Here is a 72,089-nt window from a genome sequence, read left to right as displayed (position 1 = left end):
AATGAAGTCCGGGTCTTCTTGTGCCTCTTCCGTGGAAATATGATTAATCCGCCCCTTCATGTGATACTGCTGATTGCGGGGAGCTTGATTCCTGCATAGTGCTCCTTGGCCTGGATTTGGCGCATTGGGGCGCTGAGCATCGGCTTTCTTGTTGGGGCACTGCCTGGAATAGTGCCATGTTTGTCCACATCTGAAACAGGTAACTTGCACTCGAAGATTGGTCTTGTTTCCACCATTGTTTGGCGGATTGCTTGCTGGCTTGGTGTTGACTTGCTGCTGAGGCTAGTAGTTCTGGCGAAATGTTGGATACTTGTACTGCTGCTGCGGATAGTTGGGTCTTGCTAGAGCTGGCTGCGATGGTCGTGGCTTCGTGTTACTTGGTCCTCCACTACCCATTAGCTTGCGCTTACGGGTGTCGTCCATGGCACGATGCTTGTCTTCCAACATAAGGGCCTTAATAACCAGATCGCTGAAGGTCCGACATTCACAAACAACTAGCAGATACTGGAGTGACTGTTGTAGTCGTTCCATAAAGCGTTCCACTTTGGCGGCCTCGGTGTTGATGTCCTCAGGCGTGTATCTTGACAGGAGGTTGAACTTCTGCAAATATTCCTTGATGGATCCACTGCCTTGCCTTAAGGCTCGGAATTCCCGCTTCTTAATGGTCATCATTCCGGGAGGAAGGTGAGCAACATGGAATCCATTTTTGAACACAGCCCAAGTGATGACTTGCCCTGCTCGCATGATCTGAAATCCATCCCACCAAGCTCTGGTAGTGCCTCCGAGACAGTGAGAAGCATAGAGAACTTTCTCACGATCATCAGTGCACTTGACCAGCGTGAGGAGGTCTTCGATAGTACAGATCGAGTCATCGGCATCCAATGGTTCAGTCGTCTCCGTGAATATGGGTGGCGTAGTTGGCATGAACTCAAAGAGAGTTGGGCGACCATTGCCATTCCCGTTCTGCGGTGGGTTGTTCACCAAGGCTTGAGCCAGCTGCTGAATAGCGGCATTGTTGGCTTGACGCTCCTCACAAAGAGCTTGAAGGTACTGATCCATGGTCAAGCTTTCAGGAGGAGGCGGCGGCGGTGGAACATCGTCTTGCTTATCATGGTGATCTCCATCTTGAGCTTCCCCTATGGTTCCCTACTGCTGACCTGAAGAGGCAGAGCCAGGGTTGCCGAAGGTGCTATTGCGAGTTGCATTCACCATCCTGTCAGGGGAGTAGATAGGTCAATTTGCCGAATTGGCTGAAATCATAAGGGATGATGCTCTACTAAAGAGGGGGTCTGGTGTTGTGCTAGTGTAAAAAATTTAAGCCAATGGTTTTGAAAAGAGCTACTGCATTATATTAAAAACAAGCGATGTAGTCGCTCACAAGCTGCCTAAGCCAGAATGCGACTTGCATCCAACAGGCTTACACAACACTCGTGGTTCATACAAACCGATACAAGAACTCCGATGATCGGGGGTACATCCTAATTGCCTATGCTGCTAAAGCTAAGCAGCCGACTGCGCGGTCTCATAAGAGGGTTTTGCGACATCTTCGTCTTCATCTTCATCTTTATCTTCATGAGTGATTCCCTTCTTTGAAGCAGTAGGAGAAGGAAGCGGACCATCACGGCGTCTCTTGGTTGGCGAGGTAGCGAAGAGTAAGGTGTACTCTTTCGCAGTGAAGTGACGACTCTGTAGAGTTGTGGCCTGAAGCGGTGGTATTCCTCCTCGGAAAGAAAAACCTGGTGGTCCTACTGGTCCTCCTTCCTTCTTCACCTTGCAGTTCTTCGTCTTCTCCGTGCGAAGCAGATCCTTGACTTGCTGCAGCTCTTGGCGAATCCTAGTTGACTCCTTGATCAAAAGGTGTGTCAAAGTGTCGGAGGAGAGACTGAAGTAGGTCTGAAACCTTAGTGGCGTCCCGTCCTTGGAAGATGGGTTGAGGGTCCAACTCCCGTCTACCCCATCCTTAACAAAAGGTAGGTGACGAGTAGATGGCTCCTCAGCCATCTCGGGAAGGATGTCGCGGAGTCGCACGAGCGCCTCTCGTGTTGCGGTCTCCACTGCCAACATCAGATCTTCCATCTGTGGACCTTCAAAGAACCAACTAGTCGGGGAGTCGTTAGCCTTCACCATCACGTCCACGTGATATTCCTTAGTGTCGGCGTTGACCCAGTGCTCGTGGTAGAGGAAGATGGGAGTGCGGCGTACTTGACACTTCTCGAGGCTATCACTCGAAAGCAGAGGAAAGCCCGTCTCCAGAAGCATCTCAGGTACGGCGGCCATCTACAAGATGTAGAGGAGAGAGTTAGAAAGTTTTTAGTGGGTGCAGAATCTCAGGTTAAGGTCTATGCGCACTAGTCGTCTCGGCTTTCGTCCATGCTACCTATGGCTTCCTATAGTCAGGATGGCTCTGATACCAGCTCTGTGGGGACCCCGACTTACGGGTCGATATCGCCGTGCTCACTGATCCCAGAGATCAATGCTCATCGAACAGAGATACCGAATAAAAGAGTCTTACATCCAAGTACCGATTATTAGAACAAATGACCAAATGGTCAAGTTCACAAGGCAGGGCCTAAGGCCAAATCATTCTGATACAACTAGTATCGAAATCATAGGGGCTAAGCGAGTGCCCATGCCATCAAGCCTACACCGACACACATTCTGACTCGGAAACATCCTAGTTCGCAGGGGCGTCTCCGAAGACGTACTCTGCTCCAAACTCTGGTCCCTCCATGTCTGGTCAATAACATAACCAGTGTCAAGCTAATGACTACTTTGAATGTACTCGCAAACAGCCCATGATATGAACAATGAAAGTGAAGGATAACAATATCATGCATCTTTGGTGGATTTCATCGGGGTGGAATGATCATGAATATGCATCATGTTAAAGAATTACTTTTGAAGAACAGGTTACAAATATCAATATATCTGTCGAGGGATGAGCCATCCGTGCTCATCCTATATGCCAAGTCACCAAACTTGGTCATATCATTACTTTCATAACAACACCTTTTTAACACAACACACAAACTTGGTTTATGCGGAAACAGCTGGACGTAGTTTAAGCAGGATTACCCAACTATCCTTGACCGTCGACACGGCTATTCGAATAGTTTTACACTCTGCAGAGGTAGTACGCTGGACCCACGAGATCCAGGAAACTTCCGCGTCATCCACGACTCGCGGTATATAACATACCTGACGTAAGTACCCGATCAATGGCTTTCCCCTGACGATATTAGACAAAGAGGTCCACTCGATTGGTACCCAGCCCACATGTTGTCTATCCGTTGACCATCGACTCTGGACAGTACCAACCATGTGGGGACCAACGGTGTGACTAGAACTCATAAAAACGGCATAGTCGTCCTACCTAGCACGACCCCATCACGAGAATGACCACACATCACTCCTGCCACTAGTAATGTGGCTCTTTGCTAGCAACGACTAGAGTAACTAACATAGCCCCGTCCCATAAGGGGTAACGTGGTCGTACTGGTAAGGTTGGGACGGCCGACACATCATAAATCTAATCCCATTTTTGAAACCATACTCACTCAAAGTACCCGGTGCACCACTTCACCAAAAGTGCACACCTAACTCATCATCACCCTCGGGCATTAGTGGCACCCGATGGGGTTTTCATAAACTCTTTGGTTTATGTCATCAACATGCTCATGATAATACTACTTCTAACTTTACTTGTCAATATGATATTAGCATGACCCTCAAGGGGTAGGATCAAGCTCAATGCATGTGCTCCGGGGGAGCCATCGGTAAAAACATATCAAATGATTACCGGCACTTATGATCATATGCAACGGAAATACTTGCTATCTTAACATGCAAAGTAACATATGCTCAGTCATGGTCAAAAGGCTGCTTGCCTTGGTCAGCTAGGTATCCGGGGTCTTCGAGGTCTTCCTCTCCGATTCCCTCGTCACACGGATTTTCTATCGTCGATAAAACAATAAATAAGAAATATCTCACACAGAAACGTATCACAAAGTCATTTTAAAAAATGTTCTTTATTACTGATAAATCTAAGTTGTCATTTAGAAAAATATTTGCCTCGAATTCTCTTGAAGGAACATTTTTAAAATTAACCAAATAGAATCAAAACTATTCCAATTTAGTCCTTTTTATTATTGTAAAACAGAATAGTTGTAGAAAAATTCATCCAATCATATTATTAAATACTACATATTTTTAGAAGAATAACAGTGGAAAAAATATTTTTTACACTGGCTAAATATTTTTATAAAAACATTTGAAATCAGATTTTTAAAAATAAAGAAAAATGGGCCAAGCCCCTGGCCTGGCTCGGCCTGGAGCTGGGCTGGCCCAAGGCCAGCCGACAGTGTGCCTAGGCATGCGCGCAGTCAGGTTTGAACCTAACGTGCAGGGCCCTGCGGTCATTGGCTGTGGACAGCGCTGGGGAGGAGGCTGGGCCACCGACAGGTGGGGCACACCTGTCGGGGTCGTCTCCTACCTCTGGCAGAGAGGAGGAGGAGCATGTCGGCGAGGCTGCCGATGCTCTGAGGCCCCCAACAAGGACTGGAATGGGTTCGCCATGACGTCGCCTACCTGTTGGTGGTCGGAACAACGTCGGAGAGGCAGGGGTTCACCGGCGGCGTGGAGGCCGTCACGGAGGAGTTTCGGGAGGTAGTCGAGGAGGTGGCTAGAGACACGGAAATGGAAGGGCGAGTTGGGGGAAAGCTTCCTGGGGTTGAGGGGATCAGTTTGGTGTGTCGAGGGGCACAGGAGCCGTCGTGTAGCTAGAGATCAATCGGAGCCCCAAGGCGGAGGGGCCTCGGTCGATCTCGAGCACCGGGGCTCTGTTGGTTTGCTGGGGTGTATAGGGAGGTGCTAGTGGTCGTGGTGAGGCTATCTGAGGGGTGTAGGAGCGAGGGGGAGGGCTATTTATAGGCCCGCGACGGTGAGCCGATTCGGGAGCATCGGTGACTCACCGTGGTGCGCATGGGGGTGCGGAGAGGGGATGGGGTTGAAACCACGGTCTCAGGACATGGTTTTGGACTGCCATAACCATCTGCTACAGAGGGAGAGAGGAAGGAGTCAAGCATCCGTGGCCTAACAACCTTGGCCGGTTCTGGTGCCGCTGGCACGCGTCGCACGAGCTCTAATGCATGGGAGGAGCGGCCTTGATGGTTGCTCGATGAAGAGGGGTTGTTTGGGAAGAGGTTGGACACCTCGTGGGAGGCTGGAACTGGCGGAGAGCGTCGCTACCACCTCGGTGGCTACCTATAGCGCACTCAGAGCACATTTTTGGCATGCCAAAAAATGCTGGTGTGCTCTGAGGCACTTTGGACGTGTATAGCATGTCCTGACACTGGATGGGAGTGTGGCTAGCCGTTTGGGTCTCGTGGGAGCTTTGGCTGGTCAAAGGAGACAAGAAATGCTACTGCTGTCAGGCTTGAGTTGAAGCCTAAATTGGAGTTTTTGGCCTGTCCACTTTGAACCTGTAAGGGGCTAGTTGACCGGGGTTAGATATGGATACTGGCCACCTAATCTATGAGTTTGGAGCAAAGGGGTTGGGTTTAGCTGTGGCTAAGGTCACTTTTCCCTATTTGTCAAAAGGTGCTCCACAGTGGTTTGAGGGGGTTGCACCCCACCACTGGTGCTGCAACTTAACAGGTTTGGGTTTGGTGCTAAAACATGGGGTTTCACCAAGTTTGAGCTTCATTGGACAAGTTTAGCTTTGTAAACTTGAAAACACTTCAATGTGACCAGATATGTCCCTTCCAAAGAGATTGTGGGCAAACTAAATCCCACAAATCCCATTTTTGGTGTGGAACCCTCATTTGAGGTATTAGGCACTCCTGGAAAGTTTCAGCATCATTGGATAAACTTTCCTATGTAGAGTTGCTCTAACTTCAATCTGGACAGAAGGGGTTTTGGGGTTATTTGGGGTCCTTAGTCACCTTGGACCAAGGTGAAACTTTATGTGGACACCAAATATGGCTTAGGGATACTACTGGAATTTTCTAGGAGTTTATTGAGAACATTTTATTTGGAAATATTTCAAAAGGTCAAAACAGACATAAATTGTTTCCAGGTTTTTATTCAAATAATTATAATGTAAAATAGGGTTTAAAATCTTATGTATGGAAAATATCTGTCCTTCTCATCATCTCCAAATTTAATCAGATTTTTCTAAGGCAGAAAAGTATTTTTCCATGTAGGAATACCAATTCTGGCCTTAGAAATGGACATGCAATTTATTTAGGAAACTAATTCTAAAAATAATTATTTTTGGTTTTAAGGCACTAAAATGAAGTTAAATCAGATCACCAACTTTGGGTAGAAACACTTCTTGCCATAAAGGACGTGTAGTGCAACTCAAAGTAGGGTTTTACCTTAATCAGAAACATGTAAAGGTTTTTGGAAATATATCAGTATTGTGAAATGGGGGTTTTCATCACATGATCAAACTCACAAGCATACAATGACAATCATGGCACTCACATCATTAGTTTTGAAAAAGTATTAACAAGCTCAGATTTTTGCATTACAGAGAAGTGGTAGTAAAAACAGGGTGTGAGACAAGGCGTGGAAAAAATTCAAGCATTCAATTATTACAAACCGTGACCAAGTTCATAAAAACGCAAATAAGTTGAACGCCTCCGCGAGGCATGATGTGCATTGCAGGAAAGTAACAAGGACAAGAAATCAGGAGGAGCCGCCACCGGTCGCCCCCTCCACGGGGGGCTGGTTGTCGACGTCAGAGGCATCGTCTTCCCCATCATCGGCTCCAGCGGCACGTGGAGACAAAGGAGCTGCGACGCGAGCGAACCTCCTGACCAACGCCTCCACAGGGCCCTTCACCGCCTCCGCACGATCATGAAGCTTAGATCGAATCTGGGGTCGCGAAGATGAAGGTGGCTGAAGACGTGAGTCGCAGCCACGAAGAAGAGGTCACGGCACTTGATGTCCAAGATCTTGTCCACCTTCACGACGGCAATCTCCAGGGCCGTTACGAGCCCCTTCGCGAGCGTGGCAAAGCCATCCTCCGGGGTGGCCAGAGGTTCATCGAACTCGTCCCGGCAGAGGAAGCGGAGCGCCGTGTGAAGCCTGAGCTCAACGTCAGGGAAGCAGGCCAGCTCCGCGATTTTCCTCTCCTCAGCCGCGGCGAGAGCTTTCTCCTGGGCGTCAAGGAGGGCCTTCCTTGAGGCGGCCTCCTTCTCCTTCTTTTTCAAGCGCGCCTCCTTCATGCTCAGGCTGCTCGCCTCCTGGGACAGCTCTCCCTCCCGGGCGGCGAGCATGGTCTCGCGGGATTTAAGCTCCTCCACCTGCAGGCGACGCTACTCAGCCGGCTTGGTTAGTCCTCCTTCAAGGAAGTTGAGGCGGGTTTCCACCTCTTAACAGTGTTCGACAACCGCCTTAACCTCCTTCACTGCTTTCTCATGCAAGGCACTGGCGTCCTCGGCCTCCCTCTCGGCGTTCCCCATCTCGTCGGCGACATTGCTCAAGGCGGTGAAGGCTGCGTTCAAGATACCTTGGGTGAACACCGAGGTCTTCTGGACCTCCTCCTAAAGAGCCTCCAGCGCAGGCGCGGGTGGTGCCCCCAGAGGGGCAGTGCCGTGAAGAACACGGGGGCCCCAAAGTCTGCTCAGCGATCGCGAGCAATGACGCTTGAGGAGCCTGAGGGCCCTCGTCGGCCTGCCCCCCATGCAACGGCGTCCCCACGGTCGCTTCTGGATGCTTTCGGGGCTCGGGGGGCGACCAAGGCCAGGGGAGACAGCCCCACGAGCATCCCCTTCCCCACATGCAGATGGCGGTGCGCTAATGAGAGTAGGCGGGGCGTCGGGAGTCGCCTTTGGCTTGATGACCGTCTTGTTCCTCTTTGCCACCAGCGAGACAACATCCGTGCACGACAAATAAAGGGGGGATCAGCCAAGCACGGACAATAGACGCGCAGGGCGTGCCTAGGCAAGTAGCTTACTCTTCAACATGGCACCATCTCTTCTTCCTCTTTGCATTGGCAATAGCAGAGGTGACAGGGACCTCCACGGAGGGAGGCGAGCTCGGCGCCATGGACCCCCCCCCCCCCCACCGACAGAGGTGGGGTGCGCCGAGGATGGCTCAGCCCTGAGCTTCCGGGAAGCAAGCACCCACGCGGACCGCATTGCAAGCAGGGTCGAAGCGGGCCCCCTGGAGTCACTGGCCAGGTGCGAGGAGGCCCCCATTCGTTGAAGACACGCATCACAGCGACCAGGTCATCCCGGTCGTCACAATGGTATAATGGACCCACGGCCTCGGGAAGGTCGCCAGGGTCGCCGCCCAGCAAGATCGCCATGACCCTACTCAGGTCATGTATGGGGAGGTTCCGTGATCGGAGCCGGAGCTCGTCGTCGCTAGTCTGATACTCCCACAGGGGCCTGGAGTGTGCTCGTAGAGGCGCCAGGCGTTGCGCCAGTAACTCCTTCACTATCATTCCTTCGGCCAGCCTCTTCGCACTGATGTTGCGGGGAAAGCGCTCCAGCACGGGCACAACCCGAGGGACATAGAGCTTCGCCGAGCTCCACGCGGAGGTCTTCTCCGGCAACTCCTTCGGCTCCTCCAACCGAGGGTTGGCATCGTTAAGGCACATAAGGACCCAGCGGTGCCGGAAGTTATCCACCTTCTTCCAGACCTTCAAGAGCACGTTGCCACTCTAAGCCACCACAAAGGAGACACATGCCGACAAATGAGCGCCGTCGTGCAGGCGCAAGCTGAAGAAGTGGCGGAGGAGGGCAACCGAAGGCTGCACACCAACGAAAGCCTCGTAGTAGAAATCAAAGACAGACAGAAGCAAGATGGAGTTGTGCTGGAGATGAAGGTCTTGGATCCCATAGTGGTCCAAGACAACGGTTTAGAACCGGGAGAAAAGCGGCACCAGCCCAGCGTAAATACCGTGAAGGAAGAAGGGGTATGGACGCCGGTCGCTCCTCTATGGCGCCAGGCCAGATCAGGGTTCGCCCATGCAAGCTGGACTCGGTCGTGGTCCATGGAAGCACGAGGACGAGATTCGTGTCCTTGGAGAGGGCGCAATCCAGGAGCAGAGAAGCCAGGCCTAGACCATGCCCGTTTGGTTTTTGCTTGCTGGCGGGCGCCATTGTTGAACTGGCAAGGAAGTATGCGGCGTTGGATCTGGGATGTGCCGGTTGGTGTTAGAGACCAAAGAGGAAGGGTGAGTACTGAAGAAGGAAAGCAATGAGGCACCGAAGCAACAATCAAGGCACCTAATAAGGGGGGCAGAGACACAGAACATGGAGGACCCGACACAAGCCGCGTGACATGTGTCGGCCTCGCCTAGAGGCATTTGAGGGCCCAGGGCGCCTCATGCTGCCCCCCTAGGCTCCGCCCCGAAGCCAACCCGAGCACTCCGCGGTCCCAGGGGCTACTGTCGGCGTTTTGGAATGGGGGTACCCAGACGTGCCTGCGTGTTGCCAAAGGCGGGCCCACCTCATCGGAATAAACCAAAAGGCTCGGCACCATTCAGGGTAAGGCCCTCGTGACGAGCCAAGCCTGACAAGGAGGAGCAGCGTCAAGACCCGCTGGGGCCTCCTCAGGACCCCTCCGGAGCGGCGGATATTCCGAGGCAAGGTCGGGCCTCAGGAGTCAATGGTGACGCCAGGAAAGGACAGGCAAGCAGCAGAAGTGGAAGGAGGCGGAAGCGTACAAGGGTTCCAAAGGCATCTTCCAAAGGTTTCCCTTCTGGTGCAACGAAGCCACTGCCGCACGCCAGTAGGGAAAACGTCATCCTCGGGCCAGTCCCTGCAGCGCGGACAGTTACTTTGCAGGCGATGACCATCTTTGGGAAGGGGAGCATGTTCCTGTGTTCCCCTTCAAAATTGGCCACTGTGGGATCCCTTCCCGTCGAAGCTACGAGAGCAGAGGACCCGGGCCTCCGCTATAAATTGAGAGGGTAGAACACTTGGTAGGGGAGAGTTCATTCGAACCGTATGGCAATACACCTAGCCACTTGGCCTCCGGAGGCTCGAGAACACTGTACCAATTCATCCACCACCTCCACGAGAGGCAATCCATGAAAAGCAGGAGTAGGGTTTTACGCTTCGTAGCTGCCCGAAACTAGGTAATCTGTTGTGTTTTGTGCTACCGTAAGCTGTTGTGTTCTATGCTACCGTCGCCATCAAGTGAGTCCCTTGTTGTTTCCATCGAGTAGTGGGTTAGGCGAGGCTAAGCAGGGAGAGATCTTCATACACGCCCCAATGTTCGAATCCTTAGTGTATTGCGGAGCCCGAAATCTGACAGGCGCATACCACATGAAGTCAACGAGCAGGGCACTGCGGAGTGGACCGTGCATCGCGGCACTACATCTCGAGGCGGCAACGCGTGGGTTGGGGCGACGGGGGGAAGACCTCGGGGCAGCGAGCAGGTCGGGGCGATGGCAGAAAGACCTCATGTGGCCGCGAGAACCGCGTGTCCCAGCACTATATCCCGGAGGGCCGTTGTAGCGGTGGCTTGTGTGTCATGGGGAGCGCGCCTCACGCCAATACGACCCAAAGGGGAGACGTAGCGGCAACATGCGATTTGGTGAAGTCGTGGCGAGAACTAGGGGGTGGCGGCACTGCGGCCTAAAGAAAAACAATTTTTCAAAGTTTTAGATGAATTGTGTGAAATTGACTATTTTTGATTAGGATTAGGAAACATTTGAAGATTTAGATCAAATTTGAATCAAAATCCCTTGGGTAACACCTCTAAGAGGAAATAAGTTAAATATACGATACATTTTGCTTATGCCCTTAAAAAACGTGTCGGGTATAGGCATGCACTCTTATAGTGCCTCATAACAGAGATTAAAGAAGCATATTGTTGGCTGGTGAAAATAACCCAATAGGCCGGAGTTGCGGTAATATAAAAATCGAAACACTTGAAGCATATAGCTATATACTATCATATTCTTTCGCGGAGAGAAGGTTCACTAACATGAGACAGTTCTGTAAGTTCATTTGGCTAACTGAACTTCAGCCACAAGTTACGCCACAAAGCGGAAGAGACCTATTGATCTGACAGTGAAACAAAATTTTCAAGCAACTGGTATTAGAGAGGAATCCTCCCCCCGTACATACGTATTTTGATCATTCCCCTATAGCCCAGCCCGTGCCATGCTATTCAAAAACATATATTACTACTAGAGATTTTGTTGGTCTCTTTATTGTCCCATTGAATTTTGCATGTATAATCCAAGTCATGCCGTTTTGCAACACATGCATGCAAGATACAATCGAACAATCACTACTTGTATTCAGATGATTTTCAAAAGGAAAATACTGATGGTCCTCCATGATGTATGGCCGTTTCATAAATAGATCATTACTCCCTCCGTTCCTAAATATAAGACCTTTTAGAGATTTCACTATAGACTAGATGCGGAGCAAAATGAGTGAATCTATATTTTAAAATATGACTACATACATCCGTATGTAGTTCATAGTGGAACCTCTAAAAGGTCTTATATTTGGGGACGAAGGGAGTAGAATTTTATCAGGAATGACCCGGTGTAAGCATTCCTCGTAACATTTACTTGTACCACGGAAAATAAATCTTTCTAGCCAATCACTTGTCACCAATATGTGCTTGTGTAAAAACAAGGAGGAATGGCTACCGTGTACCCAGATCAATATGCATGACTTACAACATGACATGCATATGGCCCTACCTTTTCATCAGGTTTGTAAGAAAAACTGGGAAAAAAGAAAAATGCCAATTTTAGAAAACTGTCGGGAGTTCCTAAGGAGTGCATTAAAAAGAAGGAGTGAGCTATATTGCTAGAGCTAGTGGTTTGGGGATGCCTTTCTAGATGGATAATGTCATTGAAAAAATACAATATTTACTTTTGCAAAAGTAAAAAATTCAAGGATCTTGGAAACTATCTTAGTAATTACTTAATTATTAAGAAGAAGAAATGAGATTAGGTGACCCGTATACATGGTGTCCGGGGCATCGACGATGCCAAAGTAGATGCCGAGGATGTGGCTGATGTCTTGTTGGCACCATCGTGACTTGGACTTGGATTTATGACTTATCTTCACTAGCGATGTCGGCATGGCCATGGACTCACCAAGCCCAAGGCGACGGTGGCCAAGGAAACCGTAGGTTCTGAGTGTAGGTGTCGGGCCTTATTCTTCCATGCAAACACCTTCTCACCTAGACCAAAAGGCGAAGTGCAGTGTTTTACCTTATGTACTCCAAGGACGGTAAAGCAACGTTAACACCCGACGACGGTCGTACGTTTACATGATACATGGTGTGAAGGACAGACGAGGAGCCCTAAGGAGTCCTACACCTTAATTAGGAACCATGTCTTGTACTATAGAGATGAGAGGATAGGGATGGGTGACATAAAAATGTTGCTAATACATGATTTTCTTGAAGAGGAACAAACAAATAATCAACAAAGTTGTATCGATAATTTCACAATGACAAGACTAAGTGTGATTGCCTCGGTGGCCGTGGGAAATTATAGATGCCCAATTTTTTTAATTTTTTCCCGCCGTTATTTCAGCTGCTGGTTGATTTTTCTGGCATATATTTCCTAGGAAGAAGGTCTAATTTATGTGGTTTCCTGGTGTTTTCCATTTCTTCTTTTAGAATGCGCAAAACACTTACATGATTTTTTAATAAAACATGTGAATGTCAAGGTTAGTCTTTTACATATATATAAACATTTTCTAAAAAATGCACAAGCACTTACACGGATGTTTCTCTAGAATATGCATGCCTTATTGGTCTTGAATGTAGACGGATTGTTTTACACATCCTAAAGATCCCAATCCTTCTTGCATGGAGATAAAATAGTACAATATGCACTGTGGGCATTAAAAAGGAACATTTCCATACGAAGGAACTTCATTATTACATAGCCAAATCAAATGAAAATCATTATACATAAGTAAAGTCGACAAGAGAAACTGAGTCGCTGGAACAAGATTGTCGTCATAATACAAAAGATATTAGTTTAACAAAGAAAAAAAAAGGATGCAACCACGACAATTTAAGTAAACAAAACATTTATAGACACCATAACAACAGCGACACCTATAGACGGAAGGGTGCACACTCACGGGGTCCCGGCTTTCTCGTTGAGGGCATTGGCACGTTCTAAGTACGTTTGAGCTTCATTCTTGAGGAGGACGGCCTTTTTCGGGCGGGGCAGCAGCAGCCTCCTTCAGTTTATCGGCAGCCCACTTAACATATCCTACGGCTCCGGATTGATAGTTGCAAAAATGAATGCACTTTGGGCTGCAAACCTCTAGTTCTCCCTTGCAGCGCTTGATACATTTGTCCCAACAGAACTCTTCGGCAGTTGCCACTGGTGTTGATACCGCTGCTACCATCACGACCAGGAGGAGAACGACACCAATTGTGTTCCTAGTATTCACCGCCATTCTGGACCTTGAGATTACTTCCACAGGGTATGACGGGTTTAGAACGAGGTTGTTGATGAGGAGATGATCATTTATGGATGTTGTGCTATCCATTGTCCGGTTAAATAGCATTCGTAGGAGAAGAAAGTGTGGCCATGAGAGATTAATGGACAACCGCACGTTCTAAGTGACATGCATGTCGATCTGTGTGCGCGGTACCCATTACCCCTTATTTTTACCCAAACACATATGGGTGCTAATTGATTGGCTAGAAAGTTTTATTTTCGATGGTACACGTAATTGTTATGAGGAATGCATAAACTGGGTCATACACAATAAATTTCTACTGATCTAGTTCTGACATAGCAATGCATCATGGAGGACCGCCAATATTTTTCTGTTGAAAACCATTCGAATATAAGTAGTGATTGTTCGATGGTTCCATGCATGCATGCATGTGTTACAAAACAACAGGACTTGGGTTATGCATGCATAATCCGATCGGACTATAAAAGGATAAGAAATTACCTGTTAGTATTCTATGTGTTTGAATAACATGACATGGGCTGGGATGTAAGGGAATGATCGTAATATGTATGTACGAGAGGATGATTCCTCTCTAATATGAGTAGCTTAGAAAAAATCGTTTCTCTCTCAGCTCAATTGGTCTCTTCTCTCGTGGCATAACTTGTGGCTGATGTATAGTAAGCCAAATGAATTATCAGAATCTTATGATGTGAGTGAACTTTCTCGACGCAAAAGAATATTATATTATATAACTCTAAGCTTCAAGTGTTCCAGGTTTTCTTAGTGCCGCAACTCCTTCCTATTTGGTTATTTTCACCAACCAACAAATTGTTTCTTGTATCTCTATTATCCTGCTAGCGGTATAAGAGTGCATGCCTATACCTGACAATTTGTTTGGAGGGCATAAGAAAAATGTATCATATGATTTACTTTTTTCCTCTTTATTAGAGGTTTACACAATGGATTTTTTTAATTCGTTTTAAATTTTCGAATGAGATTATGTTTTCTAGTGCTCAGCGAAAACAATCATTTTGAATAATTCGTCTGAAATTTTGAAAAATTGTTTTCCCTCAGTGGCTCGCTCCTCAATCAGGGGAACAGTGATTTGATTAATACTGGTACCTATTCAGAAAGAACAACATTGAAATTTGAAAGGACAAAAGCCATAATAGTGCAAATCTCACACATTTGGTGCGAATTCAGCAAGAAGGAGAAGGTGGCTCACCTTGCTCAAGTCATTGGAATAATGAAGGATTGTAAGAATGTTGTTTTATCAAATTAATATATGAGGGTTTTCAAAAAATGGAATAAAGGAACTTCAGATCCTTCCCCAACGAGGTGTTCAGTCCTATGGTTGAGGGTGGGTTTTCAAATGAAATTGCTAGTTATCGACTAGAGGGGGGATGAAAATAGGCAATTTCTATGAAGTGCTTAGAAAGAGTGACTGTATTCAAAGTATGCAGAAGAGAAACAGGATCAAGTAGAGATAACAGTCAAGGATCTAAGATGTTAAGCATAGTCACCGTACAAACTAAGATAAATCATAGATAAATTCAGACAATATGATGATAAACGACAGGTATGAATATCTTTCGTGGTATCTGTTCACACAGTTAGGTAAAAGAGTGAAAGATAGAACCGGTAGCTTGATAAAGACACAAGATTTGTTGGACGAGTTCTAGTTGTTGTGACAACTGTACGTCTGGTTGGGGAGGCTGAGAAATAACTCCGAAGACCTCGTATTCACCTTGTTCCCCTTGAGCCGAGGTCACTTCGACCACGCCCACTCACTCAAGTAAGTCTTCAGGGGAGGGTTCTGAAATCCGTACAAATTTGGTCACCCGAGAATCCACAATGACTCTTGGATGCTCTAGACCCAGATGCCTAACCGTCTGAAATATCACAGTCTTCAAGTGTAATATGCCTTCAGTTCACTCAAAACAGAACAACTTCGGTGATGCTCAAACACACAGGCTCTACTTGTTTGGCTTTATCCTCGCATGATCGTTTTCTCTCAGTGCCTTCGAGGTGGGTTGCTCCAAAACGACAACACACGTATCAAACTCTGAGCAGCCACCAACTTATGGTGAAGGGGATGGGCTATTTATAGCCAACACGTAACCCAACCTGATAAGACCGAAATTTTTTAGAGTAGGAAACGAGAGACAAGACAAAAGATGTAAAATGAATCGTTGTTCTCATTGATGTTGGATTACACATATATATGGCCCCCAAAGGGGTGCGTCCCAAGGGACATGAGGCAACCGCCTCGGTTGGAAAAAGTAGGGATTAATAGGATCAATTAAATCCTAACACTCCCCCTAATCCATGCTTGTTAGTGTAAGCCTTGTCATCTTGAAAACACCTACAAAACCCTATGGGAAAATAAGGATATATGTGTTTGATATGTTGCTAAAACTTATGTAAAGCCACTGGGAAAATAAGGAGAAAATGATGCAACATATAATGGTTGTTGTGTCTTTTAACTCAGTACAAGGAGACTTATAGAGTTTAGAGTACAATAAATACATCGTACATACTTCCTTAAAATCCCCGGGGAAAACAAAAAGTAGGACATATGATCTCATGTTGATATTACCTCATTAAAAACCTTTATGAGAACCTCTATAGGAAAATCATGAAGGAAAAAAGAGTATAATATGATGCATAGAACATGAATAATTCAGGAAGATACTTCCCCTGTTTCTTGCAAATTTCGAAGCCGTCGTGTACCAATTCCAATAACATATTTATGGAATGTAAAAGTTGATACATACTTCGTGAGAAATCGGTCACATGATTTGATTTGCAAGATATGCATATAGCGATGTTGCTTATTGCGTAACCTATTTGCATCCGGGAAACACAAGAAACATTATCGTCTAGATAATGGTTGGCGAAAGTAGCAACGAGGTATGTTTGAAGACTCTTCATGGGAGGGCTACCACACCTAGTAGGAACACTAAACTTGTCTATGATCTGAAATAGCAGGGATCTGATCAATGTATCCAATGGTATTATTGTTGAGATTACTCTGAAACTTGAAAAACCAGGACAATATGTTTGATGCCTTTGGAGATACGGATACATATTCTTGAGTCACAACCAATTGTGTTTTGTGGATCCAATGGCATTATGGAACGTTGAGTCCCAACATCTCATTTCCATCGTCTCTTGGCCTAAATAGATCTTTCTCTACATCTAGAGAATGAACTTCCATGAGAGCTATGGATGGATAATATTTGTCCACGGTGAATTTATCCAATATATTTTGGATATAGACAACATAGTATAACATAATGTATGAATGAAGGTGCTCAAGTTGTAATAACCAGCGCTATTTAGATTTACCCAAATCCTTCATTTTAAACTCTGACATTTAGATGATTAAATGTGTCGTCATTGTAGACACACAAACATGGATAATAGTCATTGTAGGAGTAATCATTATGCATAAGGAACTCACTATGTCGGTTGTACCATATGTACCAACAACAATAAGTCGTATGGTGACTTACTGATTTTTACATAATGTATGTTGCATTTTGCATTTCGATTCAGAAGTGAGATTCCATCCGGAATCAATCATATATGTCTGAATCTAGTGATCCACATTTATATGTGATCACTACATCTATCAACTGAAGAGATAGATGATTTTGTACTGCCAATGATATAAGTTATAAGAAAGAGATTCCACATCTAGAGAATAGTTGGGTATCTTTGTGAACCATTGTTCTACAATACTTGCTCTTTGTTTCACCACCATATTATTCTCAATTCGACTTCCAGAAGAAAACTGGTGTAGGCATTGCTTATGAATACCTTTCCATTACTGAGCAAGATCATTTCTACCTAGATTATACCCTTTGCTTGAGTTCAGTCCGAGTGTTGTTCACACTTTGCCATGGCCATGGTCTTTGGACCTCAATCATATGAAAGGTTTTGCAATCTAGTTGAGAAATGTATGTCGACAATTGTAGACTTCCAATTACATAATTCTTTACATCTATATATCAATATATAGTTGATGGGAATTGTTGGGAATATTCCCTAGAGGTAATAATAAATTAGTTATTATTATATTTCCTTATTCATGATAATCGTTTATTATCCATGCTAGAATTGTATTGTTTGGAAACTCAAATACATGTGTGGATACATAGACAATACTCTGTCCCTAGTGAGCCTTTAGTTGACTAGCTCGTTGATCAAAGATAGTCAAGGTTTCTTGGCCATAGACAAGTGTTGTCACTTGATAATGAGATCACATCATTAGGATAATGATGTGATGGACAAGACCCTGACCATAAACGTAGCATATGATCATGTCAGTTTATTGCTACTGTTTTCTGCATGTTAATGTATCTGTTCATATGACCATGAGATCATGCAACTCCCGGAGACCGGAGGATTACCTTGTGTGTATCAAACGTCGCAACGTAACTGGGTGACTATAAAGGTGCTCTACAGGTATCAAGGTGTCTGTTGGGTTGGCATGGATCAAGACTGGGATTTGTCACTCCATGTGACGGAGAGGTGTCTTGGGGCCCACTCGGTAATACAACATCACAATAAGCCTTCCAAGCAATGTGAATAAAGAGTTAGTCACGTGATCTTGTATTAGAAAACGGGTAAAGAGACTTGCCGGTAACGAGATTGAAATAGGTATAGAGATACCGATGATCAAATCTCGGGTAAGTAACATACCCAAGGACAAAGGGAATGGTATACGAGATTATATGAATCCTTGGCATAGAGGTTCAAAAGATAAGATCTTTGTAGAATATGTCGGACCCAATATGTACATCCATGTCCCACTATTGGATATTGACCGGGGAGTTTCTCAGGTCATGTGTGCATAGTTCTCGAACCCGCATGGTTTGCACACTTCAGGTTCGGTGATGTTTCGGTATGGTTGAGTTATAGGTGCTGGTGACCAAAGTTTTGTTAGGATTCCCAAATGATATCCCAGACGTCTCGAGGGTTCCTGAATGGTCCAGAAATGAAGATTGATATATAGGAAGTTGGTATTTGGATTCCAGAAGGATTTCGGGCATTGCCGGTAGTGTACCAGGAGTGACGAATGGGTACCGGGGGTCCACCAGGTGGGCCCACCACTCCCCAAGAGGGCCACGTGGACTTGATGGTGGAGCAGTAGCTCTTAGTGGGATGTCTAGTCAACCAAAGTAAGCCCATGTGGAAAAAGGTGGAAAATCCAAAAGAGGTGGACAATTTGCGAAGGAGTCCTAATCCAAGTAGGATTGGAGGAGGACTCCTCCCTCCTTTGGTCCGGCCGACGCCAAGGGGTTTCCCTTGGTGGGCAAGACTGCCTCCTCCCTCCTATATATACTAGTGGTTTGAGGGTTTTTGACACATAATTTCTCCCACGTGCTACCCTCTCCTCTAGTTTGTAGTTCTTCCTCTAGATCGGATTTCTGCGGTGCTTAGGCGAAGCCTTGCAGGAATAGATCACCACCATCACCGGTGCGCTCTTACGCTGCTGTAGAACTCAACTACTTCCTCGTCTGTCTTGCTGGATCGAGAAGGTGGGGTCGTCATTGAGCTGTACGTGTGCTGAACGCGAAGGTGTCGTCCGTTCGGCACTAGATCGAGATGGATCGTGATGGGATCGTAGGATGGATCGTGATGGGATCGTAGGATGGATCGTGATAAGATCGCGGGACAGGCTGCGATTTCAATCGCGAAGGTGTGCCACTACATCATACGCATTATATACACTTTCACTTAGCGATCTACAAGGGTATGTAGATTCACTCTCCCCTCTCGTAGATGATCATCACCATGGATAGGTATTGCGTGTGTGTAGGAACTTTTTTGTTTCCCATGCGACGTTCCCGAACAGTGGTATCAGAGCCAGGTTGATGCGTAGATGATATCTCCCAATCTTCAGAGTTGCGTTTAATTCTCTCCAATAAATTCCATTTGAATTCAATATCTCTCTTCATAAAAGAACCGGTACAACAAGTATCAAGCATGGTGCGATCATCATGAGAAAGAATAGCATAAAAGTTCTGAATGATAATTTCTCTCGAGATCTCATGATTGGGCCATGAATATAACATTGATTTAAGCCTCCCCAAGCTTGAGCGATGCTTTCTCTTTCACGAGGCCAAAAATTCTAAATATAATTCCGATCACGATGTACTAAATGCATAGGATAAAACTTTTGATGAAATTCCAATTTCAACGTCCCATGATCAAGTATCATCACATAGCCTATACCATGTCAATGCCTTATCCTTCGAAGATAAAGGAAAGACCTTCTTCTTCACCTCATCCTCGGGCAAACCTGCAAGCTTAAATAAACCACAAACTTCATCTATATAGATCAGATGCAATCTCGATGTGATGTTCCATCTCCTATAAAGAGATTACCCAATAGTTTCTCAAGCATACCCGAAGGAAATTCAAAGAAAATATTTTCAGTAGGTGCAGCAGGTTGAGGAGCAACTATTTGTGCTTCCGTTCGAGGTGAAGATACCCTGAACAAGCCCCTCAATGGATTAGTATCCATAGTGACAATAAATTTCAGCACACTATATGAATGTTTCCTTACCAAGTTCCACTTACCAAAGGCACTTCACTCCCCGGCAACGGCGCCAGAAAAGAGTCTTGATGACCCACAAGTATAGGGGATCAATTGTAGTCATTTCGATAAGTAAGAGTGTCGAACCCAACGAGGAGCAGAAGGATCTGACAAGTGGTTTTCAGCAAGGAAATATCTGCAAGCACTGAAATTATCGGTAACAAGTGATTATGTGGTGAGATGATTCGTAGCAAGAAACAAGTAACAAAAGTAGCAACGGGGTAGCAAAGTGGCCCAATCCCTTTTGTACCAAGGGACAAGCCTGGACAAAGTCTTATAGGAGGAAAAACGCTCCTGAGTACACACGGGAATATCTGTCATGCTAGTTTTCATCATGTTCATATGATTCACGTTCGTTACCTTGATAATTTGATATGTGGGTCGACCGGCGCTTCGGTATTGCCCTTACTTCGAAAAGAATCCCACTTATGATTAAGCCCTCTCGCAAGCATCCGCAACTACGAAAGAAGAATTAAGACAAAGTCTAAACATAGCATTAAACTAGTGGATCCAAATCAACCCCTTACGAAGCAACGCATAAACTATGGTTTAACCTTCTGTCACTCTAGCAACCCATCATCTACTTACTACTTCCCAATGCCTTCCTCTAGGCCCAAATAATGGTCAAGCGTTATGTAGTTGACGTTCACACAACACCACTAGAGGGAAAACAACATACAACACATCAAATTACCGAACGAATACCAAATTCACATGACTACTATTATCATGACTTATCCCATGTCGTCGGGAACAAAAGTAACTACTAACAAAGCATAATCATATTCATGACCAGAGAGGTAATGAGTAGCATCAAGGATCTGAACATAAACTCTTCCACCAAATAATCCAACTAGCATCAACTACAAAGAGTAATCAACACTACTAGCAACCTTACAAGTACCAATCGGAGTCGCAAGACGGAGAATGGTTACAAGTGATGAACTAGGGTTTGGAGATGAGATGGTGCTGATGAAGATGTTGATGGTGATGAGTCCCCTCCGATTAGAGAAGTGTTGGTGATGACGATGGCGACGATTTCCCCTCCGGGAGGGAAGTTCCCCCGCAGGATCGTCCTGCCGGAGCTCTAAATTGGTTCTGCTCAAGTTCCGCCTCGTGGCGGCGGCGAATCCACGAAAAAGCTCCTCCTTGATTTTTTCCGGACGAAACCCTTCATATAGCAAAAGAGGGGGGCCAGTGGGCAGTAGGCTGCCCACAAGCCCCCTAGGCGCGGCCAGGGGGTGGCCGCGCCTAGCAGGCTTGTGGCCACCTACTGGCGCCCCTCTGGCGCTTCTTCGGCCCAGTATTTTTTATAAATCCAGAAAAAATCATAGTTGATTTTTACGGTGCTTGGAGTTGCGCAGAATAGGTATCTCAAACTTGCTCCACTTTCAGGCCAGAATTCCAGCTGCAGACATTCTCCCTCGTCATTTAAACCTTGCAAAATAAGAGAGAAAAGGCATAAGAATTGTACCGTGAAGTGAAATAACAGCCAATTCGACATGAAAACATGATGCAAAATGGATGTATCAGCTGGCTGGCTACCGACGGGAGTACCCGAACGCCAATGCCTTCATGCCCTTTGGGCTGGGGAACGCAGCTGCCACCAAACAGAGGCTGCAGCGGGTCATGCTCATACCCCGCCTACTGGGGCGCCGCAAGGAAAAGGAGGAGATGCTCGGGCCAAGCGAAGGCCCCGATCCACGGGAGGCGGCGGACCCATGAGGGTTGCGACCGTGGAGACAGGAGATCAAGCGACGACGACGCCTTTGATACTTCAGCGGCACGGCCGCCAAGTGACTTTTTGTTGGCTGCTGCCAGGTAACTATTTGGTTCACCCCTTGTGAGGGAACCCCGAGGTGCATGCGGTCTCCCCGAGCTCAGGACACTCCTCCGGATGCTACTTTCGTGTATGCATTGTTTGGTTGTTCAATTTCACCCGTTCAGAATCCTAACATTCTTCCTTGCTTATATTGTCGGGCGGTCAACCCCCAAGCTCCGGTCGAAGCTTCTCCATGCAGATACGCAACCTCGCTCCTAAAGAAGAAGAAGTCACCAAGGCTTGCCAATGAGCCAAACAAAATCAACTCAGTCCACCAATAACTCAGGGGTAGGGACACTTGCGAGGCCGTAGCGTCCTCGCGACCTCCCATATGCACCCCCACCATGACACTCACACGTAATAATGAGGCCGAGGCTGCATACGCCCAAGGCCCCCTGATACATCTTCATCGTATCTACTTTTCCAAACTCTTTTGCCCTTGTTTTGGACTCTAATTTGCATGATTTGAATGGAACTAACCTCGACTGACGATGTTTTCGGCAGAATTGCCTTGGTGTTATTTTTGTGCAGAAATCAAAGTTCTCCAAACGTCCTGAAAATTTACAGGGAGCAGTTTTGGAAAATATAAAAAATATCTGCACCAAGTTCCACCTCAGGGGGTGGGCCTGTGGGCCACAAGCCCTAGCTCCGCCACCACCACCCCCCCTGTGGCGGTGGGGAGGCTTGTGGGGCCCACACGGCTCTACCGCCCCCAACTCTAGCTCTATAAATCCCCTTTCGTCCGAGGAAAAAGAAAAAGAGAAGTTTTCGCCGCGTTTACGATATGGAGGTGCCGCCACCACCAGTTCTTCATCTGGAGGGCAGATCTGGAGTCCGTCTTGGGCTCCGGAGAGGGGAAATCATCGCCATCGTCATCATCAACCTTCTTCCCTCTCCAATTCCATGAAGCTCTTCGTTGTTCGTGAGTAATCTATTCGTAGGCTCGCTGGGCGGTGATGAGTAGGATGACATCTATCATGTAATCGAGTTAGTTTTGATGGGGATTGATCCATAGTATCCACTATGTTCTGAGATTGATGTTGCTACTACTTCGCCATGCTTAATGCTTGTCACTAGGGCCCGAGTGCCATGATTTCAGAACTGAAATTATTATGTTGTCACCAATATATGTGTGTTTTAGATCCAATCTTGCAAGTTGTAGTTACCTACTATGTGTTATGATCCGGCAACCCCGGAGTGACAATAACCGGAACCACTCCCGGTAATGACCATAGTTTGAGGAGTTCATGTGTTCACCAAGTGCTAATGCGTTGGTCCGGTTCTTTATTAAAAGGAGAACCTTAATATCTCGTAGTTTCCTTTTGGGCACCGCTGCCACGGGAGGGATGGACAATAGATGTCATGCATGTTCTTTTCCCTAAGCACGTATGACAACACACGGAATGCATGCCTACATCACATTGACCAATGGGAGCTAGCGACATATCTCTCCGTGTTATAGCTGTTGCATGATGAAAATCATCCAAACAAATCACCGACCCATTGCCTACGAGTTTGTCCTACAGTTGTTACTGCTGTTACTTGTCTTGCTCTGCTGCTGCTACTACTGTTGCTACTGTTGTTACTTGTCTTGCTCTCCTGCTGCTACTACTGTTGCTATTGTTGTTACTTGTCTTGCTCTGCTCCTACTGTTGCTACTACTGTTGCTACTTGCTACTGCTGTCACTATTGCTTTTCCTTGCCGTTGCTATTGCACATTACACCGCTGTTACTCGCTATTTTGCTGTTACTACTTTGCTTGCAGATACTAATCTTTCAGGTGTGGTTGAATCTGACAATTCAACTGCTAATACTTGAGAGTATTCTCTCACCTCCCGTCGTAAGAATCAACAAATTTGGGTCGAATATTCTATCCTCGAAAACTGTTGCGATCCCATGCGCTTGTGGGCTGTCAACAACATTCTTCTAGTTTCGATTGCCGGAGAGTGCTAGCAACATTCTTCTGGTGCCATTGCAAAGGGGAAGAACAGTTGGCATCAAGAATTTTTCTGGCGCCGTTGCCGGGGAGGTATTGCTATATTCTCTGAGTCACTTGGGATTTATATCTGCTGATCACTATGAAGAATCTAAAGGATCCGAAGACCAAAGTCTTGCCCTCAACTACGAGGGGAGGTAAGGAATTGCCATCTAGCTCTGCACTTGATTCACCTTCAGTTATGAGTAAGTTTGCGACATCACCTCCTGCTAGAAATCTTGGTATGTCACCTGTGCTTGATGATGCTTATGATGCTACTGCTAGAGATGTTGTGCTTGATACTATGCCTGATGATGCTATGCTTGATACTTCAAGAAATTCTATGCCTGATGATACTATGCTTGATACTTCTCGAGATGCTATGCCTAATACTGCTTTGCCTGATGATGCTAGAGATGCTATTTTGCCTGATGATGTTATGCTTGATACTGCTAGAGATACTACTTTTCCTGATGTTCCACTAGGAGTGTACCTTGATGCTCATATTGCTAGAGTTACTGCCAATGCTCGTGATGCTTCTCATACTGCCGATACAATTGAGATAAAACCTGCTTTTTCTCCTGCTAGATCTAGCTCTCCTAGATATGAATTGCCTGATATACCTGAGGGTTACGTTATGGAGGGAGATATAGATGAGGATTTTCTTGCGTGTAAGGATGCCTATGACGCTGAGAAATTACTTCTCAAATGGAAGGAAAAATCTCGGGAAGCTAGGATGAAATATGACCCGAAGTTTGCCACTTCACCTATCTTTATCACCGATAAGGATTATGAATTCTCTGTCGATCCTGAGATAATCTCTCTAGACGAATCTGATCCTTTTCACGGTTATGAGTCTGAGACAGTCATAGCCCATCTTGCCAAACTACACGAAATAGCCAACCTTTTCACTAATGAAGAGAAGATCCGCCACTACTATATCCTTAAGTTGTTTCCTTTCTCTCTAAAGGATGACGCTAAAGACTGGTTCACCTCTCTTGCTCCTGGATGTGTGTGTAGTCCCCAGGAGATGGTCTATTACTTGTGTGAGAAATATTTCCCTGCCCATAAGAAGCAAGATGCCTTGCAGGAAATATACAACTATGCTCAACTCCAAGAAGAGAGTCTTCCACAAGCTTGGGGGAGGCTCGTTCAGCTACAGAATGCTTTGCCTGATCACCATCTTAAGAAGAACGAGATACTTGATATCCCCTATAATATACTTATCGATGCCTCTAGAAACCATCTAGATAGTTGTGTCGGTTGTGTTTTTAGGGAACAAACTGTAGAACAAGCTGAGACTCTACTGAATAACCTCTTGATCAACGATAATGCTTGGACTATTCCCGAACCACCTCCTAAGCCAACTCCGAAGAAAAGAGGTATTCTATTCCTAAGCCCCGTAGATATGCAAGAAGCCAAGAAATCTATGCAAGAGAAAGGCATTAGATCTGAAGATGTCAAAAATATACCACCTATAGAAGAGATCCATGGTCTCGATAACCCGATACAGGTAGTAGAAGTGAATTCTCTGCGTAGGTTTGATGAGAGTGATATTCCTTTTGATAAACCTGCTAGCCTATGCTTTGATGAAGTTGACAACATTGTTGCCAAACAACAGAGTTTCAATGATTATGTTAGCAAACATTTGGAACAAAGTACTCGTATGCTTAGCCATTTAAGTGCTTGTGTAGACAGAAATGTCAATGATCTGACGCTTCTGAGTAAACATGCCTCTATGATTACTACTCAGGTAGAACAAGTACTTAAAGCTCAGAATGACATGCTCAATGAATTAAATGACAACTCTGTCATAGTCATTACTAGAGGAGGCAAAATGACTCAGGAACCTTTGTATCCTGAAGTTCATTCTAAGATAATTGATCAAGATTCTCAAGGAGTCAATGCTGATACACCTAGTCATCCTAAGGAGAAGAAGAAGGATGATAGAAACCTCCACGCCAGTTCACCAAATATTGTCACACTTGAAGAACCTAATGATATTTATGCGTCTGATGCGGAAACACAATATGGTGATGAACCTGAACCTGGTGACAATATGGACAGTGATGTTCATAATAATGCTCAACCTAGCAATAATATGGACAGAGACCTATGCCCTTTCCTCCTAAGCCATCCAAGAAAAAGGATGATGAGCATTTTGAGCGCTTCGTTGAGATGATAAGACCCATCTTTCTGCAGATGCGGTTAACTGATATGCTCAAGATGTCTTTGTATGCCAAGTACATGAAAGATATCGTGACTAATAAACGGAAGATACCAGATCTTGAGATCTCCACCATACTTGCCAATTACACTTTTAAGGGTGGAACTCCTAAGAAACTTTGTGATCCCGGAGTGCCCACTATACCTTGCTCCATTAAAGGAAACTACGTTAGAACTGCTTTATGCGACCTTGGAGCCGGTGTTAGTGTTATGCCTCTCTCTCTTTATCGTAGGCTTGAACTGGATAAGTTGACACCCACTGAAATCTCTAAGCAAATGGCCAACAAATCAACTGCTTTCCCTATCGGCATTTGCGAGCATGTGCCTGTTGTGGTTGCCAACACCACTATCTTAACAGACTTTGTTATCTTGGATATTCCTGAGGACGATGCCATGGCTGTCATCCTCGGAAGACCCTATTTAAACACGGCAGGGGCTGTTATAGATTGCAACATAGGCAATGTCACTTTCCACGTCAACGGTAATGAGCAGATAGTGCACTTTCCGAAGAAACGATATCCAGTACATTGCATCAATGCTATCGAAAAGACTTCATCGATTCTCATTGGGATCTTTGAATGCCCTATTCCTCGTGTCAAGATGAAGTATGATTTGCTTGTTGGGGATATACATATCCCCATTGAGGTGACTTAGTGGCAATTCAAAAATTCTCCGTTCTCTCTTGCGATTCGAGAAGGTTTTGTCATAAGGACTTGATCAACCCCATTGACGGATTTCTTTCGATGACCATGAAACGGATGAATCAAAGAGTCACATACCTCTGTTTTGAGCTTTCATTTTCTGTTGCTTAGAAGAAAATGATAGAATTAGTTTAGCTTTTCCTGTTTTCTGTTTTAGCGTCCCGGAGAAAAATACCTCGAAAATAAAAGTTCTCCGATGGTCCTGAAAATTTAGTATGATTTTTTCTAGATTTTTCGAAAATTTATGGGCCTGACCAGTGGGCCACAAGCCCTGCCACCGCCACCTACCCCCCTGGTGGCGGGGTGCAAGCTTGTGGGGCCCACAGGCACCCGTCCACTCGTTCCAGTTCTCAGCCTCTTCTTCCACCTCTAGAAAAAATTGTTTCCGGAAACAAAGATTGATATATAGGATGACCTCATTTGATCACGGACGTCACGAGGGTTTCCGGAATGGTCCGGAAACAAAGATTGATATATAGGATGACCTCATTTGATTACCGGAAGGTTTTCGGAGTTACCGGGAATGCACCGGGAATGACGAATGGGTTCCGAGAGTTCACCGGGGGGGCAACCCACCCCGGGGAAGCCCATAGGCCTTGAGGGTGGCGCACCAGCCCTTAGTGGGCTGGTGGGACAGCCCAAAAGGGCTCTATGCGCATTGGAAGAAAAATCAAAGAGAAACAAAAAATAAAAGGAGGAGGTGGGAAGGGAAGGAAGGACTCCCACCCACCAAACCAAGTACAACTCGGTTTGGGGGGGAGACCTTCCCCCTTGGCTCGGCCGACCCCCTTGGGTTCCTTGAGCCCCAAGGCAAGGCCCCCCCTCTCCCACCTATATATACGGAGGTTTTAGGGCTGATTTGAGACGACTTTTCCACGGCAGCCCGACCACATACCTCCACGGTTTTTCCTCTAGATCGTGTTTCTGCGGAGCTCGGGCGGAGCCCTGCTGAGACGAGATCATCACCAACTTACGGAGCGCCGTCACGCTACCGGAGAACTCTTCTACCTCTCCGTCTCTCTTGCTGGGTCGAGAAGGCCGAGATCATCATCGAGCTGTACGTGTGCTGAATGCGGAGGTGTCGTCCGTTCGGTACTAGATCGTGGGACTGATTGCGAGATTGTTCGCGGGGCGGATCGAGGGACGTGAGGACGTTCCACTACATCAACCGGGTTCACTAACGCTTCTGCTGTACGGTCTACAAGGGTACGTAGATCACTCATCCCCTCTCGTAGATGGACATCACCATGATAGGTCTTCGTGCGCATAGGAAAAATTTTGTTTCCCATCCGACGTTCCCCAACACTAACCGATGCTTCTAAGGACCACCTAGATAGTTGTGCTGGTTGTGTTTTGAGGGAACGAACTGTGGAACAAGTTGAGATTCTATTGAATAATATCTTGTGCAATGAGAATGGTTTGACTATTCCTGAACCACCTCCAAATCCAACTCCTAAGAAAAGAGGTATCCTATTCCTCAGTCCTGAAGATATGCATTAAATCTATGAAAGAGAAAGGCATTAAATCTGAGGATGTCAAAAATCTACCACCTATCGAAGAGATCCATGGTCCTGATAACCCGACACGGGTAGTAGAGGTAAATTCTCTTCGTAGATTCAATGAGAGTGATATTCCTTTTGATAAACCTGCTAGCTTATGCCTAGATGAATTTGATAACTTTGTTGCCAAACAACAAAGTTTCAATGATTATGTTAGCAGAGAATTGGAACAGAATGCTCGTATGCTTAGTCATTTAAGTGCTTGTGTGGATAGAAATGGCAATGATCTTAAGCTTCTGAGTAAACATGCCTCTATGGTCACTACTCAGGTAGAACAAGTACTTAAGGCTCAAAATGACTTGCTCAATGAGTTGAATGACAATTCTGTTAGAGTCATCACTAGAGGCGGTAGAATGACCCAGGAACCTTTGTTTCCTGAGGGTCATCCTAAGAGAATTGAACAAGATTCTCAAGGAGTTAGCACTGATGCACCTAGTCATCCTAGGAAGAAAAAGAAAGATGATAGGAATTTGCACGCTAGCAACCCTTTTGCTGTTACACCCGAGAATCCAAACGATGTCACTGTTTCTGATGCTGAAACGCAATCTGGTGATGAACATGAGCCTAATGATAATATCGATAGTGATGTTCATGTTGATGCTCGACCTAGTAATGATAAGGATGTGGAGATTGAACCAGTTGATCTTCATAACCCACAACCTAAGAATAGGAGATACGATAAGAATGACTTCACTGCTAGGAAGCATGGTAAAGAAAGGGAACCATGGGTTCATAAACCCATGCCCTTTCCTCCCAAACCATCCAAGAAAAAGGATGATGAAGGATATTGTGACTAATAAGAGGAGGATACCTTAGGTTGAGATTTCCACCATGCTCGCTAATTACACCTTCAAGGGTGGAACTCCTAAGAAACTAGGTGATCCGGGAGTGCCCACTATACCTTGCTCCATTAAAGGAAACTACGTTAGAACTGCTTTATGCGACCTTGGAGCCGGTGTTAGTGTTATGCCTCTCTCTCTTTATCGTAGGCTTGAACTGGATAAGTTGACACCCACTGAAATCTCTCTGCAAATGGCCGACAAATCAACTGCTTTCCCTATCGGCATTTGCGAGCATGTGCCTGTTGTGGTTGCCAACACCACTATCTTAACAGACTTTGTTATCTTGGATATTCCTGAGGACGATGCCATGGCTGTCATCCTCGGAAGACCCTATTTAAACACGGCAGGGGCTGTTATAGATTGCAACACAGGCAATGTCACTTTCCACGTCAACGGTAATGAGCAGATAGTGCACTTTCCGAAGAAACGATATCCAGTACATTGCATCAATGCTATCGAAAAGACTTCATCGATTCTCATTGGGATCTTTGAATGCCCTATTCCTCGTGTCAAGATGAAGTATGATTTGCTTGTTGGGGATATACATATCCCCATTGAGGTGACTTAGTGGCAATTCGAAAATTCTCCGTTCTCTCTTGCGATTCGAGAAGGTTTTGTCATAAGGACTTGATCAACCCCATTGACGGATTTCTTTCGATGACCATGAAACGGATGAATCAAAGAGTCACATACCTCTGTTTTGAGCTTTCATTTTCTGTTGCTTAGAAGAAAATGATAGAATTAGTTTAGCTTTTCCTGTTTTCTGTTTTAGCGTCCCGGAGAAAAATACCTCGAAAATAAAAGTTCTCCGATGGTCCTAAAAATTTAGTATGATTTTTTCTAGATTTTTCGAAAATTTATGGGCCTGACCAGTGGGCCACAAGCCCTGCCACCGCCACCTACCCCCCTGGTGGCGGGGTGCAAGCTTGTGGGGCCCACAGGCACCCCTCCACTCGTTCCAGTTCTCAGCCTCTTCTTCCACCTCTAGAAAAAATTGTTTCGCAGCTCAAACCCATGTTCTTGCTCATTTGGCTGTGATTTTCGATCTCCTTGCTCAAAGCACCATTCTCCAAACCGTTTTGGGGAAATTACTCGTTGGTAAGTGACTCCTCCATTTTTCCAATTAGTTTTTGCTCTAGTGCTTTATCCTTCGCGTATTCTTGCTACCTTGGTGACCCTGTTATTGAGGTAGAAATGTTGATTTTAGCTGGTCCCAAGTAGTTTTAGCGCGTGATATGGTCTCTAGGCACTAGTAGGAGTAGTTGCTACAAGGTGTGGTGGGTCTTCATTCACTTTTCTCTTGAACTTCAAAAATTTCAGCAAAAGGAAATTATGTTCAGGAGGAAGTTTCATGGTGGTTCCTCAAGCAAGAAGGGTCCTCGTCTTTCTTTTCGGGAGCCCGAACCTTTTCAACTAAGGGACGCACCGGTGCAACCATGTGAACGGCCTTCCGATGAGTTCATGATCGAAGCAGGTTTCAAGGATGAGTTTGATGCACTTGTCCGCAATGCCGGGTTAGAAGAATTCCTCTCAAATAAATGTGAACAGTATGCTATGCTCATTGCCTATTTCATGCGTAGATTTAAATTTTTAGCTGGCCATGACTCATCCATACTGCTTGATATGTACGATAAATCCTATACCATGGATCTGGAGGATTTCAATAGGATTTGCAAGATACCTGATGGGGGTAGTGTTAATGATCCTTCTAAGTCTTCGGTCAGAGACTTTGTCTCCAGTATAACTGTTGGAGAAACCAGAGATATCACGCAAGACACCATATGAAACATCCATTTCCCTGCCTTGCACTACCTTGCCCTCCTCATAGGTAGGTGCATTAACGACAAGGGTGCACATTGTCACCTATGCGCTTCCGACCTTAGTATCCTTAAGAGCGTAGTAACACGTGACATGAGCTTCAATATGGGGGCTATAATAGCAAGGAGGCTGAATAAAAATGCCAGTGAGGGGGATTTCTATAGTGGAGTTTATGCTACATGCTTAGCAAATTTTCTTGGAGTATCCATCCGTCCGGAAGACCCTCCTCTCCGTACAGCCTACCTTGATCGTGTCGCTCTAACACGATACCAAATCCTTGAGAGTGATCATGGATCCCTCCTATACCTCTTGATATTTAACCGGCAGCGTGTTTTCCATATTACCCTTCCTACTCCTGCTTTCTTTGACTTTCAGGTGAAACGAAGATACTACATAACCATTGGAGAGGCAGAGAAGTATGAGAGGGAGGCGACGGCTGCTCGGCTTCGTGAGGCAGCTATTCAGGCAGTGGATGCAGCACTTCCGTATAACACCCATTATGACTTTGGGTTTCGCCAGGATCATCCATGGGAGTAGACCAAGCTAGGCCAAAAGCCTAAGCTTGGGGGAGTACGTGTTCTCACCGACTTTACATTCATGCTTATGCTTTCCTTTTGTTAGCCGGTGTATACACTTTGCCGCTATATTATCCATGCTAGTTTATTTTCGTTTTCTTGTTTTCTTGTGTTGTGTCCTTTTAGAAAACCCAAAAAGATTTTTCTTTCTTCTTTTGCTTGTTGGGAGCTTTCCCATGTAAATAGTTTTCTTTTTCTTTGTGTCAAGGTAGAAGATATTGGTTACAATGTTTATTGGGTCTTATAAGCTTACATATTTAGCTTTAAAAGAGCCATATTACTTTGTCTTATCCTTTGTGTTTGCCTGCAGATTCAAGTTAGTCCAATGCACTTATTATTTTTCACATCGTTCGATCATGCAAATGAAAGGCAACAATGATGATATATCATGAAGTGACTCAGACTGAAAAGCTGGTATGAACTCTATCTATTTTGTTTTTATAAATATGACTAGCTTATTAACCTAGATTCAGCTTTGTTGTGAGAAAACCATGTTTGCAATGACAACTTAGAGATCATAGTTTCTGATGTCATGCTTATTTAGCTGAGAGCTTATAATGGTTTGTCTTGAATGCTACCTTAGATTTTGAGATGACTATGATGTAGTATGATAGGATGGGGTTCTCCTTTGAATGTTTCAAGTGGCTTGACTTCGCGCATGTTCATGCATGTAGTTGAAACAAAATCAACATAGCCTCTATGATGTTCGTGTTCATGGTGATTTATATCTTGTTCATGCTTGCATTCAATGTTAGTCAAACTCATTGCATCTTGATGACTGTTGTCGCTCTCTAGTTGGTCGCTTCCCAGTCTTTTGCTAGCCTTCACTTGTACTAAGAGGAACACTGCTTGTGCATCCACTTCCATAAACCCAAAAGTTTTTCCATGAGAGTCCACCATACCTACCTATTTGTGGTATTTACCTGCAGTTCCAAGTAAATTTGCATGTGCCACTCTCTAAACCTTCAAGAAATAATCTGTTTTGCATGCCCGAACCGCTCATGTGGTGACAGGGGGCTATTGGTATCTTCCATGCTAGGAGTGTTATCCTCGACATGTGTTTATTCACTGTCATTCACGAGAAAGGGGCCGGTAATTGGAATGCCCAGTTCCACGCTTAAATCAAAAACATAACTGTAAAACAAGACTCCCCCCGGATTGATGTTAGTATGGACGGTACCCGAGGATTCGGCTAGCCGTGAAGTGTGATTGATTGGTGGTGGGGGAGTTAAAACTTTACTTTTCTGTTTGGGAACCGCCAATAGCATGAGTAGCATCGAAGACATTGATAACTCTTGGTCATTGCGTTGACAATGAAAGCATGCCACCCAAAATTATGATCTCTGTTTTCAAAGCTTGAGCTCTGGCACCTCTGCAAATCAATGCTTCCCTCTGCGAAGGGCCTGTCTATTTATTTTCATGTCGAGTCATCCTCCTCTTATACAAGCACCAATTAGATAGCACCTCTGTCATTTTTATGCTTTACTATAGATTGATATTGAGTATGACTATGACTGGATCTTCGTTGCTAAGAATTACAATGTTTAGTCAGCCCTTGATCTTTGAAAGTGCTCTGCATTTATGTTTTGTGGTCTCAGAAAGAGCTAGCGAGATACCATCTGTTCATATTCCTTCATGCTTGTTTTGATTGAAGTGTTGGTATTTGAAACTCATTATTATTTGCTCGTTAGCTGATTATGCCATTGATATTAGTTTACCGTGAGACCTTTGTGTCATTTGCTTATGTGGTTAACTTGTGATCTTGCTGAAATTCTGGTTATGAGTTAGACATAGTTGCAACAACAAGATCAAACAGAGTTTGTCAAAGTTTTTATTTCTCTCTCAGCTTGTCAACTGAGTTGCTTGAGGACAAGCAAGGTTTTAAGCTTGGGGGAGTTGATACATCTCCATCGTATCTACTTTTCCAAACTCTTTTGCCCTTGTTTTGGTCTCTAATTTGCATAATTTGAATAGAACTAACCGGAACTGACGATTTTTTCAGCAGAATTGCCTTGGTGTTATTTTTGTGCAAAAATCAAAGTTCTCCAAACGTCCTGAAAATTTACGAGGAGCAGTTTTGGAAAATATAAAAAATATCTGCGCCAAGTTCCACCTGAGGGGGTGGGCCAGTGTGCCATAAGCCCTGGCTCCGCCACCACCCCCCTAGTGGCGGTGGGCAGGCTTGCGGGGCCCACACGGCTCTGCTGCCCCAACTCCAACTCTATAAGTCCCCTTTCGTCCTAGAAAAAATAAAAAGAGAAGTTTTCGCCGCGTTTACGATACGGAGGCGCCGCCACCACCTGTTCTTCATCTGGAGGGCAGATGTGGAGTCCGTCTTGGGCTCCGGAGAGGGGAAATTGTTGCCATCGTCATCATCAATCTTCTTCCCTCTCCAATTCCATGAAGCTCTTCGTCGTTCGTGAGTAATCTATTCGTAGGCTCGCTGGGAGGTGATGAGTTGGATGAGATCTATCATGTAATCGAGTTAGTTTTGATGGGGATTGCTCCCTAGTATCCACTATGTTCTGAGATTGATGTTGCTACTGCTTTTTCATGCTTAATGCTTGTCATTAGGGCCCGAGTGCCAGCATTTTAGATCAGAAATTATTATGTTGTCACCAATATATGTGCGTTTTAGATCCGATCTTGCAAGTTGTAGTTACCTACTATGTGTTATGATCCGGCAACCCCGGAGTGACAATAACCGGAACCACTCCCGGTGATGACCATAGTTTGAGGAGTTCATGTGTTCACCAAGTGCTAATGTGTTGGTCCGGTTCTTTATTAAAAGGAGAACCTTAATATCCCGTAGTTTCCTTTTGGAGCCCGCTGCCACGGGAGGGATGGACAATAGATATCATGCAAGTTCTTTTCCCTAATCACGTATAATGACACACAGAATGTATGCCTACATCACATTGACGAATAGGAGCTAGCCACATATCTCTCAGTGTTATAGCTGTTGCATGATGAATATCATCCAAACAAATCACTGACCCATTGCCTACGAGTTTGTCCTACTGTTGCTACTGCTGTTACTTGTCTTGCTCTACTGCTGCTACTACTGTTGCTACTGCTGTTACTTGTCTTGCTCTACTGCTGCTACTACTGTTGCTACTGCTGTTACTTGTCTTGCTCTGCTGCTACTGTTGCTACTACTGTCGCTTGCTACTGTTGCTACTTGCTACTGCTGTCACTACTGCTTTTCCTTGCCGCTGCTATTGCTCGTTACACCGGCGTTACTCGCTATTTCGCTGTTACTACATTGCTTGCATATACTAATCTTTCAGGTGTGGTTGAATCTGACAATTCAACTGCTAATACTTGAGAGTATTCTCTCAACTCCCGTCGTGCGAATCAACAAATTTGGGTCGAATATTCTACCCTCGAAAACTGCTGCGATCCCATGCGCTTGTGGGCCGTCAACAACATTCTTCTAGTTTCGATTGTCGGAGAGTGCTAGCAGCATTCTTCTGGTGCCATTGCAAAGGGGAAGAACAGTTGGCATCACCCCCCAAGGATGCGGAGGGGTCCAACCCACGCCTAGTGGAAGCCCTATGCTCCGTGCTGGGAAGAAGCTCAGTCCACCAATGACTCGGGGGTAAGGGACACTCGCGAGGCCAAAGCGTCCTCACGACCTCCCATATACACACCCACCGTGACATTCTCACGTAATAACGAGCCGAGGCTATATACACCCAGGGGCCCCCGAGGACATGGAGGGGTCCACCCACGCCTAGTGGAAGACCTATGCCCCGCACTAGGTACAGATAGGGGCAATAATCATAGTCCGCCAATGACTACACCCTTAGCTAGCACCAATGCAGTCCGCCAATGACTGTGCCCACAGCTGGCACCAACACAACCCGTCAGCGGCTACACCCTCGGCCGACAAGGAGATCAACACAGTCCACCCGCGACTTCGCCCACGCCCAATACGTGGGCAAACAGCTAAAGGTTCATATCCGCTCACACGTCAAGGGGGACCCCTGAGCATCATGACTCAGGGGCCTAACTTTGCCCGTAGCCCCTTCCCCCTTTGGGCTATCCTTGGTCGGTTCAATCGAAGAAGGTACGCATGGGGTGGGCCCTTCCGATGCAGAGCCCAGTGCACTCGACAAATCACTTCAGATCCCTTAGGAAGAACACTCGAGTCACTCGTACGTCAAGGGGGACTCCTGAGCATCACGATTCAGGAGCCTGGACTAAGCCCGTAGCCCCTTTCCCTTTTGAGCCGCCCTTTCCGGTCGGTTCAAGCGTAGGGAGGTACGCGCGGGGCGGGCCCTGCCGACGAAGAGTGCTCAAGGAGTTCGAGAGTCTCAAATTATTGGCTTCTTAGGAGGAACATTGGAGTCAGTCATACGTCAAGGGGTACCCTTGAGCATCGCGACTCAAGGGCCTAACTGCGCTCGTAGCCCCTTCCCCCTTTGGGCCGTCCTTGGTTTTCGATCGGTTCAATCACAGGGAGGTAGGCGCGGGGTGGGCCCGGCCGATGCGGAGTGTTGAATATGTCCCAAGTTTCGAAATCTTCACCGCGTTCTCCTCATGAGGGCAGCTCGCGCGTCACGGGGGGCTCCTGAGCATCGCGACTCAGGAGCCTAACTATGCTCGTAGCCCCTTCCGACTTTGGGCCATCCTTGGTTTCCGGTCGGTTCAATCGCAGGAAGGTATGCGCGGGGCGGGCCCTGCCTACGTAGAGTAACATAGTAAACATGACAGGAACAAGGTGTGGGGACCCCGACTTACGGGTCGAGATCGCCGTGCTCAGTGATCCCAGAGATCAATGGTCACCAAACACATATACCGAATAAAAGAGTCTTTCATCCAAGTACCGACTTTTATGACACATGACCGAATGGTCAAGTTCACAAGGCAGGGCCTAAGGCCAAATCATTCTGATACAACTAGTAGCGGAAATCATAGGGGATAAGCGGGTGCCCATTCCATCAAGCCTACACCGACAGTCATTCTGACTCGGAAGCGACCTAGTTTGCAGGGGCGTCCCTGAAGACGTACTCATCTCCAAACTTTGGTCCCTCCATCTATGGTCAATAACATAACTAGTGGCAAGCCAATGAGTACTTTGAATGTACTCGCAAACAACCCATGATATGAACAATGAAAGTGAAGGATAACAATATCATGCATCTTTGGTGGATTTCATTGGGGTGGAATGATCATGAATATGCATCAAGTTAAAGAATTACTTTTCAAGAACAGGTTACAGATATCAATATATTTGCCGAGGGCTGAGCCATCCGTGCTCACCCTATAGGCCAAGTCACCAAACTTGCTCATATCATTACTTTCATAACAACACCTTTGTAACACAACACACACACACACTAGGTTTATGCGGAAACAGCTGGACGTAGTTTAAGCAGGATTACCCAACTATCCTTGATTGTGGACACGGCTATTCGAATTGTTTTACACTCTGCAGAGGTAGTACGCTAGACGCACGAGATCCGGGAAACTTCCGTGTCATCCACGACTCGCGGTATATAACATACCCAAGGTAAGTACCCGATCAATGCCTTTCCCCTGACGATACTAGACAAAGAGGTCCACTCGATTGTTACCCAGCCCACATGTTGTACGTCTTACGAGCACCGACTCTGGACAGTTCCAACCATTTGGGACCAACGGTGTGACTGGAACTCATAAAAATGGCATAGTCGTCCTACCTGGCACGACCCCATCATGAGAGTGACCACACATCACTCCCGCCACTAGTAATGTGGCTCTTTGCTAGCAACGACCAGAGTAATTAACATAGCCCCATCCCATAAGGGTTAACATGGTCGTACTGGTATGGTTGGTACGGTCGACACATCATGAATCTAATCCCATTTCCGAAACCATATTCACTCAAAGTAGCCGGTGCACCACTTCACCAAAAGTGGCCACCTAACTCATCATCACCCTCGGGCATTAGTGGCACCCGACGGGGTTTTCTTAAACTCTTTGATTTATGTCATCAACATGCTCATGATAATACTACTTCTAACTTTACTTGTCAACATGATATTAGCATGACCCTCAAGGGGTAGGATCAAGCTCAATGCATGTGCTCCGGGGGAGCCATCGTAAAATCATATCAAATGATTACCACCACTTATGATCATATGCAACGGAAATAATTGCTATCTTAACATGCAAAGCAACATATGCTCAGTCATGGTCAAAGGTCTTCAAGGTCTTCCGCTCCGATTCCCTCGTCACATGAATTTTCTATCGCCGATAAAACAATAAATAAGAAATAGCTCATACAGAAACAGATCACAAAGTCATTTAAAAAATGTTATTTATTACTGATAAATCTAAGTTGTCATTTTGAAAAATATTTGCCTCAAATTCTCTTGAAGGAACATTTTTAAAATTAACCAAACAGAAGCAAAACTATTCCAATTTAGTCCTTTTTATTATTGTAAAACAGAATAGTTGTAGAAAAAAATCATCCAATCATATTATTAAATACTACATATTTTTAGAAGAATAACCGTTGAAAATTATATTTTTACACTCGCTAAATATTTTTATAAAAATCTTTGAAATCTGATTTTGTAAAATAAAGAAAAATGGGCTAAGCACCTGGCCTGGGTCGGCCTGGAGCTGGGCTGGCCCAAGGCCAGCCGACAGCCTGCCCAGGTGCTCGCGCTGTCAGGTTGGATACTGACGTGCGGGGCCCTGTGGTCAGTGGTTATGGACAGCGCGGGGGAGGAGACTGGGCCACCGATAGGTGAGGCACACCTATCGGGGTCGTCTCCTACGTCTAGCCAGAGAGGAGGAGGAGCACGCCGGCGAGGCTGCCGACGGTCTCAGGCCCCAACAAGGACTGTAATGGGTTCACCATGACGTCGCGTACCTACTGGTGGTCAGAACAACATCGGAGAGGTAGGGGTTCGCCGGGGACGAGGAGGCCGTGGCGGAGGAGTTTTGGGAGGTGGTCGAGGAGGTGGCTAGAGACACGGAAATGCTCGGGCGAGTTGGGGGAAAGCTTCCTCGGGTTGAGAGGATCAGTGTGGTGGGTCAAGGGGCGCAGGAGCGTCGTGTAGCCAGAGATCGACCGGAGCTCCAAGGCGGAGGGGCCTCGATCCATCTCGAGCACCGGGGCTGTGCTGGTTTGCTGGGGTGGCTAGGGAGGTGCTAGTGATCGCGGTGAAGCTATCTGAGGGGTGCATGAGTGAGGGGGAGGGATATTTATAGGCCCGTGATGGTGAGCCAATTCGGGAGCGCCGGTGATTCAACATGGCGCGCATGGGGGTGCAGAGAGGGGCTGGGGTTGAAACCACGGTCTTAGGACATGGTTTTGGACTGCGAGAACCGTCTGCTGCAAAGGGAGAGAGGGAGGAGTCGAGCATCCGTGGCCGCGCAACCTTGGCCGGTTCTGGTGCGCGCGGGCACGCGTCGCACGAGCTCTAACTCGGGGGAGGAGGGGCCCTGAGGGTTGTTCGACGCAGAGGGGTTGTCGGGGAAGAGGTTGGGCACATCGGGGGAGGCTGGAACTGGCCGAGAGCGTCGCCCCCACCTTGGTGGCTTCTTGTAGCGCGCCCAGAGCGCAGTTTTGGCATGCCACAGCATGCTGGTGCGCTCTGAGGCACTTTGTACGTGTCTAGCATGTCCTGGCACTGGCTGGGAGTGTGGCTAGCCGTTTGGGTCTCATGGGAGCTTTTGCTGGTCAATGGAGACAAGAAATACTGGTGATTTCAGCCTTGAGCTGAAGCCTAAATTGGAGTTTTTGGCCTTTCCACTTTGAACCAGTGAGGGGCTAGTTGACTGGGGTTAGATATGGATACTGGCTACCTAACCTATGAGTTTGGAGCGAAGGGGTTGGGTTTAGCTGTGGCTAAGGTGGCTTTTCCCTATTTGTAAGAAGGTGCTCGACAGTGGTTTGAGGGGGTTGGACCACACCACTTGCGTTGCAACTTAACAGGTTTGGGTTTGGTGCTAAAACATGGGGTTTCACCAATTTTGAGCTCCATCGGACATGTTTAGCTTTGCAAACTTGAAAACACTACAATTTGACCTCTGTCCCTTCCAAAGAGAGTGTGGGCAAACTAAGTCCCACAAATCCCATTTTTGGTGTGGGACCCTCATTTGAGGTATTAGGCACTGCTGCAAAGTTTCAACATCATTGGATAAGCTTGTCTATGTCAAGTTGCTCTAACTTCAATCTGGACACAAGGGGTTTTGGGGTTATTTGGGCTCCTTAATCACCTTGGACCAAGGTGAAACTTTTTGTAGACAGCAAATATGGCTTAGGGATACTACTGGAATTTTCTAGGATTTTAATGAGAATATTTCCTTTGGAAATATTTCAAAAGGTCAAAATAGACAGAAATGGCTTCCAGGGTTTTATTCAAATAATTATAATAAAAAATAGGGTTTAAAATCTTATGTATGGAAATATATGTCCATGTGATCATCTCCAAATTTAATCAGATTTTTCTAAGGCAGAAAAGTATTATTCCAAGTAGGAATACCAATTCTGGACTCAGAAATGTACATGCAATTAAATTAGGAAAATAATTCTAAAAATAATTATTTTGTGGTTTTAAGGTAGTAAAATGAAGTTAAAATCAGATCACCAACTTTGGGTAGAAACACTTCTTGCCATCAAAGGCATGTAGTGCAACACAAAGTAGGGTTTTACCTTAATCAGAAACATGTAAAGGTTTTTGGAAATAAATCAATATTCTGAAATGGGGTTTTTCCTCACATGATAAAACACACAAGCATACAATGACAATCATGGCCCTCACATCATTAGTTTTGAAAAAGTTTTAACAAGATCAGATTTTTGCATTACACAGAAGTGGTAGTAAAAACAGGGTGTGACAGACCTATCCCCCTTACAAGAATCTCGCCCCCGAGATTCCTAAGCTAGGTGCTAAAAATGTCCGGAAACTCACATCGGAGATAGTCTTCACGCTCCCATGTTGCTTCGGCTTCGGTGTGGTTGCTCCACTGAACCTTGAAATACTTGATGGTGCGGCTTCTGGTGCAACACTCAACTTCATCCAGAATGTGGACCGGCTTCTCGCGGTAGGTGAGATCAGCCTGAAGGTCAATGGTCTGGTGGTCAATGTCCTTGTAAACATCGGGACGATTTGGCGCTTGAAGACACTTCCTAAGTTGTGACACGTGGAAGACGTTGTGCACACCCGAAAGTTCCGGAGGCAGCTCCAACTGATAAGCAACTTCTCCATGCCTTGTCGTGATCTTAAAAGGTCCAATGAACCTTGGAGCGAGTTTCCCTTTAACGTGGAAACACTTGTTCCCTTGAGAGGTGTGACACGGAGGTACACCAGGTCTCCCGGAATGAACTCCACATCCCTGCGGCGAAAATCCGCATATCTCTTTTGTCGTGACTTGGCTACTTTTAGATTTTCTCGGACCAGTTGCACCTTCTCTTCTGCCTTATGCAAAACTTCCGTCCCGAAAATCAGTCCTTCTCCAGTTTCGAACCAATTGAGCATGGTGCGGCACTTTCTTCTGTACAACACTTCAAACGGGGCCATTTGGAGACTGGACTGGTAGCTGTTGTTGTATGAAAACTCAGCGAACGACAGACAGTCTTCCCACTTGGCTCCATGCGCCAAGACTCATCCGTGGAGCATACCTTCGAGTATCTCATTCACTCTTTCCGTTTGTCCGCCCGTTTGTGGGTGGAAAGCGGTGCTCAAAGAGAGCTTGGTTCTAAGGGCTTCTTGGATCTTTTTCCAAACTCTTGAGGTGAACTGCGTGCCTCGGTCAGATACAATCTCCTTGGGAACTCCATGAAGGCTTACAATACGCTCAATATAGAGACTAGCCAACTTGTTCCCATCATATGTGGTGTTGACAGGAATGAAATGGGCCACTTTGGTCAAATGGTCGACAATAACCCATATAGAGTCATGGCCTCTGCTAGACCTTGGTAAGCCGGTAACAAAGTCCATGCCTATCTTGTCCCACTTCCATTCTGGCACTTTGAGAGGTAGTAGCAGTCCTGCAGGTCGCTGATGCTCAGCCTTGACTTGTTGGCACACGTCGCACTTGGAAACATAGGACGCTATTTCCCTCTTCATGCCATGCCACCAGAATCTTTCTCGGAGATCTTGATACATCTTGGTACCACCAGGGTGAATAGAGTAGGGTGTATCATGTACTTCCTGTAGGATCAAATCCTTGAGTTCAGCCTTGTTGGGTACACGTAAACGTTGCCCAAACCACACTACTGCTTGTTCATCCACCGAGAATCTTGGGGCCTTGCCTTCTTGAAGCTTCTTCCTGATGCCTTCAATGCTCTTATGACCCTTCTGGGCCTCCTTGATGTCACTCACCAGCGTTAGTTTGACTTCGAGGTTATCTAGGAATCCTGATTCTACTAGTTCCAACCCGAAGTTCTCCAATTCTTCATATAAGGCGGGTTGCCTTTCCTTGAGCATGACGTTCAAGGTGCTGGTCTTCCGGCTTAAGGCATCGGCCACTACATTGGCCTTACCGGGGTGATATTGAATGCTGAGGTTGTAGACTTTGATTAACTCCAACCATCTTCGTTGCCTCATATTCAATTCCCTTTGAGTGAAGATATACTTAAAACTTTTGTGGTCAGTGCATATTTCACATCGCTTCCCAAGAAGGTAATGTCGCCATGTTTTCAGGGCATGCACTACGGCTGCCAACTCGAGATCATGGGTGGCATAGTTCTCCTCATGCGGGTGCAGTTGTCGGGAAGATACACCATGACTCTGCCATCCTGCATTACAACCCCACCGAGTCCATTCCTCGAGGCATCACAATATATCACAAACTCCTTGCTGATATCTGGAGTGGCCAATACTGGGGCGGTGGTTAATCTCTTCTTCAATTCTTGGAAGCTGGCTTCACACTCCAGCGTCCATTCGAACTTCTTTACCTTCTTCAAGAGCTGAGTCATGGGTCGAGCGATGCGAGAGAATCCTTCTATGAACTTGCGGTAATATCCCACGAGTCCGAGGAAGCTCCTGACTTCCTTCACATCAATTGGCGATTCACAGTTGGTTACCGTAGTAATCTTGGAGGGATCAACTACAAATCCACTTGTTGTCATGGCATGACCCAAGAATCCAGCTTCGTTCAACCAAAATTGGCATTTGCTGAACTTGGCATAAAGTTGGTGCTCTCGAAGCTTAACCAATACTAACCTCAAGTGTTGCTCATGCTCTTCTTCGGACATGGAAAAGACTAATATGTCATCAATGAATATGACGACAAACTTGTCCAGGTATTCCATGAAGACCTTATTCATGAGGTACATGAAGTAAGATGGGGCATTAGTCAACCCGAAAGACATGAGAGTGCATTCATATAGACCGGACCTGGTCATGAACGCAGTCTTGGGTATGTCCTCAGTTCGGATCTTCAGTTGGTAATATCCAGATCGGAGGTCGATCTTGGAGAATACCTTAGCTCCATTTAGCTGATCGAATAAGTCTTCAATGTTGGGGAGTGGGAACTTGTTCTTAATTTGGACCTCATTGAGAGAACGATAATCGACTCAGAATCGGATAGTCCCATCCTTCTTGGACACGAAAAGAACAGGTGATCCCCACGGTCACGCACTTGGACGAATAAATCCTTTCCTGAGTTGCTCATCCAGCTGCTTCTTCAACTCCGCTAGCTCTTCGGGTCCCATCCTGTAAGGCTTCTTATAGATAGGCCTTGATGCGGGCATGAGTTCAATGATGAAGTCGATGTCTCGGTCAGGAGGCATCCCTGGTAGCTCATCGGGAAAGATGTCCGGGTATTCACACACTATTGGCACTCGATCGAGTTCTTCCTATGACAGGCTGTTAACCCGTGATACTTGAGCAGGTACTGGCTCAGAGACATACTTGACTCTGACACCTTGGTCACTTGTCATGGTAATGGACCTGCTAGCACAGTCCAAGATACTTTGATGCTTGACCAACCAATCCATGCCGAGAATTACTTCTAGGCCTTGCGACTTCAGCACAATGAGATCTGCTGAGAAGCTCGTCCCATTGATAACTATCCCGACCTTCCTAAACCCTAGGTTGGTCCTCAAAACTGCTCCCGGGGTTTGAATTGCCATATGCCCAAGAACCAAGGTAGGTTCTAAACCACATTTTTTCGCAAACTTTTGCCTAACAAAAGAATGCAAAGCACCACAATCAAACAATACTATTGCTGGGGTAGAGTTGACGAGGAACGTACCCAGAATGCAGTCCGGGTATTCTTGTGCCTCTTCCGCGGAAATATTTTTAATCCGCCCCTTGATGTGATACTGCTGATTGCGGGGAGCCTGATTCCTGCCTAGTGCTCCTTGGCCTGGATTTGGCGCATTGGGGCGCTGAGCATCGGGTTTCTTGTTGGGGCACTGCCTGGAATAGTGTCATGTTTGTCCACATCCAAAACCGGTAACTTGCACTGGAAGATTGGTCTTGATTCCAGCGTTGTTTGGCGGATTGCTTGCTGGCTTCGTGTTGACTTGCTGCTCAGGCTGGTAGTTCTGGCGAAATGTTGAATACTTGTACAGCTGCTGATAGGTGGGTCTTGCTGGAGCTGGCTGCCATGGTCGTGGCTTCGTGTTACTTGGTCCTCCACTACCCATTAGCTTGCGCTTACGGGTGTCGTCCATGGCACGACGCTTGTCTTCCAACATAAGGGCCTTATTAACCAGATCGTTGAAGGTCCGGCATTCACAAACAACCAGCTGATACTGGAGTGCTGTTGTAGTCGTTCCATAAAGCGTTCCACTTTGGCGGCCTTAGTGTTGACGTCCTCAGCCGCGAATCTTGATAGGAGTTTGAACTTATGCAAATATTCCTTGACGGATCCACTGCCTTAACTTAAGGCTCAGAATTCCCGCTTCTTAATGGTCATCATTCCGGGAGGAATGTGAGCAGCGCGGAATCCATCTTTGAACACAACCCAAGTGATGACTTCCCCTGCTCGCATGATCTGAAATCCATCCCACCAAGCTCTGGTTGTGCCTCCGAGACAGTGAGAAGCATAGAGAACTTTCTCACGATCATCAGTGCACTTGACCAGCGCGAGGAGGTCTTCGATAGTACAGATCCAGTCATCGGCATCCAATGGTTCAGTCGTCTCTGTGAATATGGGTGGCGTAGTTCGCATCAACTTAGAGAGAGTTGAGCGACCATTTCCATTCCCGTTCTGCGGTGGGTTGTTCACCAAGGTTTGAGCCAGCTGCTGAACAGCGGCATTGTTGGCTTGACGCTCCTCTCGAAGAGCTTGAAGGGACTGATCCATGGTCAAGCTTCCAGGAGGAGGCGGTGGCGGTGGAACATCGTCTTGCTGCTCGTGGTGATCTCCAGCTTGAGCTTCCCCTACGGTTCCCTGCTGCTGACCTGAAGAGGCAGAGCCGGGGTTGCCGAAGGTGCTGTTGCGAGTTGCATTCAGCATCCTGCCAGGGGAGTAGACAGGTCAATTTGCCGAACTGGCTGAAATCATAAGGGATGATGCTCTAGTAAAGAGGGGGTATGGTGTTTTGCTAGTGTAAAAATTTTAAGCCACTGGTTTGTAAAACAGCTACCTCATTATATAAAAAACAAGCGATGTAGTCGCTCACAAGCTGCCTAAGCCAGAATGCGACTTGCATCCAACAGGCTTACACAACACTCGTGGTTCATACAAACCGATACAAGAACTCCTACGCTCGGGGGTACATCCTAATTGCCTACGCTGCTAAAGCTAAGCGGCCGACTGCGCGGTCTCATAAGCGGGTTTTGCGAGATCTTCGTCTTCATGTTCATCTGCATCTTCATCTTCATGAGTGATTCCCTTCTTTGAAGGAGTAGCAGAAAGAAGCGGACCATCACGGCGTCTCTTGGTTGGCGAGGTAGCGAATAGTTCGGTGTACTCTTCCACAGTCAAGTGACGACTCTGTAGAGGAGTGGCCTGAAGCGGTGGTATTCCTCCTCGGAAAGCAAAACTTGGTGGTCCTACGTGTGCTCCTGCCTTCTTCACCTTGCGGTTCTTCATCTTCTCCGTGCAAAGCAGATCCTTGACTTGGTGCCGCTCATGGCGGATCCTAGTTGACTCCTTGATCAAAAGGTGTGTCAATGTGTCGGAGGAGAGACTGAAGTAGGTCTGAAACCACAGTGGCGTCCCGTCCTTGGAAGATGGGTTGAGTGTCCAACTCCCGTCTACCCCATTCTTAAAAAAGGTAGGTGACGAGTAGATGGCTCATCAGCCATCTCGAGAAGGATGTCGCGGAGTCGCACGAGCGCCTCTCGTGCTGCGGTCTCCACTGCCAACATCAGATCTTCCATCTGTGGACCTTCGAAGAACCAACTAGTCGGGGAGTCATTAGCCTTCACTATCACGTCCACATGATATTCCTTAGTGTCGGCGTTCACCCAGTGCTCGTGGTAGAGGAAGATGGGTGTGCGGCGTACTTGACACTTCTCGAGGCTATCACTCAAAAGCAGAGGAAAGCCCGTCTCCAGAAGCATCTCAGGTACAGCGGCCATCTACAAGATGTAGAGGAGAGAGTTAGAAAGTTTTTAGTGGGTGCAGAATCTCAGGTTAAGGTCTATGTAGACTAGTCGTCCCGGCTTTGGTCCATGCTACCTAAGGCTTCCTATAGTCAGGATGGCTCTGGTACCAGCTCGATGGGGACCCCGACTTACGGGTCGAGATCGCCGCGCTCAGTGATCCCAGAGATAAATGCTCACCGAACAGTGATACCGAATAAAAGAGTCTTACATCCAAGTACCTATTATTGCAACACATGACCGAATGGTCAAGTTCACAAGGCATGGCCTAAGGCCAAATCATTCTGATACAACTAGTAGCGGAAATCACAGGGGCTAAGCGGGTGCCCATGCCATCAAGCCTACACCGACAGGCATTCTAACTCGGAAACATCCTAGTTCGCAGGGGCGTCTCCAAAGACGTACTGTGCTCCAAACTCTGGTCCCTCCATGTCTGGTCAATAACATAACCAGTGGCAAGCCAATGAGCACTATGAATGTACTCGCAAAGAGGCCATGATATGAACAATGAAAGTGAAGGATAACAATATCATGCATCTTTGGTGGATTTCATCGGGGTGGAATGATCATGAATATGCATCAAGTTAAATAATTACTTTTGAAGAACAGGTTACATATATCAATATATCTGTCGAGGGATGAGCCATCTGTGCTCACCCTATATGCCAAGTCATATCATTACTTTCATGACAACACCTATTTAACACAACACACACACTTGGTTTATGCGGAAACAGCTGGGCGTAGTTTAAGCAGGATTACCCAACTGTTCTGGACCGTGGACACGGCTATTCGAATAGTTTTACACTCTGCAGATGTAGTACGCTGGACCCACGAGATCCGGGAAACTTCCGTGTCATCCACGACTCGCGGTATATAACATACCTGACGTAAGTACCCGATCAATGCCTTTCCCCTAACGATATTAGACAAAGAGGTCCACTCGATTGGTACCCAGCCCACATATTGTTTGTCTTACAAGCACCGACTCTGGACAGTACCAACCATGTGGGGACCAACGGTGTGACTGGAACTCATAAAAATGGCATAGTCGTCCTACCTGGCACGACCCCATCACGAGAGTGAACATACATCACTCCTGCCACTAGTAATGTGGCTCTTTGCTAGCAACGACTAGAGTAATTAACATAGCCCCGTCCCATAAGGGGTAACGTGGTCGTACTGGTAAGGTTGGGACGGTCGACACATCATAAATCTAATCCCATTTCCGAAACCATACTCACTCAAAGTACCCGGTGCACCACTTCACCAAAAGTGGACACCTAACTCATCATCACCCTCGGGCATTAGTGGCACCCGACGGGGTTTTCATAAACTCTTTGGTTTATGTCATCAACATGCTCATGATAATACTACTTCTAACTTTACTTGTCAATATGATATTAGCATGGCCCTCAAGGGGTAGGATCAAGCTCAATGCATGTGCTCCGGGGGAGCCATCGGTAAAATCATATCAAATGATTACCGGCACTTATGATCATATGCAACGGAAATACTTGCTATCTTAACATGCAAAGTAACATATGCTCAGTCATGGTCAAAGGGCTGCTTGCCTTGGTCTCCTAGGTATCCGGGGTCTTCGAGGTCTTCTGCTCCGATTCCCTCGTCACACGGATTTTCTATCGTCGATAAAACAATAAATAAGAAATAGCTCACACACAAACATATCACAAAGTCATTTTTAAAAATGTTCTTTATTACTGATAAATCTAAGTTGTCATTTTGAAAAATATTTGCCTCAAATTCTCTTGAAGGAACATTTTTAAAATTAACCAAACAGAATCAAAACTATTCCAATTTAGTCCTTTTTATTATTGTTAAACAGAATAGTTGTAGAAAAATTCATCCAATCATATTATTAAATACTACATATTTTTAGAAGAATAACAGTGGAAATATTATATTTTTTCACTAGCTAAATATTTTTATAAAAATCTTTGAAATCAGATTTTTTAAAATAAATAAAAATGGGCCAAGCCCCTGGCCAGGCTCGGCCTCGAGCTGGGCTGGCCCAAGGACAACCGACAGCGTGCTCAGGCGCGGGGCCCTGCGTTCAGTGGCTGTGGACAGCGCTGGGGAGGAGGCTGGGCCACCGATAGGTGGGGCACACATGTCGGGGTCGTCTCCTACCTCTGGCAGAGAGGAGGAGGAGCATGTCAGCGAGGTTGCCGATGCTCTCAGGCCCCAACAAGGACTGGAATGGGTTCGCCATGATGTCGCCTAACTTTTGGTGGTCGGAACAACGTCAGAGAGGTAGGGGTTCACCAGCGACGAGAAGGCCGTGACGGAGGAGTTTCGGGAGGTGGTCGTGGAGGTGGCTAGAGACACGGGCGAGTTGGGGGAAAGCTTCGTCGGGTTGAGGGGATCAGTTTGGTGGGTCGAGGGGAGCAGGAGTAATCGTGTAGCTACAGATCAATCGGAGCTCCGAGGCGGAGGGGCCTCGGTCGATCTCGAGCACCGGGGCTCTGCTGGTTGCTGGGGTGGCTAGGGAGGTGCTAGTGGTCGTGGTGACGCTATCTGAGGGGTACAGGAGCGAGGGGGAGGGCTATTTATAGGCCCGCGACGGTGAGCTCATTCGGGAGCGTCGGTGACTCACCATGGTGCGCATGGGGGTGCAGAGAGGGGCTGGGGTTGAAACCACGGTCTCAGTACATGGTTTTGGACTGCCAAAACCATCTGCTGCAGAGGGAGAGATGGAGGAGTCGAGCATCCGTGGCCATGCAACCTAGGCCAGTTCTGGTGCCGCGGGCACGCGTCGCACGAGCTCTAATGCAGGGGAGGAGGGGCCTTGAGGGTTGCTCGATGTAGAGGGGTTGTCTGGGAAGAGGTTGGACACCTCGGGGGAGGCTGGAACTGGCCGAGAGCGTCGCCCCCACCTTGGTGGCTGCCTGTAGCGCGCTCATAGCACAGTTTTGGCATGCCACGGCATGCTGGTGCGCTCTGAGGCACTTTGGACGTGTCTAGCATGTCCTGGCACTAGCTGGGAGTGTGGCTAGCCGTTTGGGTCTCGTGGGAGCTTTGGCTGGTCAAAGGAGACAAGAAAAGCTAGTCCTGTCAGTCTTGAGCTAAAGCCTAAATTGGAGTTTTTGGCCTTTCCACTTTGAACCAGTGAGGGGCTAGTTGACTGGGGTTAGATATGGATACTGGCCACCTAATATATGAGTTTGGAGCAAAGGGGTCGGGTTTAGCTGTGGCTAAGGTGAGTTTTCCCTATCTGTCAGAAGGTGCTCGACAGTGGTTTGAGGGGGTTGCACCCCACCACTGGTGCTGCAACTTAACACGTTTATGTTTGGTGCTAAAACATGGGGTTTCACCAAGTTTGAGCTCCATTGGACAAGTTTAGCTTTCTAAACCTTAAAACACTTCAATGTGACCAGATATGTCCCTTCCAAAGAGAGTGTGGGCAAACTAAATCCCACAAATCCCATTTTTGGTGTGGAACCTTCATTTGAGGTATTAGGCACTCCTGCAAAGTTTTAGCTTCATCGGATAAACATTGCTATGTAGAGTTGCTCTAACTTCAATCTGGACAGAAGGGGTTTTGGGGTTATTTGGGGTCTTTAGTCACCTTGGACCAAGGTGAAACTTTGTGTCGACACCAAATATGGCTTAGGGATACTACTGGAATTTTCTAGGAGTTTATTGAGAATATTTACTTTGGAAATATTTCAAAAGGTCAAAACAGACAGAAATGGCTTCCAGGTTTTTATTCAAATAATTATAATATAAAATAGGGTTTAAAATCTTATGTATGGAAAATATATGTCCTTCTGATCATCTCCAAATTTAATCAGATTTTTCTAAGGCAGAAAAGTATTTTCCATGTACGAATACCAATTCTGGCCTCATAAATGGACATGCAATTTAATTAGGAAACTAATTCTAAAAATAATTATTTTGTGGTTTTAATGCACTAAAATGAAGTTAAAATCAGATCATCAACTTTGGGTAGAAACACTTCTTTCCATCAAGGGCATGTAGTGCAACTCAAAGTAGGGTTTTACCTTAATCAGAAACATGTAAAGGTTTTTGGAAATAAATCAGTATTGTGAAATGGGGTTTTTCATCACATGATCAAACACACAAGCATACAATGACAATCATGGCACTCACGTCATTAGTTTTGAAAAAAATTAACAAGCTCAGATTTTTGCATTACAATGAAGTGGTAGTAAAAACAGGGTGTGACACAAGGCGAGGAAAACATTCAAGCATTCAATTATAACAAACCGTGACCAAGTTCATAAAAATGCAAATAAGTTCAACGCCTCCGTGAGGCATGATGTGCATTGCAGGAAAGTAACAGGGACAAGAAATCAGGAGGAGCCGCTGTCGGGCGCCCCCTCCACGGGTGGCTGGTCATCGATGTCAGAGGCATCATCTTCCCCATCATCGGCTCCAGCGACACATAGAGACGAAGGATGTGCGACGCGAGAGAACCTCCTCACCAACGCCTCCACAGGGCCCTTCACCGATTCCGCACGATCACGAAGCTTAGATCAAATCCGGGGTTGCGAAGATGAAGGTGGCTGAAGACGCGAGTAGCAGCCACGAAGAAGAGGTCGCGACACTCGATGTCCAAGATTTTGTCCACCAGCACGACGGCAATCTCCAGCGCCGTTACGAGCCCCTTCGCGAGCGTGGCAAAGACATCCTCCGGGGTGGCCAGAGGTTCATCAAAATCGTCCCGGTAGAGGGAGCGTAGCGCCGTGCGAAGCCTGAGCTCATCGTCAGGGAAGGAGGCCAGCTCCGCGGTTTTCCTGTCCTCAGCCACTGCGAAAGCTTTCTCCTCGGCGTCAAGGAGGGCCTTCCTCGATGCGGCCTCCTTCTCCTGCTCTTCCAAGCGCGCCTCATTCATGCTTAGGCTTCTCGCCTCCTGGGACAGCTCTCCCTCCCGGGCGGCGAGCATGGTCTCGCGGGATTTAAGCTCCTCCCCCTGCAGGCGACGCTGTTCGGCCAGCTTGGTTAGTTCTTCTTCAAGGAAGTTGAGGCGGGTTTCCACCTCTTCACAGCGTTCGACAGCCGCCTTATCCTCCTCCAGTGCTTTCTCATGCAAGGCAATGGCGTCCTCGGCCTCCCTCTCGGCCTTCCCCATCTCGCCGGCGACATTGCTCAAGGCTGTGAAGGACGCGTTCAAGATACCTTGGGTGAACACCGAGGTATTCTGGACCTCCTCCTGAAGAGCCTCCAGCGCAGGCGCGGGTGGTGTCGCCAGAGGGGCAGTGCCGTGAAGAACACGGGGGGCCCCGAAGACTGCTCGGCGATCGCGAGCAATGATGCTTGAGGAGCCTGAGGGCCCTCGTCGGCCTGCCCCCATGCAACGGCGTCCCCACGGTCGCTTCTGGATGCTTTGGGGGCTCGGGGGGCTCGACGACCAAGGCCAGGGAGACGGCCCCACGAGCATCCCCTTCCACACCTGCAGATGGCGGTGCGCCAATGAGAGTAGGCGGGGCGTCGGGAGTCGCCTTCGGCTTTACGACCGTCTTGTTACTCTTCTCCACCGGCGAGACAACATCGTGGACGACAAGTAAAGGGGGGATCAGCCAAGCATGGACAATAGACGCGCAGGGCGTGCCCAGGAAAGTAGCTTACTCTTCAACATCGCACTATCTCTTCTACCTCTTTGCATTTGCAACAGCAGAGGTGACAGGCCCCCCACGGAGGGAGGCGGGCTCAGGGCCATGGAACCCCCCCCCCCCCCCCCGCCGACAGAGGTGGGGTGTGTCGAGGATGGCTCAGCCCTGAGCTTCCACGAAGCAAGAACGCACGCGGACCACATTGCAAGCGGGGTCGACGCGCCCCCCTGGAGGCACTCGTCAGGTGCGAGGAGGCCGCCGCTCGTTGAAGTCAGGCATCGAAGCGACCAGGTCAGCCCGGTCGTCAAGATGGTATAATGGACCCACGGCCTCGGGAAGCTCGCCAGGGTTGCCGCCCAGCAAGATCGCCATGACCCTACTCAGGTCCTCTATGGGGAGGTTCCGGGTCCGGAGCCGGAGCTCGTTGTCGCCAGCCCGATACTCCCATAGGGGCCTAGAGTGTGCGTGGAGAGGCTCCAGGTGTTGCGCCAGGAACTCCTTCACTATCATTCCTCCGGTCAGCCTCTTGGCGCTGATGTTGCAGGAAAAGCGCTCCAGCACGGGCATAACCCGAGGGATGGAGAGGTTCGCCGAGCTCCAAGCGGAGGTCTTCTCCAGCAACTCCTTCGGCTCCTCCAACCGAGGGTTGGCATCGTTAAGGCACATAAGGACCCAGTGGTGCCTGAAGTTATCCACCTTCTTCCCGACCTTCAAGAGCACGTTGCCACTCTGGGCTGCCAAGAAGGAGACGCACGCCAACAAATGAGCGCCGTCGTGCAGGCGCAAGCTAAAGAAGTGGCGGAGGAGGGCAATCGAAGGCTGCACACCAACGAAAGCCTCACAGTAGAAAGCAAAGGCAGACAGAAGCAAGATGGAGTTGGGTTGGAGAGGAAGGGCTTGGATCCCATAGTGGTCCAAGACAACGGTTTAGAACCGGGAGAAAAGCGGCACCAGTCCAGCGTAAATACCGTGAAGGAAGAAGGGGTATATCGCCCGGGACGCGGGTCACTCCTCTATGGCGCCAGGCCAGATCAGGGTTCGCCCATTCTCGCTGGACTCGGTCGTGGTCCATGGAAGCACGAGGACGAGATTTGTGTCCTTGGAGAGGGCGCAGTCCAGGAGCACAGAAACCGGGGCCGGACCATGCCCCTTTGATTTTTTGCTTGCTGGCGGGCACCATTGTTGAACTTGCAAGGAACTATGCGGCGCTGGATCTGGGAGGTGCCGGTTGGAGTCATAGACCAAAGAGGAAGGGCGAGTGCGGAAAAAGGAAATAAATGAAGCGCCGAAGCTACAAGCAAGGCACCTAATAAGGGGGGCAGAGACAGAGAACACGGAGGACCCGACACCAGCCGCATGACGTGTGTCGGCCTAGCCTAGAGGCATTTGAGGGCCCAGGGCGCCTCATGCTGCCCCCTAGGCTCCGCCCCGAAGCCAACCCGAACACTCCGCGGGCCCGGGGGCTACTGTCGGCGTTCTGGGAATCAGGGTACCCAGACGTGCCTGCCTGTTGCCCAAGGCGGGCCCACCTCATCGGAATAAACCAACAGGCTCGGCACCATTCAGGGTATGGCCCTCGTGAGGGGCCAAGCCTGACAAGGAGGAGCAGCGTCAAGACCCGCAGGGGCCTCCTCAGGATCCCTCCGGAGCGGCGGATATTCCGAGGCAAGGTCGGGCCTCAGGAGTCAACGGTGACGCTAGGAAAGGACAGGCAAGCAGTAGAAGCAGAAGGAGGCGGAAGTGTACAAGGGTTCCAAAGGCATCATCCAAAGGTTTCCCTTCTGGTGCAACGAAGCCGCTGCCGCACGCCAGTAGGGCAAACATCATCCTCGGGCCAGTCCCTGCAGCGTGGACAGTTACTTTGCAGGCGATGACCACCTTTGGGAAGGGGAGCATGTTCCCGTGTTCCCCTTCAAAATTGGCCACTGTGGGATCCCTTCCCGTCGAAGCTACGAGAGGAGAGGACCCGGGCCTCCGCTATAAATTTAGAGGGTAGAACACTTGGTAGGGGAGAGTTCATTCGAACCGTAGGGCAATACACCTAGCCACTTGGCCTCCGGAGGCTCGAGAGCACTATACCAATTCATCCACCACCTCCACGAGAGGCAATCCACCAAAAGCTGCCCGAAACTGGCTAAACTGTTGTGTACTGTGCTACCGTAAGCTGTTGTGTTCTATGCTACCGTCGCCATCAAGTGAGTCTCTCGTTGTTTCCATCGAGTAGTGCGTTAGGCGAGGCTAAGCAGGGAGAGATCTTCATACACGCCCCAATGTTCGAATCCTTAGGATATTGCGGAGCCCGAAATCCGACAGGCGCATACCACATGAAGTCAACGAGCAGGGCACTGCGGAGTGGACCACGCGTCGCGGCACTGCATCCCGAGGCGGCAACGTGCGGGTTGGGGTGACGGGGGGAAGACCTCAGGGCAGGGAGAAGGTCGGGGCGAGGGCAGAAAGACCTCGCGTGGCAGCGAGAACCGCGTGTCGCAACACTACATCTCAGAGGGGCGTTGTAGCGATGGCTTGTGTGTCGTGGGGAGCGCGCCTCACGCCACTACGACCCGAAGGGGAGACGTAGCTGCAACATGCGATTTGGTGAAGTCGTGGTGAAAACTAGGGGGCGGCGACACTGCGGCCTAAAGAAAAACAATTTTTCAAAGTTTTGGATGAATTGTTTGAAATTGACGTTTTCGATTAGGATTAGGAAACATTAGAAGATTTAGATCAAATTTGTAACAAAATCCCTTGGGTAACACCTCTAAGAGGAAATAAGTTAATTATACGATCCATTTTGCTTATGCCCTTAAAAAACGTGTCGGGTATAGGCATGCACTCTTATAGTGCCTCGTAACAGAGATTAAAGAAGCATATTGTTGGCTGGTGAAAATAACCCAATAGGCCGGAGTTGCGGTAATATAAAAATTGAAACACTTGAAGCATATAGGTATATACTATCATATTCTTTCGCGGAGAGAAGGTTCACTAACATGAGATAGTTCTGTAAGTTCATTTGGCTCACTGAACTTCAGCCACAAGTTACGTCACAAAGCGGAACAAACCTACTGATCTGACAGTGAAACAAAATTTTCAAGCTACTGGTATTAGAGAGGAATCGTCCCCCGCCCCCGCACATACGTATTATGATCATTCCCCTATAGCCCAGCCCGTGCCATGCTATTCAAAAACATATATTACTTTTAGAGATTTTGTTGGTCTCTTTATTGTCCCATTGAATTGTGCATGTATAATCCAAATCATGCCGTTTTGAAACACATGCATGCAAGATACAATCGAACAACCGCTACTTGTATTCAGATGATTATCAAAAGGAAAATACTGTTGGTCCTCCATGATATACGGCCGTGTCATAAATAGATAATTACTCCCTCCGTTCCTAAATATAAGACCTTTTAGAGATTTCACTATAGACTAGATACGGAGCAAAATGAGTGAATCTATATTTCAAAATATGACTAAATACATCCGTATGTAGTTAATAGTGGAACCTCTAAAAGGTCTTGTATTTAGGGATGGAGGGAGTAGAATTTTATCAGGAATGACCCGGTGTATGCATTCCTCGTAACATTTACTTGTACCATGGAAAATAAATCTTTCTAGCCAATCACTTGTCACCAATATGTTCTAGTGTAAAAACAAGGAGGAATAGCTACCGTGTACCCAAATCAACATGCATGACTTACAACATGACATGCATATGCCCCTGCCTTTTCATCAGGTTTGTAAGAAAAAAATGGGAAAAAAGAAAAATCCCAATTGTAGAAAACTGTGGGGAGTTCCTAAGGAGTGCATTAAAAAAGAAGGACTTAGCTATATTGCTAGAGCTAGTGGTTTGGGGATGCCTTTCTAGATGGATAATGTCACTGAAAAAATACAATATTTACTTTTGCGAAGGTAAAAAATTCAAGGATCTTGGATACTATCTTAGTAATTACTTACTTATTAAGCACACGAGATTGAGACTGATGTCTTGTTGGCCCGTATACATTGTGTCCGGGGCATCGACGATGCCAAAGTAGATGTCGAGGATGTGGCTGATGTCTTGTTGGCACCATCGTGACTTGGACTTGGATTTATGACTTATCTTCACTAGCGATGTCGGCATGGTCATGGCCTCACCAAGCCCAAGGAGACGGTGGCCAAGGAAACCGTAGGTTCCGAGTGTAGGTGTCAGGCCTTATTCTTCCATTCAAACTCCTTCTCACCTAGACCAGAAGGTGAAGTGCAGTGTTTTACCTTATGTACTCCAAGGATGGTAAAGCAACGTTCACACCCGACGACGGTCGTACGTTTACATGATACATGGTGTGAAGGACGGACGAGGAGCCCTAAGGAGTCCTACACCTTAATTAGGAGCCCTCTCTTGTACTAGAGAGATGAGAGGATAGGGATGGATGACATAAAAATGTTGCTAATACATGATTTTCTTGAAGAGGAACAAACAAATAATCAACAAAGTTGTATCGGTAATTTCACAATGACAAGACTAAGTGCGATTGCCTCGGTGGCCGTGGAAAATTATAGATGCCCAATTTTTTTAAATTTTTTGCCCACCGTTATTTCGTCTGGTTGGTTTTTCTGGCATATATTTCCTAGGAAAAAGGTCTAATTTATGTGGTTTCCTGGTGTTTTCTATTTCTTCTTTTAGAATGCGCAAAACACTTACATGATTTTTTAAGAAAACATGTGAATGTCAAGGTTAGTCTTTTACATATATATGAACATTTTCTAAAAAATGCACAAGCACTTACACGGATGTTTCTCTAGAATATGCATGCCTTATTGGTCTAGAATGTAGGCGGATTGTTTTACACATCCTAAAGATCCCAATCCTTCTTGCATGGCGATAAAATAGGAGAATATGCACTGTGGGCATTAAAAAGGAACATTTCCATACGAAGGAACTTCATTATTACATAGCCAAATCAAATGAAAATCATTATACATAAGTAAAGTCGACAAGAGAAACTGACTCACTTGAACAAGCTTGTCATCATAATACAAAAGATATTACTTTAACAAAGAAACAAAAAAAATGGGATGGAACCACAACAATTTAAATAAACAAAACATTTATAGACACCATAACAACAGCGACACCTATAGACGGAAGGGTGCACACTCACGGGGTCCCGGCTTTCTCGTTGAGGGCATTGGCACGTTCTAAGTACGTTTGAGCTTCATTCTTGAGGAGGATGGCCTTTTCGGGCGGGGCAGCAGCGGCCTCCTTCAGTTTATCGGCAGCCCACTTAACATATCCTACGGCTCCGGATTGATAGTTGCAAAAATGAATGCACTTTGGGCTGCAAACCTCTAGTTCTCCCTTGCAACGCTTGATACATTTGTCCCAACAAAACTCTTCGGCAGTTGCCACTGGTGTTGATACCGCCGCTACCATCACGACCAGGAGGAGAACGACACCAATTGTGTTCCTAGTATTCACCGCCATTCTGGACCTTGAGATTACTTCCACAGGGTATGACGGGTTTAGAAGGAGGTTGTTGATGAGGAGATGATCGTTTATGGATGTTGTGCTAGCCATTGTCCGGTTAACTAGCATTCCTAGGAGAAGAAAGTGTGGCCATGAGAGATACATGGACAACCGCACGTTGTAAGTGACATCCATGTCGATCTGTGTGCGCGGTACCCATTACCACTTATTTTTACCCAAACACATATGGGTGCTAACTGATTGGCTAGAAAGTTTTATTTTCGATGGTACACCTAATTGTTACGAGGAATGCATAAACTGGGTCATGTACAATAAATTTCTACTGATCTAGTTCTGACATAGCAATGCATCATGGAGGACCGCCAATATTTTTCTGTTGAAAACCATTTGAATATAAGAAGTCATTGTTCGATGGTACCATGCATGCATGCATGTGTTACAAAACAACAGGACCTGGGTTATGCATGCATAATCCCGTCGTTCTATAAAAGGATCAGAAATTACCTGTTAGTATTCTATGTGTTTGAATAACATGACATGGGTTGGGTTGTAGAGGAATGATCGTAATATGTATGTACGAGAGGATGATTAGTCTCTAATATGAGTAGGTTAGAAAAAATCTTTTCTCTCTCAGCTCAATTGGTCTCTTCTCTCATGGCGTAACTTGTGGCTGATGTATAGTAAGCCAAATGAATTCTCAGAATCTTATGATGTGAGTGAACTTTCTCGACGCAAAACAATATTATATTATATAACTGTAAGCTTCAATTGTTCCAGGTTTTCTTAGTGCCGCAACTCCTTCCTATTTGGTTATTTTCACCAACCAACAAATTGTATCTTGTATCTCTATTATGCTCCTAGTGGTACAAGAGTGCATGCCTATACCTGACAATTTGTTTGGAGGGAATAAGAAAAATGTATCATATGATTTACTTTTCTCCTCTTAATTAGAGGGTTTACAAAAAGGATTTTTTTAATTCGTTTAAAATTTTCGAATGAGATTATGTTTTCTAGTGCTCAGCGAAAATAATCATTTTGAATAATTCGTCCGATATTTTGAAAATTTGTTTTCCCTGAGTGGCTAGCTCCTCAATCAGGGGAACAGTGATTTGATTAATACTGGTACCTATTCAGAAAGAACAACATTGAAATTTGAAAGGACAAAAGCCGTAATAGTGCAAACTCACACATTTGGTGCGAATTCAGCAAGAAGGAGAAGGTGGCTCACCTCGCTCAAGTCATTGGAATAATGAAGGATTGTAAGAATGTTGTTTTATCAAATTAATATATGAGGGTTTTCAAAAAATGGAATAAAGGAACTTCAGATCCTTCCCCAACAAGGTGTTCAGTCCTATGGTTGAGGGTGGGTTTTCAAATGAAATTGCTAGTTATCTACAAGAGGCGGGTTGAAAATAGGCAATTTCTATGAAGTGCTTCGAAGGAATGAATGTATTCAAAGTATGTAGAAGCGAAATAGGATCAAGTAGAGATAACAGTCAAGGATCTAAGATGTTAAGCATAGTCATCGTACACACTAAGATAAATTATAGATAAATTCAGACAATATGATGATAAACGGCAGGTATGAATGTCTTTCGTGGTATGTGTTCACACAGTTAGGTAAAAGAGTGAAAGATAGAACCGGTAGCTTGATAAAGACACAAGATTTGTTGGACGAGTTCTAGTTGTTGTGACAACTGTACGTCTTGTCGGGGAGGCTGAGAAATAACTCTGAAGACCTCGTATTCACCTTGTTCCCCTTGAGCCGAGGTCACTTAGACCACGTCCAATCACTCAAGTAAGTCTTCGGGGGAGACTTCTGAAATCCATACAAATTTGGTCACCCGAGAATCCACAATGACTCTTGAATGCTACAGACCCAGATGCCTAACCGTCTGAAATATCACAGTCTTCAAGTGTAATACGTCTTCAGTTCACTCAGAACAAAACAACTTCGGTGATGCTCAAACACACTAGCTCTACTTGTTTGGGTTTATCCTCGTAGGATTGTTTTCTCTCACTGCCTTCGAGGTGGGTTTCTCCAAAACGACAACAGACGTATCAAACTCTGAGCAGCCACAAACTTATGGTGAAGGGGATGGGATATTTATAGCCAACACGCAACCCAACCTGATAGGACCGAAATTGTTTAGAGTAGGAAAGGAGAGACAAGACAAAAGATGTAAAATGTATCGTTGTTCTCATTGATGATGGATTACACATATATATAGCCCCTGAAGGGTTGCGTCCGAATGAACATGAGGCAACCGCCCCGGTTAGAAAAGGTAGGGATTAATAGGATTAATTAAATCCTAACACTCCCCCTAATCCATGCTTGTTAGTGTAAGCCTTGTCATCTTGAAAACACCTGCAAAACCCTGTGGGAAAATAAGGATATATGTGTTTGATATGTTGCTAAAACTTATGTAAAGCCACTGGGAAAATAAGGAGAAAATGATGCAACATATAATGGTTATTGTCTCTTTTAACTCAATACAAGGAGACTCATAGAGTTTAGACTACAATAAATACATCGTACATACTTCCTTAAAATCCCCGGGGAAAACAAAAAGTAGGACATATGATCTCACGTTGATATTACCTCATTAAAAACCTTTATGAGAAACTATATAGCAAAATCATGAAGGAAAAAAAGAGTATAATATGATGCATAGAACATGAATAATTCAGGAAGATACTTCCCCTGTTTCTTGCAAATTTCGAAGCCGTCATGTACCTATTCCAATAACATATTTATGGAATGTAAAAGTTGATAGAGACTTCGTGAGAAACCGGTCACATGATTTGATTTGCAAGATATGCATATAGCGATCTTGCTTATTGCATAACCTATTTGCATCCTGGAAACAGAAGAAACATTATCGTCTAGATTATGGTTGCTGGATGTAGCCACGAGGTCTATTTGAAAACTCTTCATGGGAGGGCTACCACACCTAGTAGGAACACTAAACTTCTCTATGATCTGACATAGCAGGGATCTGATCAATGTATCCAATAGTATTAGTGTTCAGATTTCTGTGAAACTTGAAAAACCAGGACAATAAGTTTGATGCCTTTGGAGATACGGATAGATATTCTTGAGTCACAACCAATTGTGTTTTGTCGATCCAATGGCATTATGGAATGTTGAGTCCCAATATTTCATTTCCATCGTCTCTTGGCCTAAATAGATCTTTCTCTACATCTAGAGAACGAACTACCATGAGAGCTATGGATGGGTAATATTTGTCCACAATGAATTTATCCAATATATTTTGGATATAGACAACATAGTATAACATAATGCATGTATGAAGGTGCTCAAGTTGTAATAACTAGCGGTATTTAGATTTACCAAAATCCTTCATTTTAAACTCTGACATTTAGATGATTAAATGTGTCGTCATTGTAGACACACAAACATGGATAATCGTCATTGTAGGAGTAATAATTATGCATAAGGAATTCACTACGTCGGTTGTACCATATGTACCGACAACAATAAGTCGTATGGTGACTTACTGATTTTTACATAATGTATGTTGCATTTTGCATTTCAATTCAGAAGTGAGATTCCATCGGGAATCAATCATATATGTCTGAATCTAGTGATCCACATTTATATGTGATCACTACATCTATCAACTGAAGAGATACATGATTTTGTACTGCCAATGATATAAGTTATCAGAAAGAGATTCCACATCTAGAGAATAGTTGGGTATCTGCGTGAACCCTTGTGCTACAATACTTGCTCTTTGTTTCACCACCAGATTATTCTCAATTCGACTTCTAGAAGAAAACTGGTGTAGGTATTGCTTACGAATACCTTTCCATTACTGAGCAAGATCATTTCTACCTAGATTATACCCTTTGCTTGAATTCAGTCCGAGTGTTGTTCACACTTTGCCATGGCCATGGTCTTTGGACCTCAATCATATGAAAGGTTTTCCAATCTAGTTGAGAAATGTATGTCGACAATTGTAGACTTCCGATTACATAATTCTTTAGAATCTATATATCAATATATAGTTGATGGAAATTGTTGGGACTATTCCCTAGAGGTAATAATAAATTAGTTATTATTATATTTCCTTATTCATGATAATCGTTTATTATCCATGCTAGAATTGTATTGATTGGAAACTCAAATACATGTGTGGATACATAGACAATACTCTGTCCCAAGTGAGCCTCTAGTTGACTAGGTCGTTGATCAAAGATAGTCAAGGTTTCCTGGCCATAGACAAGTGTTGTGACTTGATAATGAGATCACATCATTAGGATAAGATGTGATGGACAAGACCCTAACCATAAACGTAGCATATGATCGTGTCAGTTTATTGCTACTGTTTTCTGCATGTCAATGTATCTGTTCCTATGACCATGAGATCATGCAACTCCCGGAGACCAGAGGAATACCTTGTGTGTATCAAACGTCGCAACGTAACTAGGTGACTATAAAGGTGCTCTACAAGTATCTTCAAAGGTGTCTGTTGGGTTGGCATGGATCAAGACTGGAATTTGTCACTCCATGTGACGGAGAGGTGTCTCGGGGCCCACTCCGTAATGCAACATCACAATAAGCCTTGCAAGCAATGTGAATAAAGAGTTAGTCACGTGATCTTGTATTACAAAACGGGTAAAGAGACTTTCTGGTAACGAGATTGAAATAGGTATAGAGATACCGATGATCAAATCTCGGGTAAGTAACATACCGAGGGACAAAGGGAATGGTATACGAGATTATATGAATCCTTGGCATAGAGGTTCAAAAGATAAGATCTTCGTAGAATATGTAGGATCCAATATGGACATCCATGTCCCACTATTGGATATTGACCGGGGAGTTTCTCAGGTCATGTGTGCATAGTTCTCGAACCCGCATGGTCTGCACACTTAAGGTTCGGTGATGTTTCGGTATGGTTGAGTTATAGGTGCTGGTGACCAAAGTTTTGTTCGGATTCCCAAATGAGATCTCAGACGTCACGAGGGTTTCCGGAATGGTCCAAAAATGAAGATTGATATATAGGAAGTTGGTATTTGGATTCTGGAAGGATTTCGGGCATTGCCGGTAGTGTACCAGGAGTGACGAATGGGTACCGGGGGTCCACCCGGTGGGCCCACCACTCCCCAAGAGGGCCACGTGGACTTGATGGTGGCACAGTAGCTCTTAGTGGGCGGTCTAGTCAACCAAAGTAAGCCCATGTGGAAAAAGGTGGAAAATCCAAAAGAGGTGGACAATTTGCAAAGTAGTCCTAATCCAAGTATGATTGGAGGAGGACTCCTCCCTCCTATGGTCCAGCCGACACCAAGGGGTTTCCCTTGGTGGGAAAGACTGCCTCCTCCCTCCTATATATACTAGTGGTTTGAGGTTTTTTGACACGTAATTTCTGCCACGTGCTACCCTCTCCTCTAGTTTGTAGTTCTTCCTCTAGATCGGATTTCTGCGGTGCTTAGGCGAAGCCTTGCAGGAATAGATCACCACCATCACCGGTGCGCTGTTATGCTGCCGGAGAACTCATCTACTTCCTCGTCTCTCTTGCAGGATCGAGAAGGCGGGGTCGTCATTGAGTTGTACGTGTGCTGGACGCGGAGGTGTCGTCCGTTCGGCACTAGATCGAGATGGATCGTGATGGGATCGTGGGATGGATCGTGATAAGATCGCGGGACAGGCTGTGATTTCAATCGCGAAGGTGCTCCACTACATCAACCGCATAATATACACTTTCTCTTAGCGATCTATAAGGGTATGTAGATTCACTCTCCCCTCTCGTAGATGATCATCACCATGGATAGGTATTGCGTGTGTGTAGGAAATTTTTTGTTTCCCATGCGACGTTCCCGAACAGTGGTATCAGAGCCAGGTTGATGCGTAGATGATATCTCCCAATCTTCAGAGTTGCATTTAATTCTCTCCAATAAATTCCATTTGAAGTCAATATCTCTCTTCATAAAAGAACCAGAACAAGAAGTATCAAGCATGGTGCGATCATCATTAGAAAGCCGAGCATAAAAGTTTTGAATGATAATTTCTCTCGAGAGCTCATGATTGGGGCATGAATATAACATTAATTTAAGCCTCCCCCAAGATTGAGTGATGCTTTCTCTATCACGAGGCCAAAAATTCTAAATATAATTCCGATCACGATGTACTAAATGCATAGGATAAAACTTTTGATGAAATTCCAATTTCAACCGATTGTAGTCCCATGATCCAGTATCATCACATAGCCTATACCATGTCAACGCCTTATCCTTCAAATATAAAGGAAAGACCTTCTTCTTGACCTCATCCTCGGGCAAACCTGAAAGCTTAAATAAACTACAAACTTCATCTACATAGATCACATGCAAGTCTGGATGTGATGTTCCATCTCGTGTAAAAGGATTAGCCAGCAGTTTCTCAAGCATACCCGAAGGAAATTCAAAGAAAATATTTTCAGTAGGTGCAGCAGGTTGAGGGTCAACTCTTTGTGCTTCCATTTGAGGTGAATATACCCCGAACAAGCCCCTGAAAGGATTAGTATCCATAGTGACAAGTGACAATAAATTTCAGCACACTATATGAATGTTTCCTTACCAAGTTCCACTTACCAAAGGCGCTTCACTCCCCGGCAACGGCGCCAGAAAAGAGTCTTGATGACCCACAAGTATAGGGGATCAACTGTAGTCATTTCTATAAGTAAGATTGTCGAACCCAACGAGGAGTAGAAGGATCTGACAAGTGGTTTTCAGCAAGGAAATATCTGCAAGCACTAAAATTATCGGTAACAAGTGATTGTGTGGTGAGATGATTCATAGCAAGCAACAAGTAACAAAAGTAGCAACAGTGCAGCAAAGTGGCCCAATCCCTTTTGTAGAAAGGGACAAGCCTGGACAAAGTCTTATAGGAGGAAAAACGCTCCTGAGGACACACGGGAATATCTGTCATGCTAGTTTTCATCATGTTCATATGATTCGCGTTCGTTACTTTGATAGTTCGATATGTGGGTGGACCGGCGCTTGGGTACTGCCCTTACTTCAACAAGCATCCCACTTATGATTAACACCTCTCGCAACCATAGCATTAAACTAGTGGATCCAAATCAGCCCCTTACGAAGCAACGCATAAACTATGGTTTAAGCTTCTGTCACCCTAGCAACCCATCATCTACTTACTACTTCCCGATGCCTTCCTCTAGGCCCAAAGAATGGTGAAGTGTTATGTAGTTGACATTCACATAACACCACTAGAGGAAAAACAACATACAACACATCAAATTACCGAACGAATACCAAATTCACATGACTACTATTAGCATGACATATCCCATGTCCTCAGGAACAAAAGTAACTACTAACAAAGCATAATCATATTCATGACCAGAGAGGTAATGAGTAGCATCAAGGATCTTAACATAAACTCTTCCACCAAATAATCCAACTAGCATCTACTACAAAGAGTAATCAACACTACTAGCAACCTTACAAGTACCAATCGGAGTCTCGAGACGGAGATTGGTTACAAGTGATGAACTAGGGTTTGGAGATGAGATGGTGCTGATGAAGATGTTGATGGTGATGAGTCCCCTCTGATGAGAGAATTGTTGGTGATGACGATGGCGACGATTTCCCCTTCCGGGAGGGAAGTTTTCCCCGCAGGATCGTCGTGCCGGAGCTCTAGATTGGTTCTGCTCAAGTCCCGCCTCGTGGCGGCGGCGAATCCACGAAAAATCTCCTCCTCGATTTTTTTCCATACAAAACCCTTCATATAGCAGAAGAGGGGGGCCAGTGGGCCAGCAGGCTGCCCACAAGCCCCCTAGGCGCGGCCAGGGGGGTGGTCGCGCCTAGCAGGCTTGTGGCCACTTGCTGGCGCCCCTCTGGCGCTTCTTCGGCCCAGTATTTTTTATCAATCCAAAAAAAAAATCATAGTTGATTTTTACGGCCTTTGGAGTTGCGCAGAATAGGTATCTCAAACTTGCTCCACTTTCAGGCTAGAATTTCAGCTGCTGACATTCTCCCTCTTCATGTAAACCTTGCAAAATAAGAGAGAAAAGGCATAAGAATTGTACCGTGAAGTGAAATAACAGCCCAAGAAGCGATAAATATCGACATGAAAACATGATGCAAAATGGACGTATCAGCTGGCTGGCTACCGACGGGAGTACCCGGACGCCAATGCCTTCATGCCCTTCGGGGTGGGGAACGCAACTGCCACCAACCAGAGGCTGCAGCGGGTCATGCTCGTACCCCGCCTGCTGGGGCGCCGCGAGGAAAAGGAGGAGATGCTCGGGCCAAGCAAAGGCCCCGATCCACGGGAGGCGGCGGACTCGTGAGGGTCGCGACCGTGGAGACAGGAGATCAAGCGATGACGGCGCCTTCGATACTTCAGCAGCACGGCCGCCAGGTGACTTTTTGTTGGCTGATGCGAGGTAACATTTTGGCTCACCCCGTGTGAGGGCACCCCGAGGGCCATGCGGCCTCCCCGAGCTCAGGACACTCCTCTGGATGCTACTTTCGTGTATGCATCGTTTGATTGTTCAATTTCACTCGTTCAGAATCCTAACGTTCTTCCTTGCTTATATTGTCGGGCGGTCAGCCCCCCGCTTGGGGGCTCCGGTCGAAGCTTGTCCATGCAGATATGCAGCCTCGCTCCTAAAGAAGAAGAAGTCACCAAGGCTTGCCAATGACCCAAACAAAATCAACTCAGTCCACCAATAACTCAAGGGTAGGGACACTTGCGAGGCTGTAGCGTCCTCGCGACCCCCCATGTACACCCCCACCATGACACTCTCACGTAATAATGAGGCCGAGGCTGTATACCCCCAAGGCCCCCCAAGGACGCGGAGGGGTCCATCCCACGCCTAGTGGAAGCCCTATGCTCCGTGCTGGTAAGAAGCTCAGTCCACCAATGACTCGGGGGTAAGGGACATTCGCGAGGCCAAAGCGTCCTCACGACCTCCATGTACACCTCCACCATGACACTCTCACGTAATAACGAGTCGAGGCTATATACACCCAGGGCCCCCCCGAGGACAGGGAGGGGTCCACCCCACGCCTAGTGGAAGACATATGCCCCGCATTAGGTACACATAGGGGCAATCAACATAGTCCGCCAATGACTACACCCTTAGCTAGCACCAATGCAGTCCGCCAATGATTGTGCCCAGAGTTGGCACCAACACAACCCGTCAGCGGCTACACCCTCGGCCGGCAAGGAGATCAACACAGTCCACCCGCGACTTCGCCCACGCCCAGTACGTGGGGCAAATAGCTAAAGGTTTGGAGCCTCTCACACGTCAAGGGGGACCCCTGAGCATCACGACTCAAGGGCCTAACTTTGCCCGTAGCCTCTTCCCCCTTTGGGTCGTCCTTGGTCGGTTCAATCGCAAGAAGGTACGCGTGGGGTGGGCCCTTCCGTAGCAGAGCCCAGTGCACTCGACAAATCACTTCAGATCCCTTAGGAAGAACACTGGAGTCACTCGTACGTCAAGGGGGACTCCTGAGCATCGCGATTCAGGAGCCTGGACTATGCCCGTAACCCCTTTCCCTTTTGAGCCGCCCTTTCCGGTCGGTTCAACCGCAGGGAGGTACGCGTGGGGCGGGCCCTGCCGACGCAGAGTGTTGAAGGAGTTCGAGAGTCTCGAATTATCGGCTTCTTAGGAGGAACATTGGAGTTAGTCATACGTCAAGGGGTACCCCTGAGCATAGCGACTTAGGGGCCAAACTGCGCTCGTAGCCCCTTCCCCCTTTGGGCCGTCCTTGGTTTTTGATCGGTTCAATCGCAGGGAGGTACGCGTGGGGCGGGCCGTGCCGACGCGGAGTGTTGAATATGTCCCAAGTTTCGAAATCTTCACCGCGTTCTCCTCATGAGGGCAACTCGTGCGTCAAGGGGGGCTCCTGAGCATCGTGACTTAGGAGCATAACTACGCTCGTAGCCCCTTCCCACTTTGGGCCGTCCTTGGTTTCCGGTCGGTTCAATCGCAGGAAGGTACGCGCGGGGCGGGTCCTGCCTACGTAGAGTAACATAGTAGACATGACATGAACAAGGTGTGGGTACCCCGACTTACGGGTCGAGATCGCCGTGCTCAGTGATCCCAGAGATCAATACTCACCGAACACAGATACCGAATAAAAGAGTCTTTCATCCAAGTACCAATTTTTACAACACATGACCGAATGGTCACGTTCACAAGGCATGGCCTAAGGCCAAATCATAGGGGATAAGCGCGTGCCCATGCCATCAAGCCTACACCGACAGTCATTCTGACTCGGAAGCGTCCTAGTTCGCAGGGGCCTCCCCGAAGATGTACTCATCTCCAAACTTTGGTCCCTCCATGTCTGGTCAATAACATAACCAGTGGCAAGCCAATTAGTACTTTGAATGTACTCGCAAACAACCCATGATATGAACAATGAAAGTGAAGGATAACAATATCATGCATCTTTGGTGGATTTCATCGGGGTGGAATGATCATGAATATGCATCAAGTTAAAGAATTACTTTTGAAGAACAGGTTACAGATATCATCCGGGCTCACCCTATATGCCAAGTCACCAAACTTGGTCATATCATTACTTTCATAACGACACCTTTTTAACACAACACACACACACTAGGTTTATGCAGAAACAGCTGGACGTTGTTTAAGCAGGATTACCCAACTATGATTGACCATGGACACGGTTATTCGAATAGTTTTACACTCTGCAGAGGTAGTACGCTGGACCCACGAGATCCGGGAAACTTCCGTGTCATCCACGACTCGCGGTATATAACATACCCGAGGTAAGTACCCGATCAATGCCTTTCCCCTGACGATACTAGACAAAGAGGTCCACTCGATTGGTACCCAACCCACATGTTGTACGTCTTACAAGCATCGACTCTGGACAGTTCCAACCATGCGGGGACCAACGGTTTGACTGAACTCATAAAAATGGCTTAGTCGTCCTACCTGGCACGACCCCATCACGAGAGTGACCACACATCACTCCCGCCACTAGTATAATGTGGATCTTTGCTAGCAACGACCAGAATAATTAACATAGCCCCGTCCCATAAGGGGTAACGTGGTCGTACTGGTAAGGTTCGTACGGTCGACGCATCATAAATCTAATCCCATTTCTGAAACTATATTCACTCAAAGTACCCGGTGCACCACTTCACCAAAAGTGGCCACCTAACTCATCATCACCCTCAGGGTTTTCATAAACTCTTTGATTTATGTCATCAACATGCTCATGATAATACTACTTCTCTTACTTGTCAACATGATATTAGCATGACCCTCAAGGGGTAGGATCAAGCTCAATGCATGTGCTCCAGGGGAGCCATCGGTAAAAACATATCAAATGATTACCGGCACTTATGATCATATGCAACGGAAATACTTGCTATCTTAACATGCAAAGTAACATATGCTCAGTCATGGTCAAAGAGTTGCTTGCCTTGGTCAGCTAGGTATCCGGGGTCTTCGAGGTCTTCCACTCTGATTCCCTCGTCACGTGGATTTTCTATCGTCGATAAAACAATAAATAAGAAATAGCTCATACAGAAACAGATCACAAAGTCAATTTAAAAAATGTTATTTATTACTGATAAATCTAAGTTGTCATTTTGAAAAATATTTGCCTCAAATTCTCTTAGAGGAACATTTTTAAAATTAACCAAACACAAGCAAAACTATTCCAATTTAGTCCTTTTTATTATTGTAAAACAGAATAGTTGTAGAAAAAATCATCCAATCTTATTATTAAATACTCCCTCCGTCCCAAAATAACTGTCTCAAGCTTAGTACAACTTTATACTAAAGCTAGTACAAAGTTGAGACAGTTATTTTGGGACGGAGGGAGTACTACATATTTTTAGAAGAATAACAGTTGAAAAATTATATTTTTACACTCGCTAAATATTTTTATAAAAATCTTTGAAATCATATTTTTAAAAATAAAGAAAAATGGGCTAAGCCCCTGGCCTGGCTCGGCCTGGAGCTGGGCTGGCCCAAGGCCAGCCGACAGCCTGCCCAGGTGCTCGCGCCGTCAGGTTTGAACCTGACATGCGGAGCCCTGTGGTCAATGACTGTGGACAGCGCGGGGGAGGAGACTGGGCCACCGATAGGTCAGGCACACCTATCGAGGTCGTCTCCTACGTCTGGCCAGAGAGGAGGAGGAGCACGCCGGCGAGGCTGCCGTCGGTCTCAGGCCCCAACAACGACTGTAATGGGTTCGCCATGACGTCGCCTACCTACTGGTGGTCGGAACAACATCGGAGAGGTAGGGGTTCGCCGGGGACGAGGAGGCCGTGGCGGAGGAGTTTTGGGAGGTGGTCGAGGTGGTGGCTAGAGACACAGAAATGCTCGGGCGAGTTGGGGGAAAGCTTCCTCGGGTTGAGGGGGTCAGTTTGGTGGGTCGAGGGGCGTAGGAGCCATCGTGTAGCCAGAGATCGACCGGAGCTCCAAGGTGGAGGGGCCTCGATCGATCTCGAGCACCGGGGCTGTGCTGGTTTGCTGGGGTGGCTAGGGAGGTGCTAGTGGTCGTGGTGAAGCTATCTGAGGGGTGCAGGAGTGAGGGGGGATATTTATAGGCCCGCGACGCTGAGCCAATTCGGGAGCGCCGGTGACTCACCATGGCACGCATGGGGGTGCAGAGAGGGGCTGGGGTTGAAACCACGGTCTCATGACATGGTTTCGGACTGCCAGAACCATCTGCTGCAGAGGGAGAGAGGGAGGAGTCGAGCATCCGTGGCTGCGTCGCACGAGCTCTAACGCGGGGGAGGAGGGGCCCTGAGGGTTTCTCGATGAAGAGGGGTTGTCGGGGAAGAGGTTGGGCACCTCGGGGGAGGCTCGAACTGGCCGAGAGCGTCACCCCCACCTTGGTGGCTTCCAGTAGCGCGCCCAGAGCGCAGTTTTGGCATGCCACAGCATGCTGGTGCGCTCTGAGGCACTTCGGATGTGTCTAGCATGTCCTGGCACTGGCTGGGACTGTGGCTAGCCGTTTGGTCTAGTTGACTGGGGTTAGATATGGATATTGGCCACCTAATCTATGAGTTTGGAGCAAAGGGGTTCGGTTTAGCTATCGCTAAGGTGGCTTTTCCCTATTTGTCAGAAGGTGCTCGAGAGTGGTTTGAGGGGGTTGCACCCCACCACTGGTGCTGCAATTTAACAGGTTTGGGTTTGGTGCTAAAACATGGGGTTTCGCCAATTTTGAGCTCCATTGGACAAGTTTAGCTTTGCAAACTTGAAAACACTTCAATTGACCAGATCTGTCCCTTCCAAAGAGTGTGTGGGCAAACTAAGTTCCACATATCCCATTTTTGGTGTGGAACCCTCATTTGAGGTATTAGGCACTGCTGGAAAGTTTCAACATCATTGGATAAACTTGTCTATGTCGAGTTGCTCTAACTTCAATCTGGACACAAGGGGTTTTGGGGTTATTTGGGGTCCTTAATCACCTTGGACCAAGGTGAAACTTTATGTGGACAGCAAATATGGCTTAGGGATACTACTGAAGTTTTCTAGGATTTTATTGAGAATTTTTCCTTTGGAAATATTTCAAAAGGTCAAAATAGACAGAAATGGCTTCCACGGTTTTATTCAAATAATTATAATATGTATGGAAATATATGTCCATCTGATCATCTCCAAATTTAATCAGATTTTTCTAAGGCAGAAAAGTATTATTCCAAGTAGGAATACCAATTCTGGCCTCAGAAATGTACATGCAATTTAATTAGGAAAATAATTCTAAAAATAATTATTTTGTGGTTTTAAGGCAGTAAAGTGAAGTTAAAATAAGATCACCAACTTTGGGTAGAAACACTTATTGCCATCAAGGGCATGTAGTGCAACTCAAAGTAGGGTTTTACCTTAATCAGAAACATGTAAAGGTTTTTGGAAATAAATCAATATGGTGAAATGGGGTTTTTCATCACATGATCAAACACACAAGCATACAATGACAATTATGGCCCTCACATCATTAGTTTTGAAAAAAGTTTTAACAAGCTCAGATTTTTGCATTACACAGAACTGGTAGTAAAAACATGGTGTGACAGACATATCCCCTTACAAGAATCTCGTCCCTGAGATTCCTAAGATAGGTGCTAAAAATGTCCGGAAACTCAGACCGAAGTTGGTCTTCACGCTCCCATGTTGCTTCAGCTTCGGTGTGGTTGCTCCACTGAACCTTGAAATACTTGATGGTGCGACTTCTGGTGCAACGCTCAACTTCATCCAGAATGTGGACCGGCTTCTCGCGGTAGGTGAGATCAGGCTGAAGGTCCTTGTAAAGATCGGGACGATTTGGCGCTTGAAGACACTTCCGAAGTTGTGACAGTTGGAAGACCTTGTGCACACCCGAAAGTTCCGGAGGTAGCTCGAACTGTTAAGCAACTTCTCCGCGCCTTGTCGTGATCTTAAAAGGTCCAATGAACCTTGGAGCAAGTTTCCCTTTAACGTGGAAACACTTGTTCCCTTGAGAGGTGTGACACGGAGGTACACCAGGTCTCCGGGAATGAACTCCACATCCCTGCGGCGAGAATCCGCATAGCTCTTTTGTCGTGACTTGGCTGCTTTTATCTCTCGCACCAGTTGCACCTTCTCTTCTGCCTTATGCAAAACTTCCGGCCCGAAAATCAGTCCTTCTCCGGTTTCGAACCAATTGAGCGTGGTGCGACACTTTTGTCTGTACAACACTTCGAACGGGCCATTTGGAGACTGGACGGGTAGCTGTTGTTGTATGAAAACTCAACGAACGGCAGACAGTCTTCCCATTTGGCTCCATGCACCAAGACTCATGCGCGGAGCATACCTTTGAGTATCTGATTCACTCTTTCCGTTTGTCCGCCCGTTTGTGGGTGGAAAGCGGTGCTCAAAGAGAGATTGGTTCTGAGGGCTTCTTGGAACTTTTTCCAAAATCATGAGGTGAACTACGTGCCTCGGTCAGATACAATCTCCTTGGGAACTCCATGAAGGCTTACAATA

The sequence above is a fragment of the Hordeum vulgare genome, chromosome 5H, assembly GCF_904849725.1.
Source record: "Hordeum vulgare subsp. vulgare chromosome 5H, MorexV3_pseudomolecules_assembly, whole genome shotgun sequence".
In the NCBI taxonomy this organism is placed as follows: domain Eukaryota; kingdom Viridiplantae; phylum Streptophyta; class Magnoliopsida; order Poales; family Poaceae; genus Hordeum; species Hordeum vulgare.
The sequence above is the reverse complement of the archived record's forward strand: the minus strand, read 5'-3'. Positions refer to the sequence as shown.